The following is a 72,089-nucleotide window of genomic DNA, read 5'->3' on the forward strand; positions in this document are numbered from 1 at the left end:
TGGGGTAAATAGGAGTGGTCTTCTGCTTCTGAATCCCCCTCAGGACAGTTATCTTCCTCTTGATTACGATCCGAAATGGGTGGAGGGGGGCTGCCTTTGCGCCCAGCATGGAGCGACGTCTGCATGAAATTTTATTGCCACGCAAGGCTCGTCTCTTTTGCTCTACATGTTCAGTTCCATTGTGTATAATAACTGACATGCATAGGAATAAAACATAGTGAGATTATGTAAGCAGTGCATGCACACATCCAGAGTGATGGTAGCAAACTGTGGATAGAGCCAAAACCAATGATAGCAGGCAGATAATAGCTTTAGTTAAAAAATACAGATAATGGCTCCTTTAATGTTTGTTTGCACCCAACATGAAACTCATAGTAGACACCCGATATTAACCAGATAGTAGACAGATAGTACTGATTGTTGCCCCAATATGTACCCCACAACCATTTAAAAACTCAAGTTTCAGCATAAGTTTGAACCTGAGTCGGAGTCTAATAGGTGAACACGACGATAAAGTAGCATGTCATCATATTAAGCGATGCATAACGTAAGCAGACACGGAAGAGTGCGACCTCTCTTGCGGACCCGTGTAGTCCTCAAGGTCATCTGCTCAGTTGATGATGGTAATGCAGTTGTCGTGGCTGCCGGCGGCGGCGAAGAAGATCTGAGGCGGCGAAAGACAGTTTGGAGAGCGGATCCCTGGTGTGGTGAACCCTTCCATCGTTGGAGCAGCTGAGCTAGGGTGGAACACAGCACCGCAGGAGCAGGACAAACCACACAAGGTTTTCTTTGACACATATCTGTAACAGAAGTAATTGTGTAAGGGCTTGTTTGAATTTGAGGATTCTAACAATGCAGGGATAGGAAATAGATAGGAATAGGATAGGAATGCACGTGCAAAACAGATAATTTAAAAACACAGGATTTCTGCCAATCTGGGTGTTTGGTTCACAAGAAGATCACAGGATGCAAAGAAGTATGGTGAGATAAGTCAAACCACAAGAAGTGTACAACCTCTTTGGCGAAGCCATGTCGATCTCAGCGTGATTGGGTTGGCCGGTGAGGATGCTCCGGCTGACTTGGCTGTCGGAGGAGGGGAAGAAGATCTTAGGCGTTTGGAGATGGAGCCCGAGGTACTGCTCCGCTGTGATGGAGGGTTTCGTCGTTGGAGCAGCTCCGGTGAGTTGTACGACGCCGAGGCTGAAGCAGGACAAGAGAGACAACGTTAACCTGAGGGGAATTCTAATAGCATCTCCAATAGATGACGTAAAATACATAACCACAAAGTGCTAGATGTATACATCAGCCGCTCATCTCTGAACTTAACTGTCGAAACTGAATTTAACTGTCGAAACTGAATTTTGCTGTCGAAACTGAATTTTACTGTCGAAACTGAATGCACTAGAGGTGAGGCTACACGTCAGTCGACTGACTTTTTCATCTTTGGTCAGTCAATTTTGCAGCCGTTGGATATGAAATCAAGGGCCTGCAGTTCATCTTCAACCTCCACCCCCTGAGCCGCCAGCCACCACCGGCCAAACAGCCGCCCCGCCCGCCCCGAAAACACTCCCCACCGCCGGTCCGACGCCGCCCCGGCCATCCCTCTAGGCCCCACCGTGCCGAGCTTTTTCTCCGGCGATCCCCACGCCACCGCCCACCACCGCTGGCGACCACCGCCCCCACCCTGAACCCTAAGATAGACAGTGGGGTACTTCTCCGGCGAGCCCCCCTCCCCGCTGAGGCTGGTTCTTCCTTAACTCCGGCGAGCCTCCCCACCCCCTGAAAATCGACTGACCCAAAAGTCGATTCAGTCAACTGAAGTGTAGCTAAATCGGAGCAGCATCGCAAGCAAGAGCAAGAGCGAGAGCAGCAACGCGAGCAAGAGCAAGAGCAAAAGCAGACCAGGCAGGGGACCGAGAGCAAGAGCAGAGCAGCAGCGCGAGCGAGAGCTAAAGCAGCAGCAGCCCCTACTGATGTGGACGTCGCTGCCGAGGGAGCGACGCCGTGGAGGAAGTGGCCGGCGATGCCGCGGTGGATGGAGCCGCGCCGTGTCGGCTCGGGACCGAGCGCCGGCAGCACCGTGAGATCGAATCAAGAAGAAAATGCGGCGATTAGTGTACAACCTCTTTGGTGGCGCCGATTAGGCCGCAGCTTCATCCGAGGAAACGGTGATGCTGATGCTCTTCCGGTGGTGTAGGTGAAGACGGCGGTGTGGGAATGGAGGTGGCGCGAAAGACGAGGGGAACATCGGGGCAGCTCCTTGGAGGTGGAGGACGGGGTGGCTGAACTGGCGGGACGACTAGATCGACGACGGATCCTCATCCGGTACGGTGGATGAGGGACGTCGAGGTGTTGCCGTGGACGACGTCGTCGGGGAAGAGGCTCCGGCTGGGTGGCGGACGGAGGAGGGTGTGGGGCTTCGCGGGTTTTCCCGGCCTCGGTGTACGAATGGGTGGGCGGATGGGACGGGAGTGGGGAACCATGGCTTAGGGACGCGCTTGTCCGAAGTGTGGGGTAAGTTACAAAAGTACCCCCACCGATTTGAGGCGGTTCTTTCGGTTCAGGGGTTTCACGGGCATTTCGCGTGTTGGGATTTCAGAGGAGGTGGGAGTTTTCGCGCGCGTTGTAATTTTAGAATAGCAAGGCGCGGGTTGAGATGGAGGGAGTTGTCGGAGCACAACGAGACAAAGATATATCTTAAATATTTCGGGCTATCAAGGCGCGGGTTGAAATTTCCGGACAAGCCTAACGTGTACTGTACCAAATCAATTCGCACTACAAATGTCATTCAAAACTTTGAATTCATGTAATGTTCAATTAAAATATTTCGCTACATGTATAATGCACGCAACCTAGTACTCAAATGAACGTTTTAGTGCATTCCAAATGTATATACTACCGCGTCAATATGAACGAAATTTGAATTTGTTTCTCTATTTGAATAAGATCTACAATAATGATTGTTGTGAAGTCAAAGCTTTGAATTCGTTTCTCTATTTTAATAAGATCTACAATCGTCATTATTGTTAAGTTAAACCATCGTTTGTGTATTATCTTCACAGCACACCACATGATTAGTCTCGAGTTACATATGAACTATGTGTACTATATGAACTCGAACTCGATTTTTTGAATCCACTTTATGTTGATTTCAAATCATAGTACATTTCAAGCTCTAGCTAGATTTTCACAAACTAAACCATGTCTCATATGTATAATGTGTTTATCACATTATGTATGGTGCCCCGCCCCCTACGCCTACAAGTATTTAGATGTGAGTTGCAAACACCACACATTACCAAAAATTCAAATAAAATGTGAGAATGTTCGATATATAGTATTGTTTAGATTGTTCAATATTTAGTTGTAAGCTGCAAACGCCACACATTATCAAAAATTCAAATAAAATGTGAGATTGTTCGATGTATAGTATGGTTTAGATTGTTCGACATTTAGCTGTGAGTTGCAAACGCCATGCATTATCACATTATGGTATAACATGTGCAAAACCACAACACGCGTATCACCGCTATATTCATGCATGCATATGTTTAAAACACTATGATCTCCTATTCAAATATATGAATCCACTTTCATATCAAATTATGATCTTTGTTAGTCTCTTACACCCACACAATCCTCTAACCTTTGTAGCTACCACTAACATTCTCTCGTGCATGCACACGCCCTCCTCGCCCTCCCCCTCCCTCAGCATTCTATCCATCGCGCACATTCATTTTTTTTCTTCTTTAGGTCGTTCTCCCACAGTCTCCACAACTCCTTTCCGACACACACCGATCGATAAACCTCTCCAGCGATGTCTGCCTACAACATACACACGCACCTTCAATCTCCTCCTTTATGTGTCCTTGCCTCGTGTCTCTCATACGGTCCCACTCACGTGTAAACTCTCGCCCCTCTTTTCATCGATCTCACAACCACACACTCCTCCCCCTATCTAGCTAGTAGCTGGGCCTCTCGCACCACCTCCTAGCTCCATTCTCTCTGTCTATCCGTCTCGTCGGGCCTTATTTGCCTCTAACAAATGGACGTACACCGACCGATCTCCCGCTATACATATAGCTAGCTAGGTCCTTATAACTCATTTTCCCCACGCATCGATCGATCTACCTCATTAGTTATGTCTCTCCCTTCCTCCGACAAACAACAATTGATCTACCGATCTAGTTAGGTTTGCTTACCAAACACATGGTTCCCCTTCATCATCCATGGATGTGTCCCGACAGATCTATCACGCACAGGCACACACAGAAACACATCCCCACTCTTATTAATAATATTACAGTTCACCCTTAGTTTGTCTAGTAGGCCTCTCCCACCATCTTCGAGAAGCAACTCCATCACCCATCCAGCACTCTACCCCTCTCCGTCCCTCTCTCTCTCCTCTCTCTCTGTCCCATCCTATTTCCCGTCCTTCAGTTATGTATGGATGTCGACCGATCTCCCTCAATACATAGCTGGGTCTCTCCTTCTCAACACATATACGAGTCGTTCTACCTCTATAGTTAGGCCTCTGCCTACCCCTCCCCCCACCCCCTCGCACACACATACACACACCGATACATCAAGCGCTCTAGTCATGTCTCCCTACCACACACAAACTTGCCCTGTGCTCTCTGACGTTCCGGTAGCTAGGTCAGTCGACCTATATCTTTGACTTGCACACACACACAATTTCGATGGCTCTCTTCATCGATCTCGCACCCACCCACTTGATCCTCTCTTCGACTCTATCGATATCTATGACCCCTCCCTCTCTTCTCCTGGATCGACCGACCCTCTATATATGATATGGATAGGCCTCCATTTCACACACATTGCATGCAAAATTTTGTTTGAGATGTCATCGACACATATTCCCACAAATACATTCACGAAATCAACCCCCCCCCAAAAACAAAAAACACTCACGAACGCACAAGCCATTTGTCTAGGTTTGTATCTCTCACACACACCCACATAGGTGGGGGATGTGCACGAAGAGAAGAGGTGCACGCACGGCACACGTACTCCCGTCTCTTTCCCAACCACACCCGCGCGGGTACACGGTGGAGCTCATTTATGTACGAAAAGGCAGCCCGCATGGTAACTTGACACGTGTACTGGTTGTCCACTAGATGGAGGGAGGATCGTCTACCACGGGTGAACAAACAAATTGCGACTTGACACGTTATGTTAAAAAAGAGGCAAACCATGTGGGGCCTACCTTAGAGGCAAGGCTCTATACACTGGAGTACTTTTGATGTGTCCCGTCAACTCACAGAACGAGGAGAAGCTTGCTTAGTACGCCGTCTCCCCCGCCCATGGGCGCGGTGGCTCGCAGGATGAGGTGAAGCTTGCTTACTACGCCTTATGCCCGCTCCCTCGCCCACGCGCGCGGTGGCTCGCAGGACGAGGAGAAAATTTTACTAGTACTCCCTCCGTTTACTCCTCGTCCCTACTACCTTGGTTAGAGAGATTATCATATTGTTTGGAATATATGTCCTTTAGTAGATTTCAATATGAACTACTAGTACATACTCCAAACACTGATGTATATAGACGTATTTTAGAGTGTAGATTCACTCATTTTGCTCCGTATGTAGTCCATATTGAAACGGACGTAATAGTACGCACTCTCCCTTGCCCCTCGCCACGTGGTGGACATGTAGCAATTCATTCGGTCTCATATAGCCAGAACGATATATACTGCAGTACCATTATTGCTCGACTTCCCGAAGAGGCGACGAGCCAATCGCAAGGTTAATAGTTTGGAGATGCCAAGCGCAAGGTTTATAGGAGAACGAGTAGTAGGTGCCGCGTCATTTATAAATAAAGTTTTTTTTCTTCAGTGGCACGTACGCAATATAAATAGGTTCATATTGAGAGAAAAGGAAACCGCTCCACTATATACATAGGCAGGACGAGCCTACACGGTTGCTTGCTGGGGTTGCTCTCTTCAGTTTTCACACTCTCTCGCACAAAACCACTGTGGCCACATCTCTAACATCCCGGCGGATCACGTCCGCCGGGGGAAGGGGTGGATGCTTAGTGTAGATGCGGTCGCCGTCGCCGACGGCGAAAACCCACTGTCGGCATGTCCCGATCTGGGGTCCCCGCCATTCTCTCTCACAAAGCCGGTGAGGTTGCCTTCGTCCATTGCTCACTGCCGCGACGTGGTTAGTTGCCTCCTCCCGCCGCCCTCCTCTAGGTTGAGCTACGTCTTGACATCCCTCAGGTACAACTCCCTTTATAGCCGGCTTGCACCACTGCTCCAGCTGCCCACATCACTCCATGTGGATATTTCTCTACTTCTTTGCCCCGCACATACCTCTACTGGCTTCTACGTACTGTATTTGTGATGAGTTTATGTCTCATCAACTAGTCCCAGTAATCTTATTCTAATCACGCTTCTTCAATTTCTTTGCCAGAGGGATGCTCATTTCGATTTTGGTGAAACTGCACAAAATGATCCGATGGTCAAAGGGTTGCAAACTTCATTTCTTAGGAAGCGCCGACGTTGCCAGCAAATTAAAGCCTGGTTAGGGTTTACGGTTCAAGGGCTAGGGACTGCATGGATCATTTTTTTATTTAGCCGTCTCTGTTTCAATGGCTAGGGACTGCATGAGTAGTAGTAGTAATGTACGCCTTACGCCCGCTCCCTCGCCCACGCGCGCGGTGGCTCGCAGGACGAGGAGAAAATTTTACTAGTACTCCCTCCGTTTACTCCTCGTCCCTACTACCTTGGTTAGAGAGATTATGATATTGTTTGGAATATATATGTGCTTTAGTAGATTTCAATATGAACTACTAGTACATACTCCAAACACTGATGTATATAGACGTATTTTAGAGTGTAGATTCACTCATTTTGCTCCGTATGTAGCATAAAGTTGAGACACTTATTTTGGAACGGAGGGAGTACATATTTGCTATGATCTGTCAATCATTGAGATGCAATAGCATGCATGTTAGTCTCCTTTGTATTTGGTGAAATGTTGCAACGGGCAACCTTGGACGCAAGATACATGTAACAGAAGCTGGAAGCTTCAAAGCATTGTACTATCTCGCTGATAAATTATAGTACGTACTATAGAAGTAGTAGTATGTAAAGAGTTAGGTGTCGCACGGTGTCCAGAAAATATGGTGATAGTGTGAGGTGGGCCATGTAATCACAGAGCTTGCGTGTTTTCACTGCTCTTGCACTCCTCCGCCGTAAGAATGGAGAAAACTGTAATCTAGTAGTACCTCCTTTCGCCGAAAGCGTGGGACATCCAGCAGTCCTACCACCTCAGTAATAATGACCAATGAGCCGTTAAATCACATAGACCCAGCAGTAAGTTGGACGGACGAAGCAACCATCACTCTTGAATCTGCTTCTCCCTTCAACGCAGGCGCCAGTGAGAGGTCGCGTCCGCTCTGCCTGGGCATGAATGTGGCACCGATTCTTTGGAGCGGCGCTGATCGTTTCGGGCGGGAAGCGCGCGCGGGCGATGGAGGGGCTTTGGGTGGGCCAGGCTGGTCACGAGTGGGCGTGGCAGCTGTCCGCCTGTCCCTACCGGACGCCCGGAAACGAGAGGATGCACCGACTCTCTTGGCTAAAATCGTACACTACACACCATCTCTCTGTAGGAGTAGGTCGATCTGTCGCTCTCTCTAACACACACATGCTGTTAAACACACACACGCACATGCACACGCACACATAGGTTCATAGAATAGGAAAATCATGCGAGTGCTAAGCCACAGGAAGTGAGATACAAATGGCGTACGTACAAGAAGAGAAGAGGCATCTCTTAGTTGTTTGGATTAATTGTTGCATTTAGAGACAGAAATCAAGGCCTTGATTGGAGGAATGACCGGTCAAGTTTCTCCTTCTCCTCCAATCTGCTTGTACCTTGGTCCCGCTGCACCTTCTTGTTGGGGAACGTAGTAATTTCAAAAAAAATCCTACGCACACACATGATCATTGGTGATGCATAGCAACGAGAGGGGAGAGTATGTCCACGTACCCTCGTAGACCGAAAGCGAAAGCGTTAGCACAACACGGTTGATGTAGTTGTACGTCTTCACGATCCGACCGATCAAGTACCGAACGCACGGCACCTCCGAGTTCTGCACACGTTCAACTCGATGACGTCCCTCGAACTCCGATCCAGCCGAGCTTTGAGGGAGAGTTCTGTCATCACGACGGCGTGGTGACGATGATGATGTTCTACCGACGCAAGGCTTCGCCTAAGCACCGCTACGATATTATCGAGGTGGACTATGGTGGAGAGGGGCACCGCACACGGCTAAAAGATCCAAGAGATCAATTGTTATGTCTATGGGATGCCCCTCCTCCGTATATAAAGGGGGGAGGAGGAGAGGGCCGGCCAAGGGGGTGGCGCGCCCTAGGAGGGGGAAACCTACTCCAAGTAGGTTTGCCCCTCCCTTTCCTAGTCCAAGAAGGAGGGGGAAGGAAGGAGTGGGAGAGGGGAAAGGCAAGGGGGGCGCCGCCCCCCCTTCCTTGTCGTATTCGGACTCAAGGGGAGGGGGCGCGCCTCTTGCCTTGGCCGGCCCCTCTCTCTCTCCACTAGGGCCCAACAAGGCCCATTAGTTCCGGGAGGGGGGGGGTTCCGGTAACCCCCGGTACTCCGATAAATGTCCGAAACCTTTCCGGTGTCCAAACATAGTCGTCCAATATATCGATCTTTACGTCTCGACCATTTCGAGACTCCTCGTCATGTCCGTGATCACATCCGGGACTCCGAACAACCTTCGGTACATCAAAACACATAAACTCATAATATAACCGTCATCGAACTTTAAGCGTGTGGACCCTATGGGTTCGAGAACTATGTAGACATGACCGAGACACGTCTCTGGTCAATAACCAATAGCGGAACCTGGATGCTCATATTGGCTCCCACATATTCTACGAAGATCTTTATCGGTCAAACCGCATAACAACATACGTTGTTCCCTTTGTCATCGGTATGTTACTTGCCCAAGATTCGATCATCGGTATCTCAATACCTAGTTCAATCTCGTTACCGGCAAGTCTCTTTACTCGTTCCATAATACATCATCCCACAACTAACTCATTAGTTGCAATGCTTGCAAGGCTTATAATGATGTGCATTACGGAGTGGGCCCAGAGATACCTCTCCGACAATCGGAGTGACAAATCCTAATTTCGAAATACGCCAACCCAACAAGTACCTTTGGAGACACCTGTAGAGCACCTTTATAACCACTCAGTTATGTTGTGACGTTTGGTAGCACACAAAGTGTTCCTCTGGTAAATGGGAGTTGCATAATCTCATAGTCATAGGAACATGTATAAGTCATGAAGAAAGCAATAGCAACATACTAAACGATCAAGTGCTAAGCTAACGGAATGGGTCAAGTCAATCACATCATCTATCTATCTATATATATATATATAGTGTTACTATTCATCACCCAGGATGCAGAATAAGTTATTCTTCACCCGAGGTAATCTTACGATCACTTCCTAAATAAATTACGTTCAGAATATAAATAGTTACATGCACATTAATTCAATATGTAAAATTTGGTCTAAAAAAGTTATAAGATCAGAAAAATCACATTTTATGTATGTTTTACAATATGTTTTTACATTTGTAATTTTATGTAACATAAAATATTTTTTACGGCGAGTACATATTTTCTTACGTTCTTTTTTTATGTATGAAATAAGATAAAATTTATAAAATGTAAAAATACGGTGCGTTGATGTCAAAATAGAGAGGGGGTGAAGAATAACTATTCCTCACCCAGGGTGACGAATAGCGCGACCCAAGAAATTACCACGTTAATCAGTAATTATGAGCCGTTAATCTGGTGGGGCCGAGTTATTACGGTGTAGATCAATCCATAATTTTTTCTTGAAAATTTGGTCAACTGTGAAAAAAATGCTATTAATCTACTACCGATTCTTCCTCCCGTATTAAACGCAATCTTCCACCGGCCCGTAATAAAAGCATTCCATTAATCCATCGATTCTTCCTCCCGTAATAAAAACAAACTATAAAACTTTGATTAAAAAAAACTCTATCTACTCATGAAATCTAACCGTCTCCTTCCAAAAAGAAAGAAAGAAAAAATTAATCTAATTGCCATCTCGCCCAATCTCGCAGTGTCACGATCCGGTGACCGCAGACCTCATGCAATCTCCCGTCATGTCCTCTATGGCGGCAGCGCCGTGGCAATGGATCCAACTCAACTCCCGGACCGACGACTTTGAGATGAGTTCGGACGTTACCTTCACGCAGCTCGAGGGGGGCACCAGTACCAGCGCCAGTGTCTTTGTCGGTATCAGCTAGCAGCAGGTCTACACTGTGGCGCAGTGCAGCTCATCAAGATCGAGTGCACGCCATGGCCCCCGGTCAGGTAATCTAATGGCTTTCTTCACTCTCCCTTTATTTTCCTAACAAACCAAACACCGATTTGTGCAAGGGGAATCTCATCGTACTATATGCTTGGCATGGCACCACGCAACATACACAGATTGATCTAACTGGCCTCGGCAACATCAGGAAAGCTCATGTCTGATGTTTATTTTAGGCAATGGATGGTAATTTCTGTTGTGCAGGGGATGACGGCCATGGGATAATTCTCTTCTTTAATTGTTTTTTCCAATTAATAACAGAAGTAAGAGGAAGAAAAGGGAGCCGTCAGATTGTTATGTAGGGCAGATTTTGCTAGCTACAGTAGCAGCCGAAAGACCCATCGCCGTCTGCCTAGCCACTTGGTGCTTCTCACCATCGAGGACGACAGAAGAACAGAGCCATGCATGTCTGAGTGCCCATGGCCCACCGCCTCGTGAGCGGCTGCAGGCCTGCAGGGCGTCCTTTCCTGATGCGGCACGTATGGCTGCCAGCCAAGACATCAGTGATGCCAATGACATATGATGCCCGATGGAGGAGGTTCAGTAGCAGCGCATCATCGGAGATGACAGGGGTGTTCTTCAACGCCAGAGCTCGAACATCAAGTATTGCCTGAAGCTGTTAGATACTGATGCATGTGCCCAGTAGTTAGAGCCCTCAAAGGATGAAATCGATCCAAAAATAATCCTTCCACCACAACAGTAACGTATGCAAAGTGGCCCTTTGTCCAACTCCAATCTTGATCCATCCATGTTTGAGGTGAGAGAACACCTATGTCGTTGTTAGTTCTCTTTACTGGACTGTACAGATTTATAACTGAAAATGGAATAGCTGATGCCCCCCTGCACAGCTTTTTCGTCACATATGGATCTTATAGACCATAACACTACAAGTGTGTATTGATGGATAGCAAGGACATATTATTGGGGCATGCAATTTGTGAACAATATTAGCATCCAGTGTCCTAGAATAAAAGACATGAAGAAATCAATCTGGTGAAGAGCTTCTGATCGATATTAGTGATGGGTAAGAATGGTTCCAAAGTGTCTGAATGGTATATGTTGGAATTTTAGCTTATGATACTTACATGTAGAATGATTCCGAGACATTACTCTCCTTGAATTCCGTATTAAGATTTAATCATGATATATGTGACCAAACCAGGCAGCAACACTGAGTGGTCTAAACTTTCAGCTCACATTCTTCCACTTATGCATATGCCCACACAGCTTCATATGTGTATTTTCCCATACAAGTGTTTGCTGAACCAATCAAGATAACTCTTGGATTTCGTGTTTCCTATGTAGTTACCATTGCATCCATGCATAAATAATGTTGGTTCCATGACAACTTTCAGTATATTCATGGTTAATGGAAGCAATAGAAATTTGAAATTCAGTTAACTATATGTCTGTTTTTTTGAGGGATCAAGTGCCAGTCTCTGCCCCAGCTGAAACTTTATTACACAAAGATACAGATCTTTGGGGTATAGGAGGCAGAGATACATAGCAGGAAGCACACAACAAGGTAGCAGATTCACCCAATCTCACACAAACTGAAGCGCTGCACACCAAGAACTCAATGGAGCAGCAGGCAACCTACGAGGAATTATGATAGTTCGGTCCTCAAGGTGAGTCCTGAGCATCAGAACCAGCTGATGGTTGGAAAGAACACGAGCCAGAACAAGTACAACCATATTGGCAAGGTGACAGTGAAGGCGATGAGGCGAAGCAGCAAGCTCTGTGCACATGCATTTTCTCTCTCTCCACTATCCTATTATGTTTTGTAGTTGTGATGATAAAATTCTAACAGATTCTCCTCGAATATAGTAGTACTGTAATTTTTTTCCTCTCTCGGCAATTGATCTACAAGAGTTGGCTTCTGTGCATAGGTTCTACATCAGCCGAGATAACTAATCCGGTATTACATCTATGTTTACTGCAATAGCTATATGTTTTTACTTTTTACCAATTTGGTCATCGTGAGTTCTTGCTATTGATTATTTAATACAAGTGTATTGTCATAAGGTGTAATGTTGTAGCATATTTACTTGCACAATATCATGGATCATCCATTTGGTATTTGTCTTCCAAAATTAATCTGCTTACAAAATCTAACAGATCTGAAGGAGAATTCCTCATTTGGCATTTAGAAGACCAGGTGTCTATCTCTTGCATGCTGATATATCCTAGACTCAAAGATATATAAATGCAGAAGCTATGCACAGAAGACCAGGTACGTAAGAGTTGGATTAAATTATGTAACTTGATATTTTACGTGAACATCAACTATGGGTTCCTAAAGCACGTCTATCACTCCCTTCTAAATAGTATGCCAAGTTGATTTGCATTAGGTGCAACTTAGGATATATATATATATATATATATATGAACCCTGACTTTTGTTTTCTTCGGCGAGTGTATTTTGGTATCTGGTAATGTCAGTGGCAGGTTATATCTCTAAGTGTATGCTTTTCAACTTAATGATGCTTCTCCTACATTTTTACCTGCAAGGTAATTGTGGCGATTTCGTAAAGAATAATTCATCCATATAAAGTGTACTGCAAGGTATTTTTATTTCCGGACGGAGGAAGTAGTATAATATATACTATTTCTTAATTAATAATACATCCATGTGAGTTTAAAAAGAAATAAAATATGTTTAAATATTAATATTCTTTGATATATTATACTTCTTAATAATGTGTCTGTGCTCAACTTTTCATATCACAAATTACTACTTTGGTTGGAAGGAAGAAACTCCTTATTTGCTTCCCATTTTCGATCGCACTAAAGAATACATAACACATCGATTTGGTTTGTGGTGAAAGCTGACAAGCGCAATAGCTAAATTATACCTAATATATGAAATGTTGTTCTAATTCTCTCATGTCACCCGAGCATGGACGTTATTAGGAAAATTCCTTATAAATATAGCAATAGACAGGAAGTTGTTATCGTGACTATAATGACCAGAGGGATATCTTATAAAATGTACAGCCATAGGTATTTGATCAAACATGTCTCCATTTTTTAATTTATGTCATGCAATTCAACTTGAAACGACATGTTTTGTTTCTTCGACACCTATTTCATTGTGTTTTTTGGGATGCCGCTATATTCAAAGTTGTTGCTTAAAGTAGTCTTCAAAACAGATAGGTGGAGAAGTTTCATTTTCCTTTTTTAGGAATCACTATGAGGGAGAGCATATCCACTTGAATATACATTACTCAAAGCAACCATCTTAGGTTAAGAAATATCCATAAGGAAGCACCAACCTTATCAATCAGATCTTTGAACCAATGTGTCGAAAGGTCTAAGTAGTTGCAAACATTCCTATTGTATTAGAGAGGAGTGCACAAACTAAACCGTCTGCCCAGTATTTTCTTCGTGACAAATAACAGGTTTAAATTTTTTTCAACGACTCCCTGCAAAAATCAATGAATTTAAACAAAAGGATATACCCAGGTGATAATCAGTTGGTAATATTTCTACTATGTATGGGTTCTTTGACTTTCAAATAGCCCGTGCAACGCACGGGTTGACGACTAGTTCTTCTAATGATGTGACCCCGTTAATCAAATGACAACTCATGTATATGGCTAGGAAATATAACCATCTTTGATCAACGAGCTAGTCAAGTAGAGGCGTACTAGTGACACTCTGTTTGTCTATGTACTCACACATGTATTATGTTTCCGGTTAATACAATTTTAGCATGAATAATAAACATTTATCATGAAATAAGGAAATAAATAATAACTTTATTATTGCCTCTAGGGCATATTTCCTTCAGTCTCCCACTTGCACTAGAGTCAATAATCTAGATCACATCGCCATGTGATTTAACATCAATAGTTCACATCACCATGTGATTAACACCCATAGTTCACATCGTCATGTGACCAACACCCAAAGGGTTTACTAGAGTCAACAATCTAGCTCACATCGCTATGTGATTAACACCCAAAGAGTACTAAGGTGTGATCATGTTTTGCTTGTGAGAGAAGTTTAGTCAACGGGTCTGCCATATTCAGATCCGTATGTATTTTGCAAATTTCTATGTCTACAATGCTCTGCATGGAGCTACTTTAGCTAATTGCTCCCACTTTCAATATGTATCCAGATTAAGACTTAGAGTAAACTCGGTCAGTGCCAAAACTTGTATCGACGTAACCCTTTACGACGAACCTTTTTTCACCTCCATAATCGAGAAACATATCCTTATTCCACTAAGGATAATTCTGACCGCTGTTCAGTGATCTACTCCTTAATCACTATTGTACTCCCTTGCTAAAATCAGTGTAGGGTATACAATATATCTGGTACATAGCATGGCATACTTTATAGAACCTATGGCTGAGGCATAGGGAATGACTTTCATTCTCTTTCTATCTTCTGTCGTGGTCGGGCTTTGAGTCTTACTCAATTTCACACCTTGTAACACAGGCAAGAAATCTTTCTTTGACTGTTCTATTTTGAACTACTTCAAAATCTTGTCAAGGTATGTACTCACTGAAAAAACTTATCAAGCGTCTTGATCTATCTCTATAGATCTTGATGCTCAATATGTAAGCAGCTTCACCGAGGTCTTTCTTAAAAAAACTCCTTTCAAACACTCCTTTATGCATTGCAGAATAATTGTACATTATTTCCGATCAACAATATGTCATTCACATATACTTATCAGAAATGTTGTAGTGCTCCCACTCACTTTCTTGTAAATACATGCTTCACCTCAAGTCTGTATAAAACTATATGCTTTGATCAATTTATCAAAGCGTATATTCCAACTCCGAGATGCTTGCCCTAGTCCATAGATGGATCCTTGGAGCTTGCATATTTTGTTGGCACCTTTAGGATTGACAAAACCTTGTTGCATCATATACAACTCTTCTTTAATAAATCCATTAAGGAATGCAGTTTTGTTTATCCATTTGCCAGATTTCATAAAATGCGGCAATTGCTAACATGATTCGGACAGACTTAAGCATAGATACGAATGAGAAACTCTCATCGTAGTCAACACCTTGAACTTGTCGAAAACCTTTTTGCGACAATTCTAGCTTTGTAGATAGTAACACTACTATCAGCGTCTGTCTTCCTCTTGAGGATCCATTTAATCTCAATGGCTCACCAATCATCGGGCAAGTCAATCAAAGTCCATACTTTGTTCTCATACATGGATCCCATCTCAGATTTCATGGCCTCAAGCCATTTTGCGGAATCTGGGCTCATCATCGCTTCCTCATAGTTCGTAGGTTCGTCATGGTCAAGTAACATGACCTCCAGAACAGGATTACCGTACCACTCGGGTGCGGATCTTACTCTGGTTGACCTACGAGGTTCGGTATTAACTTGATCTGAAATTTCATGATCATTATCATTAGCTTCCTCACTAATTGGTGTAGGTGTCACATGAACCGGTTTCTGTGATGAACTACTTTCCAATAAGGGAGCAGGTATAGTTACCTCATCAAGTTCTACTTTCCTCCCACTCACTTCTTTCGAGAGAAACTCCTTCTCTAGAAAGGATCCATTCTTAGCAACGAATTTGCCTTCGGATCTGTGATAGAAGATATACCCAATAGTCTCCTTTGGGTATCCTATGAAGACGCATTTCTCTGATTTGGGTTCAAGCTTATCATGTTGAAACTTTTTCACATAAGCATCGCAACCCCAAACTTTAAGAAACGACAACTTTGGTTTCTTGCCAAACCACAGTTCATAAGGTGTCATCTCAACGGATTTAGATAGTGCCGTTTTTAACGTGAATGCAGCTGTCTCTAATGCATAACCCCAAAACAATAGTTGTAGATTGGTAAGAAACATCATAGATCGCACCATATCTAATAATGTACGGTTATGACATCCGGACACACCATTACGCTGTGGTGTTCCAGGTGGCGTGAGTTGCGAAACTATTCCGCATTGTTTCAAATGAAGACCAAACTCGTAACTCAAATATTCTCCTCCACGATCAGATCGTAGAAACTTTATTTTCTTGTTACGATGATTTTCCACTTCACTTTGAAATTATATGAACTTTTCAAATGTTTCAGACTTTATGTTTCATCAAGTAGATATACCCATATCTGCTCAAATCATCTATGAATGTCAGAAAATAACGATACCTGCCGCGAGTCTCAATATTCATCGGACCACATACATCAGTATGTATGATTTCCAACAAATCTGTTGCTCGCACCATTGTTCCGGAGAACGGCGTTTTAGTCATCTTGCCCAAGAGGCATGGTTCGCAAGCATCAAGTGATTCATAATCAAGTGATTCCAAAAGCCCATCAGCATGGAGTTTCTTCATGCGCTTTACACCAATATGACCTAAACGGTAGTGCCACAAATAAGTTGCACTATCATTATTAACTTTGCATCTTTTGGCTTCAATATTATGAATATGTGTATCACTACGATCGAGATCCAATGAACCATTTTCATTGGGTGTGTAACCATATAAGGTTTTATTCATGTAAAAGAACAACAATTATTCTCTAACTTAAATGAATTACCGTATTGCAATAAACATGATCAAATCATATTCATGCTCAACGCAAACACCAAATAACACTTATTTAGGTTCAACACTAATCCCGAAAGTATAGGGAGTGTGCGATGATGATCATATCAATCTTGGAACCACTTCCAATACACATCGTCACTTCATCCTTAACTAGTTTCTGTTCATTATGCAACTCCCGTTTCGAGTTACTACTCTTTAGCAACTGAACCAGTATCAAGTACCGAGGGGTTTGCTATAAACACTAGTAAAGTACACATCAATAACATGTATATCAAATATACTTTTGTTCACTTTGCCATCCTTCTTATCCGCCAATTATTTGGGGTAGTTCCGCTTCCAGTGACCAGTCCTTTTTGCAGTAGAAGCACTCAGTATCAGGCTTAGGTCCAAACTATGGGCTTCTTCACTTGAGCAACAACTTGCTTGCAGTTCTTCTTGAAGTTCCCCTTCTTTCCCTTTGCCCTTTTCTTGAAACTAGTGATCTTGTTAACCATCAACACTTGATGCTCTTTTCTTGATTTCTACCTTCGCCGATCTCAGCATCGCGAAGAGCTCGGGAATTACTTTCGTCATCCCTTGCATATTATAGTTCATCACGAAGTTCTATTAACTTGGTGATAGTGACTAGAGAACTTTCTCAATTACTATCTTATCTGGAAGATTAACTCCCACTTGATTCAAGTAATTGTAGTACTCAGACAATCTGAGCACATGCTCACTGGTTGAGCTATTCTCCTCCATCTTATCGGCAAAGTACTGTCAGAGGTCTCATACCTCTCGACATGGGCACGAGTATGAAATACCAATTTCAACTCTTGGAACATCTTATATGCTCCGTGGCATTCAAAACATTTTTGAAGTCTCGGTTCTAAGCCGTAAAGCATGGTGCACTAAACTATCAAGTAGTCATAATACTGAGCTTTTGTCAAAACGTTCATAACATCTGCATCTGCTCCTGCAATAGTTCTGTCACCTAGCGGTGCATCAAGGACATAATACTTCTGTGCAGCAATGAGGTTAATCCTCAGATCACGGACCAAGTCCGCATCATTGCTACTAACATCTTTCAACTTAGTTTTCTCTAGGAACATATGAAAATAAAATAGGGGATCTAAACGCGAGCTATTGATCTACAACATAGATATGCTAATACTACCAGGACTAAGTTCATGATAAATTTAAGTTCAATTAATCATATTACTTAAGAACTCCCACTTAGATAGACATCTATCTAATCATCTAAGTGATCACGTGATCCAAATCAACTAAACCATGTCTGATCATCACGTGAGATGGAGTAGTTTCAATGGTGAACATCACTATGTTGATCATATCTACTATATGATTCACGCTCGACCTTTCGGTCTTAGTGTTCCGAGGCCATATCTGCATATGCTAGGCTCGTCAAGTTTAACCTGAGTATTCCGCGTGTGCAACTGTTTTGCACCCGTTGTATTTGAACGTAGAGCCTATCACACCCGATCATCACGTGGTGTCTCAGCACGAAGAACTTTCGCAACGGTGCATACTCAGGGAGAACACTTATACCTTGATAATTTAGTGAGAGATCATCTTATATTTCTACCGTCGATCTAAGCAGAATAAGATGCATAAAAGATAAACATCACATGCAATCAATATAAGTGATATGATATGGCCATCATCATCTTGTGCTTGTGATATCTCTGAAGCACCGTCATGATCACCATCGTCACCGGCGCGACACCTTGATCTCCATCGTAGCATCATTGTCGTCTCGCCAACTATTGCTTCTACGACTATCGCTACCGCTTAGTGATAAAGTAAAGCAATTACAAGGCGATTGCATTGCATACAATAAAGCGACAACCATATGGCTCCTGCCAGTTGCCGATAACTCGGTTACAAAACATGATCATCTCATACAATAAAATATAGTATCATGCCTTGACCATATCACATCACAACATGCCCTGCAAAAACAAGTTAGACGTCCTCTACTTTGTTGTTGCAAGTTTTACGTGGCTGCTACGGGCTGAGCAAGAACCGTTCTTACCTACGCATCCAAACCACAACGATAGTTTGTCAAGTTGGTGCTGTTTTAACCTTCGCAAGGACCGGGCATAGCCACACTCAGTTCAACTAAAGTTGGAGAAACTGACACCCGCCAGTCACCTGTGTGCATAGCACGGCGGTAAAACCAGTCTCGCGTAAGCGTACGCGTAATGTCGGTCCAGGCCGCTTCATCCAACAATACCGCCGAACCAAAGTGTGACATGCTGGTAAGCAGTATGACTTATATCGCCCACAACTCACTTGTGTTCTACTCGTGCATATTACATCAACGCATAAAACTTGGCTCGGATGCCACTGTTGGGGAACGTAGTAATTTCAAAATTTTTCCTACGCACACACAGGATCATGGTGATGCATAGCAACGAGAGGGGAGAGTATGTCCACGTACCCTCGTAGACCGAAAGCGGAAGCGTTAGCACAATGCGGTTGATGTAGTCGTACGTCTTCACGATCCAACCGATCAAGTACCGAACGCACGGCACCTCCGAGTTCTGCACACGTTCAACTCGATGACGTCCCTCGAACTCCGATCCAGCCGAGCTTTGAGGGAGAGTTCTGTCAGCACGACGGCGTGGTGACGATGATGATGTTCTACCGACGCAGGGCTTCGCCTAAGCACCGCTACAATATTATCGAGGTGGACTATGGTGGAGAGGGGCACCGCACACGGCTAAAAGATCCAAGAGATCAATTGTTATGTCTATGGGGTGCCCCCCTCCTCCGTATATAAAGGGGGGAGGAGGAGAGGACCGACCAAGGGGGTGGCGCGCCCTAGGAGGGGGAAACCTACTCCAAGTAGGTTTGCCCCTCCCTTTCCTAGTCCAAGAAGGAGGGGGAAGGAAGGAGTGGGAGAGGGGAAAGGCAAGGGGGGCGCCGCCCCCCCTTCCTTGTCCTATTCGGACTCAAGGGAGCGGGCGCGCCTCTTGCCCTGACCGGCCCCTCTCTCTCCGCTGGGGCCCAACAAGGCCCATTAGTTCCCGGGGGGGGGGGGTTCCGATAACCCCCGGTACTCCGATAAATGTCCGAAACCTTCCTGGTGTCCAAACATAGTCGTCCAATATATCGATCTTTACGTCTCGACCTTTTCGAGACTCCTCGTCATGTCCGTGTTCACATCCGGGACTCCGAACAACCTTCGGTACATCAAAACACATAAACTCATAATATAACCGTCATCGAACTTTAAGCGTGCGGACCCTACGGGTTCGGGAACTATGTAGACATGACCGAGACACGTCTCCGGTCAATAACCAATAGCGGAACCTGGATGCTCATATTGGCTCCCACATATTCTACGAAGATCTTTATCGGTCAAACCGCATAACAACATACGTTGTTCCCTTTGTCATCGGTATGTTACTTGCCCGAGATTCGATCGTCGGTAGCTCAATACCTAGTTCAATCTCGTTACCGGCAAGTCTCTTTACTCGTTCCGTAATACATCATCCCACAACTAACTCATTAGTTGCAATGCTTGCAAGGCTTATAGTGATGTGCATTACCGAGTGGGCCCAAAGATACCTCTCCGACAATCGGAGTGACAAATCCTAATCTCGAAATACGCCAACCCAGCAAGTACCTTTGGAGACACCTGTAGAGCACCTTTATAATCACCTAGTTACGTTGTGACGTTTGGTAGCACACAAAGTGTTCCTCTGGTAAACGTGAGTTGCATAATCTCATAGTCATAGGAACATGTATAAGTCATGAAGAAAGCAATAGCAACATACTAAACGATCAAGTGCTAAGCTAACGGAATGGGTCAAGTCAATCACATCATTCTCCTAATGATGTGACCTCGTTAATCAAATGACAACTCATGTCTATGGCTAGGAAACATAACCATCTTTGGTCAACGAGCTAGTCAAGTAGAGGCATACTAGTGACACTCTGTTTGTCTATGTACTCACACATGTATTATGTTTCCGGTTAATACAATTCTAGCATGAATAATAAACATTTATCATGAAATAAGAAATAAATAATAACTTTATTATTGCCTCTAGGGCATATTTCCTTCACTTCTAACGTGACTTATTACACCTAGACGGAGGGAGTCGTACGAGATACGGTGGCACACTGACTTAGGTCGAATACAAGTGCCCAAAATTGTGTGCATGTTATAATAAGGATTCACTTAAAATAGTACGTGAGCGAACAGAGGGATCAATTGGACAGTGTTCCCGAGCAGTAGCGAGATGTGTGAGGTAAGATACACCGCTGGCGCTTTTAATTTTTCTTATTAATTTGTTTGTTTCACCCTCTGACTGGTGGGACCCAACGTACTACGTGGAGAGAGGTAAGGTGACTAAGGCTGCATTATTTCTGCACCACTGTGGATAGTCTTACCACCAAAGCCACATGACACGATTATGATTTAAAGCCCAATGAGTCCCACACACAAAAAAACATGGCATGCTTGTCACACGAATGCAGGAATGTATAAAAGGTTATTTTCCTCTCGTTGAACATAAAGGGAGGGTTGTGTAGCTGGTTAGCCTGTTCGCTCATCAAACTTGAGGTATCGGGTTCGATAACTACACTTGAGCATAATTCGTGCCAGGAGGATTCTTTGACTGGTCAAAATGGATGGATACGGAGCTATACGATCTCGTAGTGACCGTATAATCACCTCATCACGTATAAGCTGCAGCCTCGGCGCTTGTTTTCTAGGGTTTGCACTCTTCACACTCTCTCCAGTATATATATACACGCTGGAGCCTCAGCGCTTGTAGTTGCTCTCTTCACACTCTCTCACCCTCTCCAGATCTAAACAAGACTTCGTTGGTCTCTCTCTCCCCTCACTACTGGTCTGCTTGTAGTTGCTCTCTTCACACTCTCTCACCCTCTCTAGATCTAAACAAGACTTCGCTGGCCTCTCTCTCCCCTCACTGTTGGTCAAAGAGCCGTCCGCCGGGAAGGGAAGGAGGCTTAACGCTGTCGCCGTCGGCGAGGGAGGGAATCCACTACCGACGCAGTTGTTCACTTTCACCCAGCGGCAGTGCGGGAGGGCCTCCGACCGCTTCTTCTTCACCGCCGTACATAGTGTGGGTCGAACGGCCTCCGGTCGCCCACCGAACCACACCCCAAGAACCTTAAGGTATAATTTACTTATTCCACATGCATTGCTCTAGCTGCATGTGGGCTTTTTTCGCTTCTGCACTCGAATCTAGGTGTTGGATCAAACAGGAAAGTAGTGGGGAAAGTTGTATACCATGAATCTAGGACGTGGTTCAAAGAGGAAAGGAATGGGGGAAAGTAGTGGGAAAAGTTGTATAGCATGAATCTAGGACGTGGTTCAAAAAGGAAAGGCAGGGGGAAAGTAGTGGGGAAAGTTGTATCGCATGAATCTAAGACGTGGTTCAAAGAGGACAGGAATGGGGGAGAGTAGTGGGGAAAGTTGTATAGTATAAATCTAGGACGTGGTTCACAGTGGAAAGGAAGTCGGGAAAGTACTAGTACAGACTGGCTATCCAGCACCTACGTTGGTCGAAAAGGGAAAACAATGACAAACGCAGTACACACATCTATAACGAACTGATCTTTTGTTTTGGGGGACAAGGCTGTAGAGTTTGAGCAGGACTAGATTTGCTGCGCTCACATAGGGAAAGGTGTCTAAAGATAACAAAACTGGGACCAACACAAATATGCTCCTTGGTTGTTTGTTCTTTGTTGCAATAGACTGTGCATCACCCCAGTACATCGGTAGATGCACATGGTGCTGGTGCATCCACTGTCCCGTGCAACTCTTTAGCTGTTGTTAATCTAAGGCCCTGTTTGGTTAAAAACTCCCTAGTCCCTACCTGCTTGGTTCCAGGGACTAAACATGGACTAGAGGTTATTAAATGACATGCTAAAAGACCATGTTACCCCTAGTAGTGAACTAATAGAGACAAGGTGCGATGCGTGGCAGGGGCAACTGTTGGAAAAAGTCCCAAAAAGACTCCCCCGGGGTCTTCTTTCTTTAGTCCCAAATGCCCACTTTTAGTCCCTAAAAGTCCCTCCTGTTTGGTTTAGATGAGACTGACACAGAGTTTTTTAGTCCCTCCACCAAAATGTCCCTGTAAACAAACACCCTCTAATAATGCCACTGGAAAATTGATGCAATGCCACAGTTAAAAGCAAATTACATGTTTAATGAATTTTATTGTTAATATAATCTCTCTGTTAATATTAATCAATGCCACCGTTTGAGAAATGCTACTGTCTTGCTTTCTTTCCCATTTAGACAAGGTAGATGCTTCTTTTTGTTGGCTTCTGTGTCATCCACCGTTATTAAACACTAGTTGTTTCCTTTGCACCTCTGTGTAAACAGGGTTATCTACTTCACCTCATTGCCATTGTGACCTTTTGTTGCACTGCACAAAACACTTTTGTTTTAAGAGTGTTTTGTGCAGTTCAACCAAAATGTCACACCGACACCGTTGCTTGATTGCTTGATCTTAGTGGAACTGCACAAGAGGAGATCTTACTTCCTATCCGTGTTGGCAAATTTGGTTCAGAACTTCTTCTTGTGAGTTGTTTGAATTCCGCGTCATGAGAGGTCAGTACTAGCCTTCTTTCACATGATTCTGCAGTGTACTTTCATATGTTGTGCTACTTGTACGGTAATGTTGCTTGATTTTAGTGAACTGCACAAATGGAGACAAGACTTCCAATCTGTATGTGCACCGTAATATCCCATTGAGGTAAGATAAGGGTATTTCACAACTGTTGGCTTGTATTTTGCCACTTTCATCAGAAAATTAATGTCATTGTTTAGTGCTATACTTGTGCAACCTAATTGACATGCCAAATCTTACATTGAAGGTGAAGCTTGTCTTTTACTGAACCAAGTGATGAAGGGGAAGAACAGGCGGAAGAAAAACAAAAATCAACTCCTGGTGCTGTAATGAAGCACTGGAACTGTGATGACACAAGTAATGATATAGTTTTGCATCTTAATTTATTGCTATGGCTGGAACGAGCAATTGTTTTGCCACTGATTTGATGCCACTCTTAATGTAATACGTAATTATCTTTACTTGTGCAAACAGGGATCTTCTTTGAAAATACCATATATTTTAGTGGAACTGCACAAGAAGATGTTGGAAACATTAATCTTATCGAGGAGTATATAGTAAGCATGGCGACCACAGTAGATAGCAACAGATGGTTCCGAAGAAGTGCTTCATCTGTATGCTCTACACAATAAGCCTCCTGACAAAGGTTGGTACTCGCCCACTGATTTCATCCATATGATTGAGCTTTGTCATCTCTATTGGTGTTGTGCTACTGTTTAGATGCTGTCATCAAAAAGTGGTATTGTCCTTGAGAAGTGCTTCATCTGTGCTGTTTTAAATATTTCATATCTTTTTTTTCGAGCAAACAGGGATGCTAGCATTTAGTTATCCTCTTGTCTTTGCACAACAGGATCATCCTCCTCTGAAGAATAATATGGAGTACGTGAAGTGACTAGTTCCGATTATGCCAGGATGAAGAAGCCCTGTCTATCTTCTCATCAGAAGGAGCAGTTGAAGGATGGTTACATTACCCGCCACAAGACCAAACTAACTTCAGCTCAGAAGGACTGACAAATCTCCATTTTCTTGCTGTGATGCGCGAGTACAATGTTGTTCTAGGATTCTTTCCGGTGAGTCCCATTTTTGTAAAAGTGTGCTCTACATGGACCATGTAGGTGCTTGTTTAAACTGTCAATTCATAGTACAGTTTGCTTTATACTAATCACTTTTTTTGTATTTGTGCAAACAGGGGTGCTCAGCTTGATTTCAATGGGAACTGCACAAAATGTTCATGAATACATCGAATCATTCATTTCCACCACAAGAAAGGAGGCGCCGATAAGTTCAAGGCGTTGCAACATATAAGGGCGAAATCATACAAGCTACGCGCGAATTTGGTTGATTTTGGTGGAACTGCACAAAAAGAACAGCTGGTTTATTTAGCACGAGGTGCCATGTCAATGTCCGAACTGATGGCAAACCCTGCCCATTCCACAATCGTAGGCATTTGATATTTTGGAATGGGAAAACCTTGTCAAATTTTGCTCAGGTTTTAGCAAGAAGACATGCGTTTGATATTTTCGAATGGGACGCCCTTTGCTGTCAGCAGCGTCGATCCATTTTTTCTTTATTCTTTAGTTGTGAAGTAAATATTGGCTCTGACATGTGAATCGCTGAGATGTATAATCATCGATTGTTTTGAATGTTCTCTATGACATGTGAATCGCTGTGATTGCAATGTACAGGAACGCTAAAAAGCTGCTCAAACTCTTTGTACTCCTTCTGTTCCTTTTGACTTCGCACATTGTCCGGTAGCATACAACTGAATTGCTCAAGTTCTCTAGCAAATGACTGTATCTCATGAGCTTGCTCAACCACGGAGCGCTCTTCAATCAGCCTGTAATCATAGAATTGCTCCATGATGTACAACTCAGTGCAAGCAACCGGAGGGTAGCAGCGGTGGCCTTACTTGGACCCGAGCGGCGGCGACCTACCGTGTTCTACTCTTCCTCGTTTTCTGTGTGGCACGGCCTCGTTGGCAGCGGGGCGGGGCCTCGGCGGAGCCGACGATGTCCTCTGTCTCGTTGCCGGTGGGCGGCGCCTCGGCGGAGCGGGGGAAAATCCTCCCCTTCGTTGCCGGCAGGGCGGGGCCTCGGCGGAGCCGGCGGTGTCCTCTGCCTCGTTGTTGGCGCCGCGGGGCCTCGGCGGAGCAGGGCCTCGTCGACGCCAGTGGAGCGGGGACTCGTCGGAGCCGGCATTGTCCTCCGCCTCGTCCTCGGTCTCGCCAAACAGTGCCTTGGCCGCTTCATCGCCCTCTTTGTAGGCGGCCGCAGCCTCCGCCACCCGCATGCGGTACCGCCAGCGCTCGAGGCGGCCCTCGCGGGCGGAGCGGTACGAGTCGAGCAGCGCCTCCTGCTCCGCCCGCTCCACGGCGATCTACTCCTCCGCCTGCAGGTGCTCCTGGAGGAGATGGTGGTTGTAGGCGGCGTCGGCCTGCGCCTCCCGGAACTGCTCCTCACGCTTCTGCCTGACCGTGTCCATATATTGGGCACGAGCCTCGCCGATGGTCATGGTGCAATGCACCGGCGAGGATGGCACGGAGGAGGGGGTTGGCGCCGGATCGTCGACTACCATGTTCTCTATTGGGACGTCGTCGTCCTCCGGCTGCCTGCCGGCTAGCCAGTCGGCAGCAATGGCTGCCATCTCCTTGTGGTCCGTCATCCGCCCGTCCCGAAGAGCGCTGGAGCGCTAGGAAGCCATGGTGGGCAGTAGTGGTGTGGACAGGAGAATAGGAACGGATGCGGATGACTGCGGCTATGGCCGGCGCAGCAGTTTATATAGCAATGGTGGGCGGCGGAGGGACGGACATGTGGCGCCGGAGTAGCCGCCTCGACAACCGTGTATCATTAATGTGGGCGGCAGAAGGACGGATGGACGACACTTGTGTCGTTTGAAGGCGGAGCAATCGCATGCACCGGGAAGCGGGGCGGGCGGCGCTGACCGTTTCGGGCGGAAAGCGCGCGCGGGCGAGGGAGGCGGTCTGGGTGGGCCAGGGCAGTTAGACTCGTGCTTGGCAGTGGGTCGGTCTAGCAGCCGGACATGCTGGCTCGCCAGCTACCTCGCCGAGCTGAGCGACGACAATTAGACGATGGACGTAGCTTCGGACCAGGAGCCGACACCACTGTCCAAGCCGGTTCATGCCGTGTTCACCATAGAGCAGGTGCGGCCGCACTTCGACGCCCTAATGGCGGAAGAGCTACCAGCGCAGGAGGACCTGTGCTGCAACCTCCGTCTCCTCAATGAGCACCGGTGAACAAGCGAACGACAATGCCGTTGCGGAAATGTGGCCCTATGATCCTGGCTTCCCGAATGAGCAGCGGGCGCTGTATCAGACCATCCGTAGGGCCCGCGAGGCCCTCTCCGTCGTCCTTCGAGTTGTTGCGCTCGCTGTGGCGCCGCCGTCTCGCGTTGTCAACATGGTCAACGGACATGAGGATGAGGAGATGACTTTACTTGGAGAGGATGACAGCAAGTGACTCCTTATTAGTATATAAAACTATAATTTTTTTGCTTCCTCCTGGTTTCCTGACATCACGGTCCCACACCATTGTGAACTTATGTAGTCAATAAACGAGAGAATTGCACAAGAAGCGGCCGACAGCTGGGACCAAGCAGCTCGAGCAGTATTTGTGTTTTTGAGGTGTGAGCACTGCAGAGTTTTTCTTGAGCAATGTTTAGCCTAGATATCAATTTTTCTCCTCTGAACAACAACAAAAACATCGCTGCAGCTATTAACTGGGCGGGCTATGGCCCGTCTAGCCCAGGCCAGATATCCAGCCCAGATATTAATTTTTTTCAAGCTGAAAATAGCTAGCCCAGCTATACTTCTTTTTAGGAATACCCAGGCAAGGTCAAGTTGTTATTCTCCGCCCCGCTGGGCTGCAAATCTTTCCTAGGAGGGATGCATTAGGCTTAACAAGAAAATGGGCTTTAAGAAATAATAAATGGGATGTAATTATAAAAATTGGGTAGTAACTATAAAAAATGCACCAAACACGTAATTACTTTATAAAATATTATTTTTGGATATTGAAAATTTTAATTTCATTAATTGTTGCGCGCGCAATGTTTCGTTAGATTTTTACGTAATATAAATTTATATTGAAATTGTATTTAATCTGACTAGAAATTTCGGGATAAAAATATTTCGGATCCCATCAAAATGTGGGAAATTTTATTGAATTCTGTTTTGAACGGTTAGTTGAAATGGGCTGTACTTTTAACAAACTGTAAATGGGCTGTAGTAAATTCCATTAGAATTCAAAAATTGGCTGCACATTCTTACAAATCACAAATGGGCTATAAGTTCTCTGCCACACACTTGTGGCCTTACTAAGTTGATGTGTCCCCTAAAAAAAAGAGAGTTGACACGTATGCAAGGCTTTGTCAACTTATAGTCAACACACGGTTCTAGCAGCAGTGGCCGTTGGATGTCCATCCAACGGATGCCGTGCTTATTCTTCAATCTCGGATATTCTAGCTTCACCCGCCCAAAAATTGATTCCTCCCCCTGACATCTGGGGTGCACCGTTTCAGAAGCTGACCTATGGGCCTACTAAGTTGACTGGGACGGAGTGCTTTGTCAACTTAGTCAATATGAACGATTCTAGCTCCAGTGACCGTACGATGTCCATCCAACGACCGTAGTGCTTCTTCGACCTCTGGTCTTGTTGCTCTAGCCGCCCAAAGCAGCGCCGGTCGTGCTGCATGCTCCTGCCTCCCGTGGCCGACTGTGCTGCCGCGGAGGCCTCACCGCCCCCTATTATTCCCACCGCTGGCCAGGCCCTGCGGCGACGGCAACCTCACACCGCAGCCGAACCAGTGAACCCTCATACTCCTCTCCGCGCGGGCTTTCACTGCCGTGTCTTCCCCGGCTCCGCGTCGTCCCCTTCCTAGGCCTCGCCGTCGTCCACCGCCTTGGTGCTCTCGGCGCGGCGTGGTCAATGTGGTCAACGACCGACTTCCATTCAAAGAGTACTGTACGTGGAGAGGCTGACAGCTGGGTCCACGGCCGCAGCTGGGTCCACGGCCACAGCCCAGTTTTTTTGTGATTTGCCAAGTAAGTCGCTTTGTCAGGCCTGTTGGGCTGCAAATCTTTCAAGATGAGGAGAGCTTCATTCGGCTGGCCGAGAAAATGGCCTATCAGTAATGAGAAATGGGTTGTACATTTTTAAAACACATCAAACCGGCAATTAGTTTCAAATTTCTTTTTTTCATTTCGAGATTTTAAATTGCATTGATTTTTATGCGTGGATAATTTATTGGATTTTATATTGATATACATTTATTTTTAAAATCAGTTTGAATGTGACTCAAAATTTCGGGATTAAAAACAGTTCGGACCGCACCGAAATATGCAAAATTTCGTATAATTTTTTAACCGTGGCCACAATATGGGCTGTAATGCTAACAAAAAGAATATGGGCTCCAAAAAAACCTTAAGAATTAGCAAATGGGCTGTAAATTATTAGAAATAATGGCAGATGGGTTGTATGCTGTTTTCCACAGATTTGAGGCTTTCCTAAAAAAAAGGTTGACGCACAAGCAGTGACTGTTGGATTTCCATCCAACGGCCGTCGTGCTTCTTCAATCTCTGCTCTTCCTGCTCCAGTCGCTCAAACAAGCGCCGGCGGGACTGCCTGCTCCCTCCTCCCCGCGGCTGTCTGTGTTGCCGCGCAGGCCTCACCGCCCCACCGTACTCCCATCGCTGGCCTAGCCATCCTCTACTCACCCACACCTGCTGTTATTCTCCGGCGACGGCAGACGAACCAGTAAACCCTCGTACAGTCGTACTCCCCTCCGCGTGGGAAACAACTGCCGAGTCTTCCCTGCCTCCGTGTCGTTCCCTTCCTAGGCCTCGCCGTCGTCCACCGCCCTGGTGCTCTCGGCGCGGCCTAGTCAACGTGGTCAACGACCGACATGCATTTGAAGTGGACTGTACGTGGAGAGGCTGACAGCTGGGTCCACGGCTGCACGCAAGGAAATGCCTCCTTATCACGCACAAAATAATGATTCCTCCACCTGACATCTGGGACCCACCGAAAGGGCCTCTGTATTTCGTGAAAAAACGTTACCGCTGCTGACAGCTTGGACCCACCAGCTATATCTTCGCACGCAAGGAAGTGCCTCCTTATTACGCACAAAAAATGAATACTCCCCCTGCTAGCTGGGACCCAGTATAGTGGCAGGCTGACTTGTGGGCCTACTAAGTTGATGGGGACGGAGGGCTTTGTCAACTTACTCAATATGCACGATTCTAGCTCCAGTGACCGTACGATGTCCATCCAACGGCCGTAGTGCTTCTTCAACCTCTGGTCTTCTTGCTCCAGCCGCCCAAACCAGCGCTGGTCGTGCCTCGTGCTCCTGCCTCCCGTGGCCGGCTGCGATGCGGCGGAGGCCTCACCGCCCCTACTACTCCCACCACTGGCCAGGCCATCCCTCTACTCACCCATAACCCCTATTATTCTGCGGCGACGGTAGCCTCACACCGCAGCGAACCAGTGAACCCTCATACTCCTCTACGCGTGGGCATCCACTGCCGCGTCTTCCCCGGCTCCGCGTCGTCCCCTTCCTAGGCCTCGCCGTCGTCCACCGCCCTGGTGCTCTCGGCGCGGCGTGGTCAACATGGTCAAGGAATGGCTTCCATCGGACGTGGACTGTACGTGGAGAGGCTGACAGTTGGGTCCACAGCCGCAACAAGGAAGTGCCTCCTTATTACGCGCAAAATAATTATTCCTCCACCTGACAGCGGGGACCCACCGGACGGGCCACCGTATTTCGCGAAAAAAAAACGTTTCCCCCTGACTACTGGGACCCACGAGCTACATCTTCGCACGCAAGGAAGTGCGTCTGGGCAAAAAAAAAACGATTCGCCCCCCTGACTGCTGGGACCCACCAGCTACATCTTCACAGGCAAGGAAGTGCCTGACAGTCGGGACCCACCTGGTCGAAGCGTACGTAGCGTTGTCATTCTGGTCGTGAACGTGCACGTACATACTGGTCGTTGTAGAGGCGCGCACGTGTCGTAGTAGAGGCGCGCATGTAGCATGTACACGTACGTACAGTGGCCAGGGTGCAAGAAAGAAAATACGGCCACATACGTACATACGGGCAGGGTCTCGAACGCCTACTCGCGCATACGTACGGCCAGGGCTCGTGTACATGGCTGGGTCGGAACGGAGAAACAGCGTCGTCGTCGTGTTCGTGGGGAGCCAACCGTCTGGGTCGGAACGGAATGCGTCGTCGTGTTCATCGGGAGGGCTTGGACGGAATAGCCGATGGAAACAAGGCCTGGCGTACTGCAGAACGGAGGAAACGGCCTTGTGTTCGACCGACCATGTTCGAAATGGGATCCTGTTCATTGGGGGGGGGTCTGGCGTATGGCAAAACGGAGGAAACAGACCTCCTACGGTCGAAACGGGGGTCCTGTTGATCGGGAGGGGTGTGGCGTACCGCAAAACGGAGGAAACGAACTTGTGTTGGAGCGCTACGGTCGAAATGGGGGCCCTGTTCATCGGGAGGGGTGTGGCGTACCGCAATACGGGACTCCACGGGATACTGTTCATCTCCACCGTCGACCCCCTCCAGCCTCCACGGGCTACTGTTCATCCATCGTCGACCTCCTCCAGCCTCCGCCTGCGACTGTTCATCCAAGGGCTCCTGTTCATCCAGCCTCCACCGCGTGCTACTCCACCGGCTACTGTTCAACCAGCCCTCTCCACGGGCTCCTGTTCAACCACCCCTCCACGAGCTACTGTTCATCCTGCCCTCCACCGTCTACTGTTCATCCTGCCCTCCACGGGGTGGTCCTATTCATCCTGCCCTCCACGGGGTCCTATTCATCCAGCCCCAACCGGCTCGAATGATCAGGGTCCTGTTCATCCACCCCCACCGGGAACTGTTCATCCAAACCCGCCATCAATGCTCACTGTTCATCCAGAGGCAACGCCACGGGGTCCTGTTCATCCACCCCCATCGGGAACTGTTCATCCAAACCCCCCCAGCAACGCTCACTGTTCATCCAGAGGCAGGATCGATCGGCTTCAGTTAGCAGCAGCAGCGAAGGAATCGCTTGATCGGGTTCAGTTAACAGCCATCGATCGATCGCTCGGGTTCAGTAACGTGTAGCCTGCAGTGCAATCGCTCGGGTTCAGTTAGAGCCCAACGCCTCGCACACATGCGCGTACGTACGAGAGAAACGTGCATCGTTCGGCCCCCGACCACCCACCGTAACCAGGGACTCCTCGATATTTTCCGCTCCCTCGCTTCTACCACGGTTTTTCCCATCATGGCCGGCCCAAAGAATGTCATGCAGCTGCGTCTCCGCCCCGCCCAGGACGAAAAGCCCATTTTCTGTCATGATTTTTTGTCATAGGAGTAGGACCCCACCACATCTATGATGATACCGGGTTTTGTCACAATTATCGTCATAGAAGTGTCATAAGTATGACAGAAAAGATTTTCATTCGGCCCAAAATGTCACGGATGTGTCTTTTTTGTAGTGATACCTCCGTACCCTATTTTTAGTGTCAGTATAGGTAACCTCTCCCTCATATGTACCAGATCGAATACATTTCATCTTCAGTCCTCTTGCCTTCAAGTGCAATGCCTTAATCAGTGATGGGAGCATTTGATGACCAACATATTGTGTTTCTGCAATTCTTTTGCGAAGAGCCATCTTTATCATGATCATCTGCCTCATCTTGTCAAATGCTTGCCACAACAAGAGCCCTTTCACTGACTTGAACTTTGAATTGAAGCATTCTGCAAGGTTATTGGTCACATAATCTACTTTGCAGATTTCGTTGAATTTGCTTCTTGACCACACCTTGCCATGATGTGCATCCATGTACTCCTTCACAAGAGGATTTTGAGCATACAACACTCTCAAATGGTGTTCATGCTTCCTTTTGCTGCATGTGTATGATGCTGGCCATAAGTTCTCATCATAAACTTTACCTTTGAACTTCTTTTTGAAATTATGCGCTAGGTGTCGCATACATTCCCTATGCTCCACTCCAGGAAATACAATTTCTACTGCACTCTCTAAACCCTTGCAAGCATCTGTGTGTATAGCTAAACCTGGGGGTGTGCCTATAATGTTGCGCAACTGCTGCAGAAACCAGACCCAACTTTCCCTAGACTCTGCCTCCACCACACCAAATGCAACTGGGAATAGCCAGTTGTGTCCATCAACTGCAGAAGCTGCTACTAGCTGTCCTCTCCATCTTCCAGTCAAATGTGTAGCATCTACAGCCAAATAGGGCCTACAACCATCTAGAAACCCCTTCCAGCAAGCCTTGAAACAAACAAAAGCCCTTCTGAAGCACTCCTTCTCAAATGACTTCCCTTTTATTTTGAATGGAACTGTATGCTTGTCAATCTCTACAACACTCCCTGGACTTGGCATCTCCACTTCAGCTTTGAAAGTGTAAAGCAGCTGAAAACTGTCATTCCATTGACCATTAATTCTGTCAAGAGCCTTTTCCCTAGCATTGAAAATTCTCATGTAAGGAATTTCTATCTTGTACTTCTCAAAAAGCTTCCCATGGAGTGTTGTTGGACCAAGTCCAGGTTCTTCTCTCAGCCAATCCAATATAGCATCTGCCACCCACCTAGTTTTTGGTAGCTTGGTTTTGGCCTTCCCCTCCCCCTCCAGGTGGACAGGTGTGCTTGTGTGGGTTTTTCTTTATCTAAAACAAAATAAAAGGGTAAAAAACAGTTAAGAAACCTTACTCAATGATCTGAAACTAAATTACTAACTGAACTTGGATTACTTGAATATATTTGCTCTTTCTCATACAAGATGCATGCAACTTCCACCTACACCTAGGATATGGACAAAAAACTGTGAACCTTGCTGGCTCACTCCTTTTAATCTTATAGGTGTTTTCAAATATAATGCACCATGTTGTCACTGCATTCCGACAGTCCACCATTGATTGGAAAATGGTACCTACACAAAGCTCAGGTTTTTCCCTGTTCCACTCAATTGTTGGCATGTCATCACCATCGTATTCATCCCCGATTAAGCTGTACATGTTCTCCACCTTCTCTTCATTGTCAGTGTCATCAAACCTAGCTTGGCTGATGGGCTCCTCCGTATATTCATCATCCACTGCTTGCTGACTGGCTACATCGACAAGTTTAGGAAACATCATCTCGTCTTCATCATCATTTGTAGGCACTGCCTCGTCAGGTTCTGCATCTTCTTCTACACCAACTGCAGAAGGTACACGAGAAGCAGCAGCTGAATCAGAACCAGAATTGGCAGCAGGCATGTTGTGGCTCCATGAACCACTTGCTTTACTTGGTGTCGACCTACAAGGAGTGCCGGGGTGCTGGCTATTAGCACAGACAGATGATGTCTGAAATCCCTTCCCCTTCGCTCATTCTGCGCGTGGCTAAAGCACATAAATTTGGAGTTTACCGAATCGGCAGCCAGCAATCCCAGCAAAAAGCAACGGCATATGATCGTCGCAAGTTAGTGGGAGAAATCTTTGCTCGTCACTGCTGAAATAATTCAGTTCAACAGCATCGGCATCACTCCAGTGATAGGTGTTTCGGAGCTCAGCTCGCAATCTTTGAAAGATATGCTGGTTTCTACCACTTTGGGATAGAAAAATGATGAAATCAAATGCGGTTTAGTACCATGGAGCACACTAGTTTCCATTCTAATCGCCAGCCGGAAAGCCAGCGCGGGATCAATCCTATTTTGTTGAAACAAAGGCTTCAGTTAGCCGTGTAAAATCGAGCACAAATTCAAATGATTCAAGCAAACAGAAGTCAAATACGGCCTACAATACAACTTAGAACGTCAATTCGAGAGGAAACGATGCTTACCCAGGTTTAATCCATGAATTATCTGCCGCGGATTCGACCCAATCCTCTCCACGGTCGACTGCCTTCCGGGCGTCCTCACTCAACATCGCTATGTAATCCTAGATGGGGGGTGGGCTATATCTGGCAGAGACGCGGCGTCGCCCATGAACGGAATAGGGGCATAGGGTGGAGGAAACAACTGCGGTGGACGCGGCACGACGCCGACGGAGGGGGCGGGGCCGTGCGGTGCGGTGTGGCCTGTCTAGATCTATTTCAGATTCAGACAAGCTGCCCAATACGTGTCTCCTTGCGGTCCCACCCATTAGCAAGCAACGGTGAGACAAAGACTCGGCCCCACTCGTCAGCAATTAACGGTCAATGGACGGTCAAGACGGCAAACGCCCGCTATGAGCATTTGTGAGAGTTTCAGCTAAGGAAGAGGGGAAAAGTGAGCAAAATTTTGGAGCGTGGGGAAAAGTGAGCACAACTAAGGAACCAGGGGCACTAATTTAAATATCCCTAAAAATTATGCCCTTATGGTTTGGGGCTTGTAACTATTATACAGAGCAGGATTCAGTTCTCTAGTTCAGAAGACTGCTTTGGTGTATCCGGAGGAGGAACCCGCCTTGCAATGCCAAAGACAATCTATGCGCTGGACACATCGTCATTGAATCCTGGTTCAGGGGCTAATGAGGGAGTCCTGGATTATGGGGTCCCCGGGCGTCCTTGCTATGTGACATGGGCCGGACTGATTGGCCATGAAGATACAAGATAGAAGGCCTTCCCCCGTGTCCGGATGGGACTCTCCTTTGCGTGGATGGCAAGTTTGGCAGCCGGATGTGTAATCTCCTTTCTCTGTAAATTGACTCTGTACAACCCTAGGCCCCTCCGGTGTCTATATAAACCAAAGGGTTTAGTCCGTAGAGGCTATCACACACTACTAGGGAAAAGGCTAGCAGCAGCGCGGGTTCTAGGTATATCAGTAGCGCGGGGACTGGCGCTACTAATAAGGCGCTACAGCTAACCCGTAGCAGTAGCGCGTGCACACCCGCGCTACTGCTATACAAGTGTAGCAGCAGCGCGCTTCATGGAAGCTCGCTACTGCTAATAGCTCTAGCGCGCTTTGCCTGGACGCGCTACTGCTACTGTGGCGCTGCTGCTAACTTTTCTCCACTCGCTACTGCTAATTTTAGTAGTTTTTGTTTTTTTCTGCATATTTGTTTTGTATTTGAACAGGCTTTATACAAGAATCTTTAGCAGATACAAATGTCATCATGATACACATACAAATGGCTTTGAGACCACAAATGTAATCATAGCATATACATACAAATAGTCTCATCATAATCATCCTCCAACACAAAGTGGTATCTTGTCATCATCTCGAAAATAGCGATACATGCAAGTATCGAATACTTGCAACTACAACGTCATCCATCTAAACTATGGTATACGCGAGAAGAGCTATCACTATGAGTGAGAGCGGAACTATGCAGTACATGAGGCGGCGGTTACGAGTCCTCTCTCGCGCTAGCGTGAACCTCAAGTAACTTGCTTCTCCTTCTTGTCTTGTTTTGAAGCCTTTATGGCTGGCGCCCGAGACCCCATTCACTTGCGCCTGACACTCAGGCCACTCGTTGTACACCCCCGGAACCTTCCCTTTGTACACGACATAGCACCGCCATCTCGCCATCAAGAAACTAGGTACCTGTTAGAGATGCATCTTCATCAAGAGGATGTACAATCATATGCAACAAAATATATTAGAGCAACACGAAAAAGAAAGGGTTAATTAGCAACTAGATGCAACATATAGTACGCAAACTAATTAACTAGAGGTACGCAGGTCATCGTACCCAAACAAACAAAGTAGCGTTACGCAAGTTCGGCAGGGACCATGGACATCACAAAGTTTCATCGCTACAGAAAGTATACAAGTTCAACCGACACATATCATCATCATCGGCATCATAAATGACTAGAAGTTCCATCCTTCCATATCATCGAGGATGGACCCTAGCTTCTTGAACGGCGTGAGGTCTTGACGTTGCATGCCTATGCGAGTTCGGACGTCAGCTCGCGATATAGGGCCGTGGTGGAACATCCCCTTCTCATCGACGACTTCTTTGATGATGATCGTCGCAATGTCCCTTTGGATGCGAAAGAAGTCATCTCTAAGTTTATAATCCGCTTCTCCATGAGATTCTAGCCACTTGTGGATATGATCATCATTTCTGCTTGTCGTGCAAAGCTTTTGGTGATCCGTGTTGAACTCAATCATGAGATGGAGGATGTAGAATCCATCCTTCTTGCTTGGTTTTGGGACACGGATGCAGCAGAAGTTAGTTTTATGCGCGAACCCATCTTCTTGTTCCTTTGTTTCCTGATCTGCATGTGGCCACCTCTAATGCTGAAGCCTTGGAGAGCATCATCTAGAATATTCATTATGTGGGTGTAATCCTTCTTCTCGTAGTCTCTGAAAGGGTCGAAATACACGGCGTGGGAGACTCGCGGGTAAAGAACGATAAGGACGGTGCGCCCGTTGCTGTGGGGAAAAGACACCTCAAATTATTCTCCATATGAGCGAGAAGGAATGATTGAAATGTACGAAAGGGTTGTCCGGAACTGACTTACTTTGGATGATAAGGAAGGAGGACAATTTCCTGGTCCTTATTCTGTACCATGAAGTTTTGGAGGTAGTCCCTAGCAGTTTCACGCTCAAAGTCGCCGAGACTCAAGAAAGACTCGTGCATGTAGTACGGATCCGCCACACAGATTTGCAAGACTTCTTCTCTCTTCATGACAGAGCTCATATGTAGCGCAAAAAGGCGGATGATTGTAAAATCGAGCCGCCTTGTCAGAAACATCTCAAAGATATGGTCAAACCGCAGGAAGAACACCTCCGCGGGCCGTGTGTCGACGTAGCACTTCCCCTCAGGCACACGAGCCGCGTATGTTGGATATCTTGGATCCTTCGAGGCTAGTAGGCTTTTCTCAGTCGACAGCACATGGTTGTGCAGTCTCCTGAGATCCCCTGATAGTGCCTCCAGCGGTTTCGACGGTAGCATTGGCTCGCCCGTGAGATGGAACATGGCCGCACCTTTCACGGGTACACGCTCTTCAGAATCCATCATCTGGCTGCTATGTGCTCTGGCTTTTTTGGAGGCAGCTATCTTCCCTGATCTCTTCCTCTCCTTTTTCTTGGGCACACCTTCCAGACCCTTCCTTAACCCCTGCCCCAGTGTTCCCGGGCTAAGCACTGTACGACCCTCGGCTAGTTGAGCCTGTGTTGAGGCGGCATCTTCAGGCCTGTCCTATGAGGATTTCATGAAGAGAGACTTTTGCAATCCCTGCTACGACCTTCCTGCCCGGGCAGATCATCCATATCCTCATTAGCATGCTGATAGCCCGATTCGTCATATGGTTGACTCATCATATCTATGTCACAGTCATACGGGTTTGTATTGAGGAAACCCATTGGTTCGACCTCCGTCTCATCATCCATTCTATGTTCTACAGGACCGATTACATCAGCCAGTACTATTGCACCCCCTTCATCACGTCATCCGCTACTCTCACCCAGCACTACATGAGCTGGTAATTGCGTAGGCAGGGTGGTGGTCTCTGCACATGGTTGTTGATGTGTGGTTATTGGTGTGCTTTCGGCCGGCTCCAGACGAATAAGATTCTTCGACCCTTGTAGCTTCCAATCCGCGGCGGGGTCTCGTCGTCCTCTCCCACATGCTATACTGGAGGAGGCAAATGCTCGTGCCCCGATTTCACACTGGACAAGTTAACTCTGAAGTGCCCAGCGGGGATCGGGTGGTTGTGGAACGTGGGTTGCAAGGGGTTCATTATCATCCCCTTTCCCACGTCCACCTTGTGGCCTTTGATCAAGTAGAGTATGGTGCACGGGGTTTCTTCGGCCTGCAAACACATGTCTGTGGCGCAAAACATCCGAAAGGCAACGAAAATGAAATATTATATATATATATATATATGTTGGTGCGACATGTAATTACCGTGAGGGCGCCGAGCTCAGCCAAAGACGAAGGCCCACCTAGCACGCCAGAGACTGAGGACGGGCTGCTATGAGCGGGAGCGACTGCGAGAGGAGGCCCGGTTGCGTGAGCAAGTGATGGTGCGGTGGTGTTGTTGTTGTTGTTCACGGAGTTGCTCCCGACGAAACTGGGCAACGGGAAATCATGTACCGTCTTGTCTGGATTTTCCTTCGTCCAATTGATGATAGCTGGAACCAAGTTAGTAGCAAAATCATTTCTGCAGGCAGTTACAGCTGCATTGACTGCCTGCTGTAGCAACTCATTTTTCTCCTCGGCTGTTTTTTTCGCGTCCTCAGCTGCTTTTTTCTCGACCGCAAGCTTCACCTTCTCGTCGATGTCCACTTGACTAAACTTCTCTTTCTGCTTCTTGGCCTCCGGGCCCTCGTTGTAAAACACCTTCCACGTGGCGTCGTCTCCAGCGCCGTGCACACGGCCATATTGCGGCCGCTGGCCCAAAGGGAGTCCCTTAAGTTCGTTCAAGGCCCGGTTGAGAGGTGTGTCCCACTTGGGCCTCATCAGATAAGTAGAGCTTTCGGCTGCAAGCTGGTGTTGCTTCTCCTGCAGAAGGAGCGTGAACCGTTTAGGAATGTGTTGTCGACTAGATCTGGAGCTAAATGTAAGGTGGTAAAAGAATAATTACCAGTAGTCTAATCAATTTCCTCGTGATCTGGTCCGTGTAAAAAACCTTCTTTTCCTTGTCCCACTTGTAGCGGGCCCTGATGAAGTCACGCTCCAAGGGGTTGGTGAACTTCGCGAAGGGGTCTGGGATACCCGCGGCTTCACGTTCCGCGTCCTCCTTATCCCATATGGGCCTTTTACCGAGGTAGCCACGGCTTCCGAGGCGATGCTTCCCCATGTTCCTTTGCTGAAGGCTCTTGAATTTCGCAGCCTTAGACTTGGCTGCCTCGGTAGCACAAGTGTCCTTGAACTTTTCGAACTCCTCTTTCATAACTGCCGAATTTTCCTCCAGAATCTTGGACAGGGGTTCCTCAGCCTCAATAGTTCATTTCACCCTCCCTTTCCAGGAGGCGAAATCATTGTTGAACATGCCCATGGCGTGATTGTTAATCTTTTTCATCTTCGGATCATCCCACGGTTCTTCTATGTTATCATCCCGGTCGGGGAACTTGAATCTCTTGTGCAACTTCGTCAGGAGCAACTGCGTCAAATGTTCTTTACTCCCTAAGTCATCGTCGTTGATGCTCGCGCATTCCCGTAGGATGCATCCTACTTGGTTCCCATAGCACTTGCGAGGTTCTTCCGGCTCTAATGGCTCAAACTTGCCAGGTGCCATCTTTGTGATCACCAGTCGTCCAATCCCTAGTTTGTTAGGTTTTCGTATCCTCTGCTTCTTCTGCTTCTTCTTTTCGGTAGCGGCATCGGCGCCGGTACCTTCCCCGCCGGTATCTTCCTCACCGGTACCTTCCCCGCCGGTCTCGGCGCCGCCATCGGTCTCGGCGCCGCCATCGGTGCCGGCGCCGTCGGTGTCGATGTCCGTGTTAGTACCATCATCGAGGCCGACCCGCAAACCTTGACTTTGCATTTTCTTAGTAGTCAAAAAGTCGAGGTACTCTTGTTCACCCTCATAATCCATCTCGTCTGCATCTTGGTCAGAAGGCCCAGTTTCTTCGTTGTTCGACATGTTTCCTATGATTAAGTCTCCTTGTTTAATTCTAAAACTATGAAAAAAGAGAAATGACATAAAAAAGAAATCTATGTTTGCCGGAATGTCGTTTCCTAGCACTCGATATGCCTACTATCTAGCACAAATCATGCCAAAATTCACGGAAAATTTCGGCATGACCTTTGCTAAAAAATGGACAAATCGAGCGCCTGAAATTCACCGGAACGGAAATGAATCAGCATTTCGGCGTAACATAGGCCACTCGGATCATTTACCCTGCACATAATCATCATGTCCAAATGACATGTCCAAATTTCCAAATATGACATGTCCAAAACATCGGATGTCCACATATCACATGTCCACTTCAAATTTGCATATAAAAGGAAGAAAAATATAGAATTTGAAGAAAAAACCTAGCTAAATTCATAACTAAATATATAACCTAATTAACCATTTGCCCTAACTAACACCTAACTAAATTAACCAAAAAACCTAGCTACCAGAGAGAGGAGGAGAGGTGGGGGGCTTACAGAGGGTGCAGGCCCGACGACGGCCGAGGTTGGGAGGGGTCGGGGTCGGGATCGAGCGCCGGGGCCGAAGCCGGGGTCGGGGTCGGGGCCGGGGCCGGGGGCGAGCGCCGTGGTCGGGGTCGGGGGCCGGAGCCGGCGCCGGGGTCGGGGGCGAGCACAGTGGCGCGGCGAGGGCTTCGGCGGCGCGACGAGGGAAGAGAGAGTGTGGGGATTTGGGGGAAAAGAGGCGGGATGAAGAGAGGAGTGGGTATTTTCGGGGTTAAGTGGGCATAGTAGTAGCGCGTTTAGGCAAAACGCGCTATAGCTACTCCAGGTAGCTATAGCGGTTTCGTGTAGAAAGCGCTACTGCTACCTTGACTAGCTGTAGCTCTTTTCTCAAAAAAGCGCGGCTGCTATAACCAGTACCTATATAACAGTTTTCCCATTTGTTTCCTTCTATTTTCTTTTCCTTTATTTTTTGTCACTTTTTTTTCCGAGAGCAGTTAACGAAGGGAATTGAAGGCGATATATATTGCATCATTTGACGGTTAAATATGTATACAAAATAGGAACATATGTATTACATCATTGGACCCATGCATAATAATGGCTAAGTGTGTATACAAAATAGGAACATATATATATTACATCATTTGACCGATAACATACGGTTCCTCAGCGTTGACATTTTCGTTTTTGAGTCAGCTTCTTTCCCTTCTTGTTCGTTGAATAATAATTGAGCCCCTCATTGTGACTTTGCCTTTTCCATGGAGTACGATTTTTCTTAGGTAATGTAGTATTGATTCTTCTTTTGACGTATACTTCATCATCATCATCATCTTCCCTTATTGGGTTGCCGTACTGATCGTAGTCTTCCTCTTTGGTGACTCCATCCATTCCAATGATGTTCCTTTTGCCTCTCCTCACGACAACACGGCTGGGATTGCGCGGGTCGGTTATGAAGAAGCATTGTGTCACGTGCTTAGCGTGTACCCGTGTCTCATTTTTTGCGATAGCGTTCACGGTAGCGCTCTTGGCGTCGGGTATAGTCATGGTAGTGAAATTCCGGGTTTCTCTTTCGACATTCTTAGCCCATCTGACACGAAACATCGTCGTGTTGTGCAGTTCAGAGTAGTCAAGCTCCCAGATCTCCTTGACCCTTCCGTAAAATCTTTCAGTTGTGCCGTTGTCGCTGCCGGTCATGCATTCCATCATCACCCCTGAGTTCTGATCATCACTGTCCATATCTTTGGCCTCCGTGTAGAACGTGTATCCGTTGATATCGTATGCCTGATAGGTTAGGAGGTTGGGCGAGGGGCCATGTGCTAACTGTTGGGGATCGTTACAGAAATTAAAATTTTTCTACGCATCACCAAGATCAATCTATGGAGTCATCTAGCAACGAGAGAGAGGAGTGCATCTACATACCCTTGTAGATCGCGAGCAGAAGCGTTCAAGTGAACGGGGTTGATGGAGTCGTACTCGTCGTGATCCAAATCACCGATGACCGAGCGCCGAACGGACGGCACCTCCGTGTTCAACACACGTACGGTTGGGAAGACGTCTCCACCTTCTTGATCCAGCAAGGGGGAAGGAGAGGTTGATGGAGACCCAGCAGCACGACGGCGTGGTGGTGGAAGTAGCGGGGATTCCAACAGGGCTTCGCCAAGCGCTGCGGGAGGAGGGAGATGTGTCACGGGAGTGAGAGGGAGGCGCCAGGGCTTGGGTGCTGCTGCCCTCCCCTCCTCTATATATAGGGCCCCTGGGGGGGGGGCGCCGGCCCTAGGAGATCCCATCTCCAAGGGGGGCGGCGGCCAAGGGGGGGACTTGCCCCCCAAGTCAAGTGGGGCGCCCCCCACCCCTAGGGTTTCCAACCCTAGGCGCAGGGGAGGCCCAAGGGGGGCGCACCAGCCCACCAGGGGCTGGTTCCCTTCCCCACTTCAGCCCATGGGGCCCTCCGGGATAGGTGGCCCCACCCAGTGGACCCCCGGGACCCTTCCGGTGGTCCCGGTACAATACCGGTGACCCCCGAAACCTTCCCGGTGGCCGAAACTGGACTTCCTATATATAATTCTTCACCTCCGGACCATTCTGGAACTCCTCGTGAGATCCGGGATCTCATCTGGGACTCCGAACAACTTTCGGGTTACCGCATACTAGTATCTCTACAACCCTAGCGTCACCGAACCTTAAGTGTGTAGACCCTACGGGTTCGGGAGACATGCAGACATGACCGAGACGACTCTCCGGTCAATAACCAACAGCGGGATCTGGATACCCATGTTGGCTCCCACATGTTCCACGATGATCTCATCGGATGAACCACGATGTCGAGGATTCAATCAATCCCGTATATTATTCCCTTTGTCAATCGGTACGTTACTTGCCCAAGATTCGATCGTCGGTATCCCAATACCTTGTTCAATCTCGTTACCGGCAAGTCACTTTACTCGTACCGTAATGCATGATCCCGTGACCAAACACTTGGTCACATTGAGCTCATTATGATGATGCATTACCGAGTGGGCCTAGAGATACCTCTCCGTCATACGGAGTGACAAATCCCAGTCTCGATTCGTGCCAACCCAACAGACACTTTCGGAGATACCCGTAGTGCACCTTTATAGCCACCCAGTTACGTTGTGACGTTTGGCACACCCAAAGCACTCCTATGGTATCCGGGAGTTGCACAATCTCATGGTCTAAGGAAATGATACTTGACATTTGAAAAGCTCTAGCAAACGAACTACACGATCTTGTGCTATGCTTAGGATTGGGTCTTGTCCATCACATCATTCTCCTAATGATGTGATCCCGTTATCAATGACATCCAATGTCCATAGTCAGGAAACCATGACTATCTATTGATCAACGAGCTAGTCAACTAGAGGCTCACTAGGGACATGTTGTGGTCTATGTATTCACACATGTATTACAATTTCCGGATAACACAATTATAGCATGAACAATAGACAATTATCATGAACAAGGAAATATAATAATAACCATTTTATTATTGCCTCTAGGGCATATTTCCAACAGTCTCCCACTTGCACTAGAGTCAATAATCTAGTTACATTGTGGTGAATCGAACACCCATAGAGTTCTTGTGTTGATCATGTTTTGCTCTAGGGAGAGGTTTAGTCAACGGATCTGCTACATTCAGGTCCGTATGTACTTTACAAATATCTATGTCTCCATTTTGAACACTTTCACGAATGGAGTTGAAGCGACGCTTGATATGCCTGGTCTTCCTGTGAAACCTGGGCTCCTTGGCAAGGGCAATAGCTCCAGTGTTGTCATAGAAGAGAGTCATCGGGCCCGACGCATTGGGAATAACTCCTAGGTCGGTAATGAACTCCTTCACCCAGATTGCTTCTTGTGCTGCCTCTGAGGCCGCCATGTATTCCGCTTCACATGTAGATCCCGCCACAACGCTTTGCTTGCAACTACACCAGCTTACTGCCCCACCATTCAAAATATACACGTATCCGGTTTGTGACTTAGAGTCATCCAGATCTGTGTCGAAGCTAGCATCGACGTAACCCTTTACGACGAGCTCTTCGTCACCTCCATAAACGAGAAACATATCCTTAGTCCTCTTCAGGTACTTCAGGATATTCTTGACCGCTGTCCAGTGTTCCATGCCGGGATTACTTTGGTACCTTCCTACCAAACTTACGGCAAGGTTTACATCAGGTCTGGTACACAACATGGCATACATAATAGACCCTATGGCCGAGGCATAGGGGACGACACTCATCTTTTCTCTATCTTCTGCCGTGGTCGGGCATTGAGCCGTGCTCAATGTCACACCTTGCAAAAGAGGCAAGAACCCCTTCTTGGACTGATCCATATTGAACTTCTTCAATATCTTGTCAAGGTATGTGCTTTGTGAAAGACCTATGAGGCGTCTCGATCTATCTCTATAGATCTTGATGCCTAATATGTAAGCAGCTTCTCCAAGGTCCTTCATTGAAAAACACTTATTCAAGTAGGCCTTTATACTTTCCAAGAATTCTATATCATTTCCCATCAATAGTATGTCATCCACATATAATATGAGAAATGCTACAGAGCTCCCACTCACTTTCTTGTAAACACAGGCTTCTCCATAAGTCTGTGTAAACCCAAACGCTTTGATCATCTCATCAAATCGAATGTTCCAACTCCGAGATGCTTGCACTAGCCCATAGATGGAGCGCTGGAGCTTGCATACCTTGTTAGCATTCTTAGGATCGACAAAACCTTCTGGCTGCATCATATACAATTCTTCCTTAAGAAAGCCATTAAGGAATGCCGTTTTGACGTCCATTTGCCATATCTCATAATCATAGAATGCGGCAATTGCTAACATGATTCGGACGGACTTCAGCTTCGCTACGGGTGATAAAGTCTCATCGTAGTCAACCCCTTGAACTTGTCGATAACCCTTAGCGACAAGTCGAGCCTTATAGATGGTCACATTACCATCCGCGTTTGTCTTCTTCTTAAAGATCCATTTATTTTCTATGGCTCGCCGATCATCGGGCAAGTCAGTCAAAGTCCATACTTCGTTTTCATACATGGATCCTATCTCGGATTGCATGGCTTCAAGCCATTTGTTGGAATCCGGGCCCGCCATCGCTTCTTCATAGTTCGAAGGTTCACCGTTGTCTAACAACATGATTTCCATGACAGGGTTGCCGTACCACTCTGGTGCGGAACGTGTCCTTGTGGACCTACGAAGTTCAGCAGTAACTTGATCTGAAGCTTCATGATCATCATCATTAACTTCCTCCCCAGTCGGTGCAGGCACCATAGGAACATCTTCCCGCGCTACGCTAATTTCCGGTTCGGAAGGGGTGACTATCACCTCATCAAGTTCCACTTTCCTCCCACTCACTTCTTTCGAGAGAAACTCTTTCTCGAGAAAGGACCCGTTCTTGGCAACAAAGATCTTGCCTTCAGATCTGAGGTAGAAGGTATACCCAATGGTTTCCTTAGGGTATCCTATGAAGACGCATTTTTCCGACTTGGGTTCGAGCTTTTCAGGTTGAAGTTTCTTGACATAAGCATCGCATCCCCAAACTTTTAGAAACGACAGCTTAGGTTTCTTCCCAAACCATAATTCATACGGTGTCGTCTCAACGGATTTCGACAGAGCCCTATTTAAAGTGAATGCGGCAGTCTCTAAAGCATAGCCCCAAAATGAGAGCGGTAGATCGGTAAGAGACATCATAGATCGCACCATATCCAATAGAGTGCGATTATGACGTTCGGACACACCATTTCGCTGAGGTGTTCCAGGCGGCGTGAGTTGTGAAACTATTCCACATTTCCTTAAGTGTGTGCCAAATTCGTGACTCAAATATTCCCCTCCATGATCTGTGACACCCAAGTTTCTATTGAATTTTTCAAAAAGATTTTTTTGACTTGAAGGGAGTGATTTAAAAATTTTCTTCAAGAGAACTCTCACTCTCAAATATTTTTCTTTATGGCAAAAACTTTATTTGAATTCACCCAAGATCTGCCTTTGACCTAGGGAGTTCTTGCTCTTCATTTGGGCTCAAGACAAAATGTTTTTCATTTGAGAGAATAACTTTTGAAAACCTTTTCTTGAATTTGCACTATGGCTTTTGGAAAGTACTTTGCCACTTTCAACTATTTCCTTCTTGCCATGACATAAGTGCAAATCCTCTCTCCTAACCCTTCCCTCACCTTTGGATCATGATTTGCATCAAATCCAGCAAGTTGAACCTCCTCATGTGATCATTTCCATTCAAATTCTATTCAAATAAATTTCTGTCTTCTCTTATAGCACTTGGAGATTTACAAAGGAACTCCTTTTTCTGTTTTGATTTTTGCCACCAAACCATTTTCCCTCCTAGTCCTTTGAACCCTCAACCTGGAACCATGAAGATCGACTGGTCTCCAGTTCAAAAATTTCAAACTACATCAGCTGCAAGTTTGGACCAGATTTGCCAAATTTGGTGAAATTCATTCAAAACTTTCTCCAAAAATTCCAAGTAAATTCATGCAGCCCCTGGGTGCTTTGAGTGATCATCTCACCAAGTTACAGCTCCAGAAAAATTTATCTCTTTACCAAAACCTACTGTCGAACACCTGCAATGCTTGGTCACTGTCAAGTTTCAGTTAAGTTCAGACAACACTGCAGTGGCTGCTGTCGTTTTCTTCAGAAACAGGCGTCGATCTCGCCAGTACCCTCGCGTCGCCTTGCTCCTTGTCCTCGCCCTCTCGTGCTCTCTGCCGCCGTTGAGCCCGTGCGGTCACCTCACCGTGGACCGACGCCATTACGCCAAGACCAACCCCGTTCAGCTGCAAATCGAGTCCAGTAACATCCACTGATGCTGCTCGACCGCTCAAACCCCCTGCCAACCCACTGCTCCGCCGTAATCGCTCGCCGGAGATTCTCCGTTCACGGCCACCCCGTCGATCTGCCTATAAATAGGGGCCCCGAGCTTCAACTCGAGCACCCACCAGCCCTACACTTCCCCTAGAGCACGCCTAGCCACTGGAAGAGCCCCGAGGAGGTCTCCTTCCTCAACTCCGGCTGCCGCGACCCGCCACGGGATCCAGCCCGATTCGCCCCCGTGTGTGCTCCGCAGCCCCCATTCTCTTGCCAGTAGCTTCTCCTTGCATCACCCGTTCTGACCCGCGCCTCAGTTCGTACTTTGCAGCCCTCCACCGGAGTTCCCCATCCTCACCCGAACCGCCGTCCGCCGGAGAAAGTGTCGCCGTCGACGTGGTGCTCCCCGTTGGACGAGTCCACCACCCACCGACGCGGAAGAAGACACTGAAGCTCTTGGTACCCTCCGTTTCTCCTAACTCGCCGTGGTTCGACGCCGGCGTCCACCGCCGTCTTCGGGCGCTGGCGAGCTTTCAAACCTGACATGCGGGCCCCGCGTGTCAGCCTCTGTTTTATTTCCCCGAACCGTTTTCTGTTGGCGCCTTCGGGCAAAATACGTTTTCTCCTTGCGCTTGCGCATTCCCAGCCGAAGCGTTTTCTGTTTTCTCAGTTAAAACCCTGGAACTTTTCTGTTTCATTACAGAAAGGTCCCTGGACAGAAACCTTTATAACTTTTTAATGAAAAGGTGTTTTTGAGTGATTCTTTTTCTGTCAATCTCCAAATTTTGTCTAGTTTTTTATGGGATTTATTTGAAAAATATTTGGCAAAGTTTCTGTGCATGTGTTGGTTTTCACGTTAGTACCCCGTTTCGTGATTGCCGTAGGTTCCGGGAGAGGGGACGGAGCCGCGAGCTTCGCCGAGCTAGACTCCGACTTCTCTGAACCAGGCAAGCATGTTTGAACATTTGATATGGCAGATGTTTTGCATGTTCATGTGAAAGTTTGTGCGTGGCATGTGAGTGTCGATAAGTACCTCGTTGCTTGTAAGGCAACGACCCGGTTGTTCCGAAGTTGCGATGACCTCTGATGAGAGGTGGCCTAATCATGTAGTGACATGAAGGGCAGCAAGGTGGTACTGTTGTAGCATGCCAGCCTTGCGTCATCCGACTTTCTTCGACATTAACGTGGTTGGAGCCACGTTATCGATCTTTTCCCGCATGTTCCAAAGTTGCGATGACCTCTGATGAGAGGTGGCCTAATCATGTGGTGACATGAAGGGCAGCAAGGTGGTACTGTTGTAGCATGCCAGCCTTGTGTCATCCGACTTTTCCGACGTTAACATGGTTGGAGCCGTGTTATCGTCCCTTCCCCTTTCCGTGCTACCACATGTCTCATTGCCAGGATACGGTTTAGTAAGTTGGTAACCTATTTCCGTGTACACACCAAACAGAGAGGCCGGGATGATGGTACCTTGGCCCAGGATTAAAGCCAGTCATCCGGTCAGGGGGCATGGGTGTTTCCGGTTGGGACCGAGAGGGGGGGCACCCCCTTATAGCGCGCGTATAGAAATTTGATCCCATGCTACGCGAGGTTGTAGCCTCCCCGACTCAAGGTTTTTCTTGAATGATGCCGAGGGTGATCCCTGGCTTCGGATGGTTAAATTGGGTGTGTACTGGTTAGACGTGTTCCTTCCAGAACACCGTAGATGGAACTAGTCCCCGTGACTACTGAAATCCGTTGGCTGTGGTTAAGTACAAACTCTGCAGAGTCAATTCTTTCCAAATCATCGTATCCATGATCAGTAATGTAGACTTTACATCCAAATCTATCCGTGTGAAAATCTTGCCCCCGGTGAACAAGCTCAAGCGGTAAAATCTCAGATTTATTGTTATTCCAGTTGATGGACTAACTTTATTTTGTGTCTCATGCTTGTGATAATTTATGTCTCCGAGCTATTAATTAATGAGTTGTGATATAAGCCCTTTATGTGACGTCGCGCAGACGTCCGACTGTGGCGTGTACTCGTTTCTCACTTTTGATATAAGCCCTTTATGTGATGTCGCTCAGACGTCCGACTGCGGCATGCACTGTCTTTACTTTCTGTTATAAGCCCTTTATGTGGTGTCGCCCCGACACCCGACTGTGGCATTATTATTCTGCATTTTCCGCTCGAGGAGTCTTTCAGACACTCGTTTGGCACCTGTATTTTTATTCCGCATTTTCCTCTCGAGGAGTCTTTCAGACACTCGTTTGGCACCTGTATTATTATTCCGCATTTTCCTCTCGAGGAGTCTTTCAGACACTCGTTTGGCACCTGTATTATTATTCCGCATTTTCCTCTCGAGGAGTCTTTCAGACACTCGTTTGGCACCAGTATTACTATTCTGCAGTTTCCGCTCGAGGCGTCATTCAGACCCTCGCTTGGCACCCAGTATTTATTATCTCTGTGTCTGATCGCACTGGTTAACTTATTCATGTGCTTCATGTTTACATTTGTTATACCTTATGTCCGAACTGTCTTGCGAGTACTTTCATAGTACTCACCTGGCTTGTTGATTTGGCCAGATGTTGACGAAGGCGATCTCTTGGATGAAGAGTTTGATAGCGCGTCCGACGCCTAGAGGAGTCCCAGTCAGTCCTGCGCGATCTCGGATATTGGTCACTTGTATCGTTTACGCTTCCGCCACCCGCAATAAGTCTTCTCGGGCCTCACTCCGACGCTCGATGAGTTGTAGTTTTCTGGAATCATGTCACTCGCTTTGCAGTGATATTTCCACCACCGTTTTTATCGTGAGTTAGAAGTTTGCCACCCTATCCGCTGTATTGTTTTATCGGCGTGCATGTAATAAATTGTTGGGCAGTCGCTGCTCAACTTTGTATTATATTTAGTACTCCTGGTATTTTTCTTCTGTGACCAATGTATTGTCTATCAGTGAGAAGGAATTCTTCCTCGCTGGTCCGTAACAGGGATTGGTTTCTCAATAATTATTTTATTGAAAAACCGGTCGTGACAAGCTTGGTATCAGAGCCAGGCTGACTTTAGGAAGCCACTAGGTGCGATCGCTAATCGGTTATTAGCGTCTTTAGTGCTTCTTCAACATTTTGCAATTGTAGCTATTTTCTGTTGGTCATCATAAAATTTATGACATGACTACTCAAATTTTTTGCCTACTTTTGTAGATGGCTGGCAGCAGCTGTGAGAATCGAGTGTTCACCAACGTGCCCGAGGGGTTTGTCAAGCTCCTCGTCTCCATCACCAAGCTCGCGATCGGGCCAGCAGCTCGCCCGGAGTTCACCCTCTATCAGCACAAGCTCAGTGACGACGTGTCTATGCACCAGGCTGTGGTGCAATTCAGGGGAGGACGATCTGCTGCTCGCCATTTCCGTTTTACGGGAAGGGCCATGCCTACGGAGAGGCATGCCATGCAGATGGCTGCCCGTGAGGCGATAGCTCGCCTTCGGGACATCCTTCCTACGATGAAGACTCGTCGCTACCGCTACCTCCCATGCCATGTGCCTTACACCAGCCACTATGCGTTCGCCTGCCATCGGGGAGAGCGAGATGAAGCCATCGAGATGGTTGTGGAGTATCTCAAGGCCCTGGAGGAGTCTTTCGACAACCTCGTAGACGATCTTGTGGCTGCCCGCATGGACTTAGTCCGGGGCGGTCCTGCCAGCAGGAAGGAGCTTCTCCACACGGCGCCGCCTCTGACATTCGTCTCGTCTTCAGCCTCGTATGCACCGGCCGTTTTGGCCACTGCTCGCCGTCTGCCTACCACTGAGGAGTTCGACCGAGTCATCGCTCCTACTCCAGTCAGAGCCGCGCCGCCTGCCGCACGCGCTCTACCACCAGTCGCCCCCGCACCATCACCGCAGCGCAGCGTCGCACGCCAGGAGCCAACTAGAGAGGAGGAGGTTGATTCTCCTGGACCGCTGAGCCTTGCCCTCGGCAAGGGGAAGGAGATCTTCACCATCTCCGACTGAGAGCACCGAGTAGCCGCGTGTTATGCCTGCTTGTATGATGTGTTGTTCTTATCTGTATGCTAGTTTGTGTTGGTGTGTTTGCTGCCTTCCGGAGTAGTACGCTAGCTTTTAATAACATGTCAGGATTGTGTACGCACAACCTGAGTGCTGTATCTTGTGTTTGCTTTCGCATGTAAGATTTGTGTTAAGCACTTCTTCTCCGTGAAAATCATTTGTGTTTCTTGAAAACCTTGAAGCCTTTTTGATTATTGCCTTTGCAAGGGTTTTCCTGCGCTACGCAGTTTTTTCTCATGGGTTTTGCAAATGATACCCCAGACTGGAAAAATGTCTCGCCCTTGGACTCGCTCTATGCCCAATCAGCCAGAAGAGGTTTACGGAACACAGACCAGCAACAATTTCACTCAGGGTCAGTCCAGCCAACAGGACAGCGAAGCGGCACTATCTCAAGTATGCCGTCTCTTCGAGCAAAGCCAGCAACAGCACCAGGAGATGATGAACCATGTCATCAATATGGGAAACCACCGTGAACCCTATCAACCACATTCCAAGTTATCTGAGTTACAGAAGACTCGCCCCTCAACTTTTGCTCACACCGACAGGCCACTGGAAGCCGATGATTGGCTTCGCGAGATTGAAAGGAAACTGATTATCGCTCAATGCTCAGATCATGAGAAGGTGCTTTATGCACCACACTACCTTACTGGAGCAGCCGCAGCATGGTGGGAAAACTTCCTACACATGCACCCCAGGGAACACAACATCACCTGGGAAGAATTCAAGGAAGGCTTCCGTGGGGCACACATTCCCAGGAGCATCCTAAAGATCAAGAAGAGAGAGTTTGATGACCTAAAGCAAAGAGGCATGACCGTCACAGAATACAACGGCCAGTTTACCCAACTGTCTCGTTATGCCTACGACGAGCACATGACAGAAAACAAGAAGATGGAAAAATTCCTGGACGGCCTGGCACCAGCATTAAGATGCCAACTGATTGTACACACCTTTCCGGATTTTAAGACGCTAGTGGACAAGGCCATCACCCTGGAGAATGAGCGCCGTAGTCTGGAAGATATCCGCAAGCGGAAGTGGGACAAGACGACTCTTGCCCGCAGCAACCGAGGCAAGACTGAGGTCCCAAGGACAGACACAAGGAGATCCACGACTACTGAGCCAAGACCCGTCGGACAATTTCATGCCAGAGACAAGGAGTTCACATACCGTCCAGGGGTCACCTGCTATGCTTGTGGTCAACAAGGGCATTATGCTAAACAGTGCCCGAAGCCAAGAGACTCGGCACCCAAGCCGAACAATGGTGGAAACAATCCAGCCCCCAAGCGCAACAACTTCAATCCCAGCAACAACCACAGGAAGGGTCACTTGAACCATGTGACCAGGGAAGAAGCGCAGAATGCCCCAGACATTGTGCTCGGCACGTTCCCTGTCAACACAGTACCTGCCACGGTTTTGTTTGATTCTGGAGCTTCCCATTCGTTCGTTTCGAAGAGTTTTGTTTCGCAACATGGTTTTCCGATACTCCCCTTGGAAAAATCTATGATCATCAAGTCCCCCGGAAACAAGCAAATTGCTCAGGGTTACTGCCAAGGAGTGGTCATTGAGTTCGAAGGACTACCATTCCACGCGAATCTCATCGTGTTGGAAAGTAAAGGACTGGATGTCATTTTAGGAATGGACTGGTTAACCACCAACAAAGGATTCATCGACTGTTTCAATCGGACAGTGATTCTCACTCACCATCACGGCAAGACAATAAGAGTCTCCGCTCAAGAAAGGCCACGGTCACAGAAACCAAAACTGAACAAAATGGACATTGCAGAACTGAGAAAAGTTCCAGTGGTATGCGAGTTCCCTGATGTGTTCCCAGAAGAACTACCAGGTATGCCACCAGACCGAGAGATCGAATTCAGCATTGAATTAGCACCTGGCACCGCTCCCATTTATAAGAAGCCGTATAGAATGGCACCCTCAGAATTGGTGGAGTTGAAGAAGCAGATAAAGGAATTACTGGACAAGGGGTTTATACGAGCCAGCTCCTCACCATGGGGTTCGCCCGTATTGTTCGCCAAGAAGAAGGATGGGACTTTAAGGCTGTGCATAGACTATCGAGCCCTCAATATGGTCACCATCAAAAACAAATATCCGATGCCACGAATAAACGATTTGTTTGACCAGCTCGCACAGGCCAAGGTATTCTCGAAAATTGATTTGAGGTCGGGATATCACCAATTGAAGGTACGGACGGAAGATATTCCCAAGACAGCTTTCACTTCCAGATATGGGTTATACGAGTTTACGGTGATGCCTTTTGGACTAACGAACGCCCCCGCATATTTCGTCCACCTCATGAACAAAGTATTCATGAAATTCATGGACAAATTTGTGGTGGTATTCATTGACGACATTCTGGTTTACTCAAGGACACCAGAAGAACATGCTGAGCACCTCAGAATTGTTTTGGGAGAATTGAGGAAACATCAGTTGTACGCCAAATTTAGCAAATGCGAATTTTGGCTAAGACAAGTTGGTTTCTTGGGCCATATTTTGAACCAAGAAGGCGTAGCCGTAGACCCAGAAAAGGTCAAGGCCATACTGGACTGGAAACCGCCCGCCAACGTCACAGATGTGCGGAGTTTCCTAGGAATGGCCGGATATTACAGGAGATTTATTGAAGGATTCTCCACTGTGGCAAAACCTATGACCCAACTGCTCAAGAAGGACAAGAAATTCGTATGGACGGAAGCATGTGAGCAGAGCTTCCAAGAACTCAAGAAGAAGCTAACAACCGCACCAGTCTTAACCGTACCAGACATACACAAGAGCTTTGAGGTGTATTGTGACGCGTCCCGAAAAGGTCTCGGATGTGTGCTAATGCAGGATGGCAAAGTTGTCGCATATGCCTCCAGATAGCTGCGAAAACATGAGGAAAATTACCCAACACATGACTTGGAACTAGCAGCAGTTATACATGCACTCAAGGAGTGGAGGCACTTTCTGTTGGGAAATCGCTGTGAAATATATACAGACCATAAGAGCCTCAAATATATTTTCACACAGCCAGAGCTGAATTTACGCCAACGACGCTGGTTGGAACTGGTCAAGGACTATGACGTCGGTATTCACTACCACCCAGGAAAAGCAAATGTAGTGGTCGATGCCCTTAGTCGAAACCCCAGCCCGGACAGTGACGGTCAGCAAAGTTTGAGGCCTGAGTTTCAGCGAGAGTTCACTCGGCTCAACATGATGTTAGTCTCTGAGGGCACCATATCGAACCTGGAGATACAACCCACCCTAGTGGAACAAATCAAGAAGGCCCAACAGGGACACCCCAGTATCGAAGGCATAAAGAAGAAAATGAATCGTAGTAAGACTTCAGAATTCGTCACGGACAGTGAAGGAACATTATGGTACCGGGACAGGCTTTGCGTACCTAACATTGAGGAACTCAAGCAACAGATCTTGATGGAAAGCCACACCGCCCCATACTCGATCCATCCTGGAGGAACCAAAATGTACAAGGACATCCAGGAAAGATTTTGGTGGCACGGTATGAAAAGAGATATAGCCACATTCATTGCTTGTTGCGATTCATGTCAGCGCATCAAGGCCGAGCACCAAAAGCCAGCAGGGCTACTCCAGCCAAACCAAATACCGGAGTGGAAATGGGATGAAATAGGAATGGACTTCATTGTCGGATTACCCCGATCACAACGCGGAAATGATGCCATATGGGTCATCACGGACCGACTAACCAAGGTTGCTCACTTCATTCCCGTGAAGACTACCTACTCCACACAAAGACTGGCAAAACTCTATCTCTCCCGTATAGTTTGCTTGCACGGAGTCCCAAAGACTATAATATCAGACCGAGGCACCCAATTCGTCTCCAAATTTTGGGATCACCTACAACAAGCTCTGGGCACGCAACTAGCTTTCAGTACAGCATACCACCCTCAGACAGATGGACAAACAGAACGTGTAAACCAAATCCTAGAGGATATGCTAAGAGCCTGTGTGCTCACCTATGGAACCAGTTGGGAAGAGAGTTTGCCGTATGCCGAATTTGCGTACAACAATAGTTACCAAGCCAGCTTGCAAATGGCACCCTTTGAAGCATTGTACGGACGGAGGTGTCGTACCCCATTGAATTGGTCAGAAACAGGTGACAGCCGTATCTTCGGCCCAGATATGCTTAAGGAGGCCGAGGAAAAAGTTAAACAAATCAGGGACATACTCAAGACCGCACAGAGCCGACAAAAGAGCTACTATGATCAGAAGCATCGTGAGGTCAGCTTTGAACCTGGTGATTCTGTATACCTCCGAGTATCTCCTATGAGGGGTCTGCAACGGTTCAAAATTAAGGGGAAGCTAGCCCCAAGATTTATTGGACCATTTTGTGTGAAGGCACGAAGAGGCACGGTAGCCTACCAACTAGACCTACCCAAGGAGCTATCAGACGTCCATGACGTATTCCACGTCTCGCAGTTGAGGAAATGTGTGAGTAACCCGGAGAAACATGTACCTCATGAGGACATTGATATGCAACCAGATCTCACCTATAGAGAAAGGCCAGTAAAGATTTTAGAAGAGTCTGAACGGAGGACCCGTCAGAAAACGACAAAAATTTTCAGGGTCCAGTGGAGCAACCACACTGAGGATGAAGCCACATGGGAAAGGGAAGATTTCCTCCGAGCAGAGTATCCATATCTATTTGAGGATCAGCAGAAATCTCGAGGACGAGATTTTTCCTAAGGGGGTAGGTGTTGTGACACACAAGTTTCTATTGAATTTTTCAAAAAGATTTTTTTGACTTGAAGGGAGTGATTTAAAAATTTTCTTCAAGAGAACTCTCACTCTCAAATATTTTTCTTTATGGCAAAAACTTTATTTGAATTCACCCAAGATCTGCCTTTGACCTGGGGAGTTCTTGCTCTTCATTTGGGCTCAAGACAAAATGTTTTTCATTTGAGAGAATAACTTTTGAAAACCTTTTCTTGAATTTGCACTATGGCTTTTGGAAAGTACTTTGCCACTTTCAACTATTTCCTTCTTGCCATGACATAAGTGCAAATCCTCTCTCTTAACCCTTCCCTCACCTTTGGATCATGATTTGCATCAAATCCAGCAAGTTGAACCTCCTCATGTGATCATTTCCATTCAAATTCTATTCAAATAAATTTCTGTCTTCTCTTATAGCACTTGGAGATTTACAAAGGAACTCCTTTTTCTGTTTTGATTTTTGCCACCAAACCTTTTTCCCTCCTAGTCCTTTGAACCCTCAACCTGGAACCATGAAGATCCACTGGTCTCTAGTTCAAAAATTTCAAACTACATCAGCTGCAAGTTTGGACCAGATTTGCCAAATTTGGTGAAATTCATTCAAAACTTTCTCCAAAAATTCCAAGTAAATTCATGCAGCCCCTGGGTGCTTTGAGTGATCATCTCACCAAGTTACAGCTCCAGAAAAATTTATCTCTTTACCAAAACCTACTGTTGAACACCTGCAATGCTTGGTCACTGTCAAGTTTCAGTTAAGTTCAGACAACACTGCAGTGGCTGCTATCGTTTTCTTCAGAAACGGGCGTCGATCTCGCCAGTACCCTCGCGTCGCTTTGCTCCTCGTCCTCGCCCTCTCGTTCCTGCACCGCACGAGTGCCTGGCATCTTGCGGGCGTCGGCGACGAGCAGCAGAAGGTGCGCCGCCCCGTGACCGACGCCGGCGGCGGCTTTGCGGGCGCCAGCGGGAGACACGGCGCCGACGACGCCACCCAGCGCCGCCCAAACCACCGGAGCCCGCCGCGTGGCCTTCCACTCCCCCGAACGCGCTGCTGCTCTCGTCGTGAACCGCAGGGCGCGGAGCACGCTCTCTGCCGCCGTTGAGCCCGTGCGGTCACCTCACCGTGGACCGACGCCATTACGCCAAGACCAACCTCGTTCAGCTGCAAATCGAGTCCAGTAACATCCACTGATGCTGCTCGACCGCTCAAACCCCCTGCCAACCCACTGCTCCGCCGTAATCGCTCGCCGGAGATTCTCCGTTCACGGCCACCCCGTCGATCTGCCTATAAATAGGGGCCCCGAGCTTCAACTCGAGCACCCACCAGCCCTACACTTCCCCTAGAGCACGCCTAGCCACTGGAAGAGCCCCGAGGAGGTCTCCTTCCTCAACTCCGGCCGCCGCGACCCGCCACGGGATCCAGCCCGATTCACCCCCGTGTGTGCTCCGCAGCCCCCATTCTCTTGCCAGTAGCTTCTCCTTGCATCACCCGTTCTGACCCGCGCCTCAATTCGTACTTTGCAGCCCTCCACCGGAGTTCCCCATCCTCACCCGAACCACCGTCCGCCGGAGAAAGTGTCGCCGTCGACGTGGTGCTCCCCGTTGGACGAGTCCACCACCCACCGATGCGGAAGAAGACACTGAAGCTCTTGGTACCCTCCGTTTCTCCTAACTCGCCGTGGTTCGACGCCGGCGTCCACCGCCGTCTTCAGGCGCCGGCGAGCTTTCAAACCTGACATGCGGGCCCCGCGTGTCAGCCTCTGTTTTATTTCCCCGAACCGTTTTCTGTTGGCTTCTTCGGGCAAAATACGTTTTCTCCTTGCGCTTGCGCATTCCCAGCCGAAGCGTTTTCTGTTTTCTCAGTTAAAACCCTGGAACTTTTCTGTTTCATTATAGAAAGGTCCCTGGACAGAAACCTTTATAACTTTTTAATGAAAAGGTATTTTTGAGTGATTCTTTTTCTGTCAATCTCCAAATTTTGTCTAGTTTTTTATGGGATTTATTTGAAAAATATTTGGCAAACTTTCTGTGCATGTGTTGGTTTTCACGTTAGTACCCCGTTTCGTGATTGCCGTAGGTTCCGGGAGAGGGGACGGAGCCGCGAACTTCGCCGAGCTAGACTCTGACTTCTCCGAACCAGGCAAGCATGTTTGAACATTTGATATGGCAGATGTTTTGCATGTTCATGTGAAAGTTTGTGCGTGGTATGTGAGTGTCGATAAGTACCTCGTTGCTTGTAAGGCAACGACCCGGTTGTTCCGAAGTTGCGATGACCTCTGATGAGAGGTGGCCTAATCATGTAGTGACATGAAGGGCAGCAAGGTGGTACTGTTGTAGCATGCCAGCCTTGAGTCATCCGACTTTCTTCGACATTAACGTGGTTGGAGCCACGTTATCGATCTTTTCCCGCATGTTCCAAAGTTGCGATGACCTCTGATGAGAGGTGGCCTAATCATGTGGTGACATGAAGGGCAGCAAGGTGGTACTGTTGTAGCATGCCAGCCTTGTGTCATCCGACTTTTCCGACGTTAACATGGTTGGAGCCGTGTTATCGTCCCTTCCCCTTTCCGTGCTACCACATGTCTCATTGCCAGGATACGGTTTAGTAAGTTGGTAACCTATTTCCGTGTACACTCTGTCACGTTGATTCTCAACCTCACTCTAAAATTCCTTGAACTTTTCAAAGGTCTCAGACTTCTGTTTCATTAGGTAGACATACCCATATCTACTCAAGTCATCAGTGAGAGTGAGAACATAACGATAGCCTCCGCGAGCCTCAACACTCATTGGACCGCACACATCAGTATGTATGATTTCTAATAAGTTGGTTGCTCGCTCCATTGTTTCGGAGAACGGAGTCTTGGTCATTTTACCCATGAGGCATGGTTCGCATGTGTCAAATGATTCATAATTGAGAGACTCTAAAAGTCCATCAGCATGGAGCTTCTTCATGCGCTTGACACCAATGTGACCAAGGCGGCAGTGCCACAAGTATGTGGGACTATCGTTACAACTTTACATCTTTTGGTATTCACACTATGAATATGTGTAACATCACGTTCGAGATTCATTAAGAATAAACCATTGACCAGCGGGGCATGACCATAAAACATATCTCTCATATAAATAGAACAACCATTATTCTCGGATTTAAATGAGTAGCCATCTCGCATTAAACGAGATCCAGATACAATGTTCATGCTCAAAGCTGGCACTAAATAACAATTATTGAGGTTTAAAACTAATCCCGTAGGTAAATGTAGAGGTAGCGTGCCGACGGCGATCACATCGACCTTGGAACCATTCCCGACGCGCATCGTCACCTCGTCCTTTGCCAGTCTCCGTTTATTCCGCAGCTCCTGCTTTGAGTTACAAATATGAGCAACCGCACCGGTATCAAATACCCAGGAGCTACTACGAGTGCTGGTAAGGTACACATCAATAACATGTATATCACATATACCTTTGGTGTTGCCGGCCTTCTTGTCCGCTAAGTACTTGGGGCAGTTCCGCTTCCAGTGACCACTTCCCTTGCAATAAAAGCACTCAGTCTCAGGCTTGGGTCCATTCTTTGGCTTCTTCCCGGCAACTGGCTTACCGGGCGCGGCAACTCCCTTGCCGTCCTTCTTGAAGTTCTTCTTACCCTTGTCTTTCTTGAACTTAGTGGTTTTATTCACCATCAACACTTGATGTTCCTTTTTGATCTCCACCTCCGCTGATTTCAGCATTGAATATACCTCAGGAATGGTCTTTTCCATCCCCTGCATATTGAAGTTCATCACAAAGCTCTTGTAGCTCGGTGGAAGTGACTGAAGGATTCTGTCAATGACCGCGTCATCCGGGAGATTAACTCCCAGCTGAGACAAGCGGTTGTGTAACCCAGACATTTTGAGTATGTGCTCACTGACAGAACTATTTTCCTCCATCTTACAACTGAAGAACTTGTCGGAGACTTCATATCTCTCGACCCGGGCGTGAGCTTGGAAAACCATTTTCAGCTCTTCGAACATCTCATATGCTCCGTGTTGCTCAAAACGCTTTTGGAGCCCCGGTTCTAAGCTGTAAAGCATGCCGCACTGAACGAGGGAGTAATCATCAGCACGCTGCTGCCAAGCGTTCATAACGTCTTGGTTCTCTGGGATGGGTGCTTCACCTAGTGGTGCTTCTAGGACATAATCTTTCTTGGCAGCTATGAGGATGATCCTCAGTTTCTGGACCCAGTCCGTATAGTTGCTGCCATCATCTTTCAGCTTGGTTTTCTCTAGGAACGCGTTGAAGTTGAGGGCAACATTAGCGTGGGTCATTTGATCTACAAGACATATTGTAAAGATTTTAGACTAAGTTCATGATAATTAAGTTCATCTAATCAAATTATTCAATGAACTCCCACTCAGATAGACATCCCTCTAGTCATCTAAGTGAAACATGATCCGAGTCAACTAGGCCGTGTCCGATCATCACGTGAGACGGACTAGTCAACATCGGTGAACATCTTCATGTTGATCGTATCTTCTATACGACTCATGCTCGACCTTTCGGTCTTCCGTGTTCCGAGGCCATGTCTGTACATGCTAGGCTCGTCAAGTCAACCTAAGTGTATTGCGTGTGTAAATCTGGCTTACACCCGTTGTATTCGAACGTTAGAATCTATCACACCCGATCATCACGTGGTGCTTCGAAACAACGAACCTTCACAACGGTGCACAGTTAGGGGGAACACTTTCTTGAAATTATTGCGAGGGATCATCTTATTTAAGCTACCGTCGTTCTAAGCAAATAAGATGTAAAACATGATAAACATCACATGCAATCAAATAGTGACATGATATGGCCAATATCATTTTGCTCCTTTTGATCTCCATCTTCGGGGCGCCATGATCATCTTAGTCACTGGCATGACACCATGATCTCCATCATCATGATCTCCATCATTGTGTCTTCATGAATTTGTCACACCAACGATTACTTCTACTTCTATGGCTAACGTGTTTAGCAATAAAGTAAAGTAATTTACATGGCGTTGTTCAATGACACGCAGGTCATACAAAAATAAAGACAACTCCTATGGCTCCTGCCGGTTGTCATACTCATCGACATGCAAGTCGTGATTCCTATTACAAGAACATGATCAATCTCATACATCACATATATCATTCATCACATCCTTTGGGCCATATCACATCACACGGCATATGCTGCAAAAACAAGTTAGACGTCCTCTAATTGTTGTTGCAAGTTTTTTACGTGGCTGCTATAGGTTTCTTAGCAAGAACGTTTCTTACCTACGCCAAAACCACAACGTGATATGCCAATTTCTATTTACCCTTCATAAGGACCCTTTTCATCGAATCCGTTCCGACTAAAGTGGGAGAGACAGACACCCGCTAGCCACCTTATGCAACTAGTGCATGTCAGTCGGTGGAACCTGTCTCACGTAAGCGTACGTGTAAGGTCGGTCCGGGCCGCTTCATCCCACGATGCCGCCGAAACAAGATAAGACTAGTAGTGGCAAGAAAATTGACAACATCTACGCCCACAACAAGTTTGTGTTCTACTCGTGCATAGAAACTACGCATAGACCTAGCTCCTGATGCCACTGTTGGGGATCGTTACAGAAATTAAAAATTTTCTACGCATCACCAAGATCAATCTATGGAGTCATCTAGCAACGAGAGAGAGGAGTGCATCTACATACCCTTGTAGATCGCGAGCGGAAGCGTTCAAGTGAACGGGGTTGATGGAGTCGTACTCGTCGTGATCCAAATCACCGATGACCGAGCGCCGAATGGACGGCACCTCCGCGTTCAACACACGTACGGTTGGGAAGACGTCTCCTCCTTGTTGATCCAGCAAGGGGGAAGGAGAGGTTGATGGAGACCCAGCAGCACGACAGCGTGGTGGTGAAAGTAGCGGCGATTCCAACAGGGCTTCGCCAAGCGCTGCGGGAGGAGGGAGATGTGTCACGGGAGTGAGAGGGAGGCGCCAGGGCTTGGGTGCTGCTGCCCTCCCTCCCCCCTCTATATATAGGGCCCCTGGGGGGGCGCCGACCCTAGGAGATCCCATCTCCAAGGGGGGCGGCGGCCAAGGGGGGGACTTGCCCCCCAAGTCAAGTGGGGCGCCCCCCACCCCTAGGGTTTCCAACCCTAGGCGCAGGGGAGGCCCAAGGGGGGCGCACCAGCCCACCAGGGGCTGGTTCCCTTCCCCACTTCAGCCCATGGGGCCCTCCGGGATAGGTGGCCCCACCCGGTGGACCCCCGGGACCCTTCCGGTGGTCCCGGTACAATACCGGTGACCCCCGAAACCTTCCCGGTGGCCGAAACTGGACTTCCTATATATAATTCTTCACCTCCGGACCATTCAGGAACTCCTCGTGACGTTCGGGATCTCATCCGGGACTCCGAACAACTTTCGGGTTACTGCATACTAGTATCTCTACAACCCTAGCGTCACCGAACCTTAAGTGTGTAGACCCTACGGGTTCGGGAGACATGCAGACATGACCGAGACGACTCTCTAGTCAATAACCAACAGCGGGATCTGGATACCCATGTTGGCTCCCACATGTTCCACGATGATCTCATCGGATGAACCACGATGTCGAGGATTCAATCAATCCCGTATACAATTCCCTTTGTCAATCGGTATGTTACTTGCCCGAGATTCGATCGTTGGTATCCCAATACCTTGTTCAATCTCGTTACCGGCAAGTCACTTTACTCGTACCGTAATGCATGATCCCGTGACCAAACACTTGGTCACATTGAGCTCATTATGATGATGCATTATCGAGTGGGCCCAGAGATACCTCTCCGTCATACGGAGTGACAAATCCCAGTCTCGATTCGTGCCAACCCAACAGACACTTTCGGAGATACCCGTAGTGCACCTTTATAGCCACCCAGTTACGTTGTGACATTTGGCACACCCAAAGCACTCCTATGGTATCCGGGAGTTGCACAATCTCATGGCCTAAGGAAATGATACTTGGCATTTGAAAAGCTCTAGCAAACGAACTACACGATCTTGTGCTATGCTTAGGATTGGGTCTTGTCCATCACATCATTCTCCTAATGATGTGATCCCGTTATCAATGACATCCAATGTCCATAGTCAGGAAACCATGACTATCTGTTGATCAACGAGCTAGTCAACTAGAGGCTCACTAGGGACATGTTGTGGTCTATGTATTCACACATGTATTACGATTTCCGGATAACACAATTATAGCATGAACAAGGAAATATAATAATAACCATTTTATTATTGCCTCTAGGGCATATTTCCAACACTAAGGCGTATATGAGCAATCCATCCTTAGAGCCCTCCTCCGGGGGATTAGCAATAATATGCTCTTTGAACCAATGCAGGAAAGTGGAGTTGTTCTCTCTAGTAACTTCGGCATCCGTCCTGCATACCCCCCGGTCACGATATTTCTTTGCGATAATTTCTTTGTGCAGTGCCACAAAAGGATCTACCTCGTCTAGGTGTTGTAGCACTACCAAGTTTGCTATGTCAAAGTCGATGCGTCGATCTGAGTATGCCACGTGCAGTTCCCTGCGACCGTTGGAGTGACCTTCTCCTTCAAGCCTCCCCTCGTGCTTGTTAACGGGCAAACCAACAGTAACATCAGGCGGCTGGTCTGCGCCATATAGAAAATTCTCGCAGAAAGAGATGCACTCTTGTGTCAGATAGCCCTGGACGATGCTTCCATCCGGACGGGACATGTTACGAACGAATCCTTTGATGATCCCCATCCTCTCAAACGGCATCATGTTGTGCAGAAATGACGGCCCCAAGTCTATTATGTCGTCCACAATATGGTCACACAGATGCACCATCACGTCAAAGAACGCGGGCGGGAAGTACATCTCAAGCTCATTCAGTATCACAACGATCTCTTCCTGTAGACTTCGGAGCTGCTTCAGACTGATCGACTTCCGAGAGATGACATCGAAAAAGTTGCAGAGACCAATAAGCATGTCACAGATGTGCTTGTCCATTATCCCTCTAAGGGCAACAGGTAGTATCTACGTCATCATCACATGACAGTCATGGGACTTCATCCCGCTGAACCTTTTCTTGTCCGTGTCTAGATATCTGCTTATCTTGCCACAGTAACCGGAACTAACTTTGACTCCGGTAAGGCACTTAAAGAATTGATCGATCTCAGCTTGACTTAACGTGAAGCAAGAAGGGGGGCAACAATCCTCTTTCTTTATTTTCTTGCCCTTCTTCTCCCGCGCCTCTGTCTCCGTCTCTGTCTCGTCTGACTGTTTACGGGGCGACATGTGCAGATCTTCCCTGATATTCAAATCTTGTCTTTTCTTGCCTTCGGCCCATCCTTGGTCTTATCCGGCATGTTCATCAGTGTCGCGAGCAAACTCTCAAGGACATTCTTACAGATGTGCATTTGATCAAGGCAATGAGGTGTATCGAGTTTGTGCCAGTACTCCAAGTCCCAGAACACAGACCTCGTCTTCCATACCTTCAGCAGTGGCTCCGGCGCCTTTTTCATCGTCTTTCCTAGCGCGGGGCACTCCTTCCAGTTTTCAACAGCTCATCGATTTTGGCACCGCTCCGCTTATGTGGAGGTCCTCGATGCTCAGCGTGACCATTGAATAGATCTGCACGGTTTCTCCACGGGTCGTCCTGTTCGAGCCATCTTCGATGCCCCATGTACACGATTTTCCCAGACCCGCCATCTTTCCTTGACGTTAGCTGCTGAGACGTCGTATCATCCATGCACTGCGTGCATCCGCAATATCCATGGCACACCTGGCCCGCGACATATCCGTAACCGAGATAGTCGTGCACCGTCGTGATCAGCGTGGCTCTCATGTAGAAATACTCGCCTTTGCTGGCGTCCCATGTCTTGGCCGGTGTTTTCCATAAAGTGTCTAACTCCTCTTGAAGTAGCCCCAGATACAAATTAATATTATTTCCTGGTTGTTTCGGCCCTTGAATAAGCATGCTCATGTGAATGTACTTCAACTTCATGCACAACCAGGGGGGAGGTTGTACATCCATACAAACACGGGCCATGTGCTATGGTTGGTGTTCTGGTTGCTAAACGGATTCATGCCATTGGTACACGCGCCGAGCACGATGTTCCTTGCATCACATTCGAAATACCGATAGAAGCTGTTCAACGCTCTCCACTGGCTTCCATCCTTGACGTGTCTCAGCTTCAGATCATCTCCATCGTCAGGCTTCTTCCTCTCTGCGTGCCAGCGCATTAGCTTTGCTTCCTTGGGATCTATGAAATACCGCTGGAGACGGGGAGTGATCGGTAACTACCATACAACTTTCTGGGGACATTTCTTCTCGGCCTTCTTGTATCGAGAAGCATTGCACACCGGACAGCTTGTTTTTTCCGCGTGCTCCTTCCGATAAATTATGCAATCGTTGATGCATGCATGGTATCTAACATGCGGCAGATCAAGAGGGCACACGATCTTCTTGGCCTCATCAACACTAGTAGGACATAGATTCCCCGCGGGAAGAACATCCTTTAGGTACTTGAGATGCTCATCGAGGCTAGTGTCGGTCCATTTGTTTTAGCCTTCGTCTTCAGGAGTTGGAGCATTAAACTCAAGCAGGTCACCTCAGGATTGCAACCATCATACAATGGAGTGTTCGAGTCTACCACCAGTTGCTCCAGCTTAGCCTCCTCTCTAGAAGCAGCTCTCTCAGTATTCGTCTCCTTGCGAAGCAGTGCTTGAACATGAGGGTCTCGCATGATTGAACTTAGTACCGATGAACTCTTCTGTGTGGAGTCCACGTCGTTCTCTCCTCTGCCATGTCCGGCCCCTTCTCCTCCACCATGTCCGGCCCCTTCTCCGCCGCCATGTCCGGCCTCTTCCCCGCTGCCATTATCGATCATCTCTTCGTATTTCCCCGTGTCGTCATTGCCTGCCCCGTCGGCGTCCTCAACATTGTCATCCTCATCTTCAATTATCCACCGAGTATAGCCATCCATGAAACCAGTCATGAGCAGGTGCTCTTCGACACGACCATCTTCATAGGGGAAGAGCCAAACTATTCCTTTGCATTTTCGACACGGACATAAAACCTCTGTCCGGTTATTTTCTTTCATGTCCTGCCCGCCGACCGCAACCACCTGTCCACCATCGTTCCACTGACCATCATGAACGTCTGCACGGTAATAATAAACAAATTGATTATAAAAATGCGTGCATGCATCAAAGTCATACAAAAATTCGGCATGACCTTCCCTAAAAATAGGACATATAGATCTAGAGTTTGCCCGGAATTCGCCGAAACGGAAATAAATCGACATTTCGGCAAAACATAGGCAACTCAAAAGCACAATTTGGTGTCAACACATGCCACACACACAATTTCCATCATATTGCCCAATTATCATATCACACACACATACACATATTTCCATTTTGCAAAAGCATGAAATTTTAATCACCTCTATCTCGAGATCGAGCACACGGTGGAGATGATGATGTAGGGAGATCAAAAGTGCACAAAGCTCTTCTTGACAAAGATAGATCTAGTTAGGGGGCAAATAGGTCACTTAACTAAATGCTACATCTACCTAGCTAGCTAATTTGGGAGGAGACAACTTCAACTAGTGGAAGGGGAAGGAAAAAGAGAAAGGAGATGCATTAATGGAGGTGGTGTAGTTAGCTAGGAGTAATGAAGAGAGAGCAAGGTAGGTAGAATAGGGAGAGTAATGGGGGGAGAAGTATTGAGGAAGAAGAAGAGTGAGAGAGGGAGGATGTGGGAGGGAGGGGAAAGGGAGGAGAGGAGATGGGGGAGGGGAGGACGGGTGGAAAAAGGTGGTGGGGTGCTGCATCTTAGCAGTAGCGCGGGAGGAAAAACGCGCTACTGCTAAGAGCGTAGCAACAGCGCGCTTTTCCCACACGCGCTACTGCTAAACGGGCCAACCGTGTGGACAATTTCAAAATTAGCAGTAGCGATGTGAATAAAAAGCGCGCTACTACTATTGCATTAGCAGTAGCGCGCTTCGTGACACCGCGCTACTGGTAAACTTAGGTTGTTGTGTACTGTCGGTGGATTTTTGTAGCATCGCAGTTTAGACATCACACGCTACTGCTAAATTTACATCAGTAGCGCGCTTTTCCTAACCTCGCTACTGCTAAGATTCTATGTATAAGGTTTTCCCTAGTAGTGACAAATCACGTTGGCTAGACATCTAGGGTTTAGCCATTACGATCTCGAGGTAGATCGACTCTTGTAACCCCTATACTCATCAAAGTCAATCAAGCAGGAAGTAGGGTATTACCTCCATTAAGAGGGCCCGAACCTGGGTGAACATCGTGTCCCTTGTCTCCTGTTACCTTCGATCCTCAGACGCACAGTTCGGGACCCCCTACCCGAGATCAGCCGGTTTTGACACTGACACCCTGATACCGGAGGAATACTTTGTGTGCTATCAAACATCACAACATAACTGGGTGATTATAAAGATGCTCTACAGGTATCTCCGAAGGTGTTTGTTGGGTTGGCATAGATCAAGATTAGGATTTGTCACTCCGAGTATCGGAGAGGTATCTCTGGGCCCTCTCGGTAATGCACATCATGATAAGCCTTGCAAGCAATGTGACTAATGAGTTAGTTGCAGGATGATGCATTATGGAATGAGTAAAGAGACTTGCCGCTAACAAGATTGAACTAGGTATGAAGATACCGACGATCGAATCTTGGGCAAGTAACCTACCGATGACAAAGGGAATTATGTATGTTGTCATTGCTGTACGACCGATAAAAGATCTTCATAGAATATGTAGGAACAAATATGAGCATCCAGGTTCCGCTGTTGGTTATTGACCGGAGAGGTGTCTCGGTCATGTCTACATAGTTCTCGAACTCGTAGGGTCCGCACGCCTTTTTCGTTGACGATTTGTATTATATGAGTTATGTGATTTGGTTACCGATTGTTGTTTGGAGTCCCAGATGAGATCACACACATGACGGGGAGTCTCGAAATGGTCGAGAGGTAAAGATTGATATATTGGATGATAGTATTCGAACATCGGAAGTGTTCCGGAATGTATCTGGTACATATCAGAGTACCCGGGGGGTTACCGGAACCCCCCGTGGGAAGATATGGGCCATATGGGCCATAGGAGGGAGGCACACCAGCCCACAAAGGGGTGGCGCACCCCCCACAGGGAAGGAGGCCGAATTCGACTAGGGAAGGGGGCGAGTCCTCCCTTTCTTCCCCCCTCTCTCTTCCCCCCATTACTCCCTCCGGTAAAAGGAAGGGGGGGGGGGCGAATCCAACTAGGAGACCAAGTAGGATTCCTCCTACTTGGGCGCGCCTAGGGCCAACCTCCTCCCCCTCCCTCCTTTATATACGTGGGGCGGGGCGCCTACAACACACATAAATTGTTCCAAGCCATGTGCGGCGTCCCCCTCCACAGTTTACGCCTCCGGTCATATTCACATAGTGCTTAGGCGAAGCCCTGCACGGATCATTTCACCATCACAGTCACCACACCGTCTTGCTGACGGAACTCTCCCTCGACAATTTGCTGGATCAAGAGTTCAAGGGACATCATCAAGCTGAATGTGTGCAGAACTCGGAGGTGTCGTACGTTCGGTGCTTGATCGGTCGGAACGAGAAGAAGTTCGACTACATCAACCGCGTTAACAAACACTTCCGCTTTCGGTCTACGAGGGTATGTGGACACACTCTCCCCTTATCATTCCTATGCATCTCCTAGATAGATCTTGTGTGAGCATAGGATTTTTTTTGAAATTGCATGCTACGTTCCCCAACAGTGGCATCAGAGCCAGGTCTATGCGTAGATGATATGCACGAGTAGAACACCAAAAGTTGTGGGCGGTGATTGTCATACTGCTTACCACCAATGTCTTATTTTGATTCGGCGGTATTGTTGGATGAAGCGGCCCGGACCAACCTTACATGACCACGTTCATGAGACCGGTTCCACTGACACACATGCAACTAGTTTTGCATAAAGGTGGCTAGCGGGTGTCTGTTTCTCCAACTTTAGTTGAACCGAATTTGACTGTGGCCGGTCCTTGTTGAAGGTTAAAACACCAAACTTGATAAATCACCGTTGTGGTTTTGATGCGTAGGTAAGGACGGTTCTTACTAGAAGCCCGTAGCAGCCACGTGAAAGTTGCAACAACAAAGTAGAGGACGTCTAACTTGTTTTTGCAGGGCATGTTGTGATGTGATATGGTCAAGACATGATGTGATATAAGTTGTTGTATGAGATGATCATGTTTTGTAAATGTTATCGGCAACTGGCAGGAGCCTTATGGTTGTCGCTTTATTGTATGAAATGCAAACGCCATGTAATTGCTTTACTTTATCACTATGCGTTAGCGATAGTTGTAGAAGCAATAGTTGGCGAGACGACCACGACGCTACGATGGAGATCATGACGGTGCTTTGGAGATGGAGATCAAAGGCACAAGATGATGATGGCCATATCATGTCACATATTTTGATTGCATGTGATGTTTATCTTTTATGCATCTTATTTGGCTTAGTACGGCGGTAGCATTATAAGATGATCCCTTACTAAAGTTTCAAGGTATAAGTGTTCTCCCTGAGTATGCACCGTTGCGACAGTTCATCGTGCCGAGACACCACGTGATGATCGGGTGTGATAAGCTCTACGTTCACATACAACGGGTGCAAGACAGTTTTGCACATGCGGAATACTCGGGTTAAACTTGACGAGCCTATCATGTACAGACATGGCCTCGGAACACTCGAGACCAAAAGGTCGAACGTGAATAATATAGTAGATATGATCAACATAGAGATGTTCACCATTGAAAACTACTCCATCTCACGTGATGATCGGACATGGTTTAGTTGATATGGATCACATGATCATTTAGATGACTCGAGGATGTATATCTAAGTGGGAGTTCTTAAGTAATATGATTAATTGAACTTAATTTATCATGAACTTAGTCCTGATAGTTTTTGCATATCTAGCATTCCCTTGAATTTTAATGTGTTCCTAGAGAAAGCTAAGTTGAAAGATGATGGTAGCAACTAAACGGACTAGGTCCGTAACTTGAGGATTATCCTCATTGCTGCACAGAGGAATTATGTCCTTGATGCACCGCTAGGTGACAAGCCCCCTCCCGCTAATGTAGACGCTTTGAACGTCTGGCAGACGCGGTCTGATGACTACTCTATAGTTCAGTGTGCCATGTTTTACGGCTTTGAATCGGGACTTCAAAGATGTTTTGAACGTCATGGACCATATGAGATGTTCCAAGAGTTGAAGTTAATATTTCAAGCAAATGCCCGAGTTGAGAGATATGAAGTCTCCAACAAGTTCTATAGCTGCAAGATGGAGGAGAACAGTTCTGTCAGTGAACACATACTCATAATGTCTGGGTATCATAACCACTTGACTCAGCTGGGCGTTAATCTTCCAGATGATAGTGTTATTGACTGGGTTCTTCAATCACTGCCACCAAGCTACAAAGGCTTCATGATGAACTATAATATGCAAGGGATGGATAAGATAATTCCCGAGCTCTTCGCTATGCTCAAAGCTGCGGAGGTAGAAATCAAGAAAGATCATCAAGTGTTGATGGTTAACAAGACCCCTAGTTTCAAGAAAAAGGGCAAGGGAAAGAAGGGGAACTTCAAGAAGAATGGCAAGCAAGTTGTCACTCCCGGGAAGAAGCCCAAGTCTGGACCCAAGCCTGAAACTGAGTGCTTCTACTGCAAAGGGACTGGTCATTGGAAGCGGAACTGCCCCAAGTATTTGGCGGATAAGAAGGATGGCAAAGTGAACAAAGGTATATTTGATATACATGTTATTGATGTGTACCTTACTGATGCTCGTAGTAGCGCCTGGGTATTTGATACTGGTTCTATTGCTCATATTTGCAACTCGAAATAGGGCATATGAATTAAATGAAGATTGGCTAAGGACGAGACGAGGATGCACGTCGGGAATGGTTCCAAGGTCGATGTGATCGCCATCGGCACGCTACCTGTCGTGGTTTTGTCACGGCAGATGTCCTTAGTGTCAGGACTTAGTCGCGAGGCCAACGCATCTATGTGGTAGCTTGAGACGGGTTGAGCGGAATCGAGAGACGCAACACAAGACAAGGATTTAGACAGCTTCGGGCCCCGCGAAACATCATCCGGCAATAGCCCTACATGCTGTTTGAGGCTAGATCTCATTACGCTCACGAGGGAGTCGCCGGTAAACCGGCTCCTTGTGTCTAGCCCTAGAGATTGTTTCTTCTTGCCTCTTCCTCTTTTGGGGAGCCCTGCCCCTCCTTATATATGTTGAAGGGGCAGGTTACATGTGGAGTCCTATTAGGATTAGGACTAGTCTATCTCTAATACAAACTGGATACAAGTCCTGGTCTTAACTCCTTGTAAGGTAAATATTCGTCATGTCTTTCCTCTTAAACCGGCCCATCATAGTATGAACCGGCCTTCATGAACCGCCCGTTGGGCCACCAGGTCTTGTCGCTCCTCTGACCCGCCTGCCGGATTACCAATGAATCGTACACGGCTAGGTCCAAATGGGTTGCCAGTGGATCGTCAAGTCTCAGCCGGGTCTCAAGTAAACCGCCAAGTCCGGCCGGGTTATACTTCCGGCCGGTTTACGCCGCGGGGTATATCCCCGACATTAGCCCCCAGTTTAATTTGGATTTATCCATGTTAAACTGATCCTGTAAAACAAACACAAGAACAAATTTGACAGATTATGCTCGAGGTTAAGAATTCTTGTAAACCGTCATCTGATCATCCTTAAGTCCTTGTCATTTCCTCCTTCTAGAAAATCCAGGTCAGTAAGCCAGCTTCATACTCAATTTGCTGACATTGGTTTCTCACAGAGAAATATTGTGAAGAATAATCCACTTGAGTCGGCTTCCAAAGCGCCGGCTTAAGGAATATTTGGTCTTGAAATACTCATCTGATATTCAGCCGGTTTGAAGATGTAAAACTTGCCGGTTTAATATTACCAAAATTACCGATTCATAAATATGGATGGCACCGAGTCATAATTGTTACCGACGCCGGGTCATAATTGTTGCAGACATCGGGTCAATCTGGTTTGCTCAGTACTGAGAATTTGAAGATTTTTCTCCCTTACATCCATATTACCTGTAGCCCCCAAGTCTTGAGCAGAACAAAGTGATGGCTTAAGACTTGTTTCCATATAATTACTGCCACTTTGAAGAAATCCATGTTGCTCATCTCAGCCACTATTAAAAACTAAAAACTGAATACTCCATATATGTAGCCCCCAAGTACCGGGTTGTCATGCTTGCAGCAACCTGGGACTTGTAATTGCTTATAAAAACTTCAATCAGTGTAGCCCCCAAGGGTCGGGTCATTATGCAATAATGAGTAGGGACTTTGTAAATATAATCA

This window comes from Aegilops tauschii, chromosome 3 (genome assembly GCF_002575655.3).
Source record: "Aegilops tauschii subsp. strangulata cultivar AL8/78 chromosome 3, Aet v6.0, whole genome shotgun sequence".
NCBI classification, from domain to species: Eukaryota; Viridiplantae; Streptophyta; class Magnoliopsida; order Poales; family Poaceae; genus Aegilops; species Aegilops tauschii.